The sequence below is a fragment of the Magnolia sinica genome, chromosome 11 (assembly GCF_029962835.1).
Source record: "Magnolia sinica isolate HGM2019 chromosome 11, MsV1, whole genome shotgun sequence".
In the NCBI taxonomy this organism is placed as follows: domain Eukaryota; kingdom Viridiplantae; phylum Streptophyta; class Magnoliopsida; order Magnoliales; family Magnoliaceae; genus Magnolia; species Magnolia sinica.
The window spans coordinates 5,940,055-6,012,143 of record NC_080583.1 but is presented as its reverse complement, the minus strand read 5'-3'; the positions used below and the strand labels follow the sequence as shown (position 1 = coordinate 6,012,143).

General features: G+C 39.4%; 4 protein-coding genes across 9 annotated transcripts; 3 read left to right on the top strand and 1 right to left on the bottom strand.

Annotated features, from left to right (window-relative positions):
- Positions 1-281: 281 nt before the first annotated feature.
- On the top strand, positions 282-2,165 carry LOC131219134 (cytochrome P450 CYP82D47-like). Its single transcript, XM_058214138.1, has 2 exons — positions 282-1,214; positions 1,539-2,165. The coding sequence occupies exons 1-2, from the start codon at positions 282-284 to the stop codon at positions 2,163-2,165; spliced, it is 1,560 nt and encodes a 519-aa protein (XP_058070121.1).
- Positions 2,166-28,960: 26,795 nt separating this feature from the next.
- Positions 28,961-43,271, top strand: LOC131218667 (mechanosensitive ion channel protein 2, chloroplastic-like). Of its 4 annotated transcripts, none has more exons than XM_058213342.1 (14): positions 28,961-29,121; positions 30,899-31,171; positions 31,284-31,346; positions 32,183-32,334; positions 34,122-34,245; positions 34,390-34,487; positions 34,594-34,707; positions 35,517-35,577; positions 36,578-36,727; positions 36,917-37,027; positions 37,202-37,369; positions 37,476-37,589; positions 37,886-37,942; positions 42,366-43,271. In XM_058213342.1, the coding sequence occupies exons 2-14, from the start codon at positions 31,085-31,087 to the stop codon at positions 43,140-43,142; spliced, it is 2,076 nt and encodes a 691-aa protein (XP_058069325.1). In that variant the 5' UTR covers positions 28,961-29,121; positions 30,899-31,084; the 3' UTR covers positions 43,143-43,271. The 4 variants fall into 4 exon arrangements, with proteins under 4 accessions (XP_058069325.1, XP_058069324.1, XP_058069326.1 ...); XM_058213341.1 differs by having other exon boundaries at positions 32,177-32,334; XM_058213343.1 differs by lacking the exons at positions 37,202-37,369; positions 37,476-37,589; positions 37,886-37,942 and having other exon boundaries at positions 32,177-32,334.
- Positions 43,272-45,752: 2,481 nt separating this feature from the next.
- On the bottom strand, positions 45,753-62,648 carry LOC131218665 (guanosine nucleotide diphosphate dissociation inhibitor At5g09550). 3 transcript variants are annotated; one of them, XM_058213339.1, is made up of 13 exons: positions 62,463-62,648; positions 59,669-59,731; positions 59,492-59,575; positions 58,063-58,170; positions 57,769-57,941; positions 56,375-56,486; positions 55,942-56,022; positions 55,807-55,869; positions 54,771-54,872; positions 54,549-54,673; positions 53,849-54,059; positions 53,404-53,478; positions 45,753-46,129 (listed from the first exon to the last, which is right to left on the bottom strand). In XM_058213339.1, the coding sequence occupies exons 1-13, from the start codon at positions 62,547-62,549 to the stop codon at positions 46,067-46,069; spliced, it is 1,347 nt and encodes a 448-aa protein (XP_058069322.1). In that variant the 5' UTR covers positions 62,550-62,648; the 3' UTR covers positions 45,753-46,066. The 3 variants fall into 3 exon arrangements, with proteins under 3 accessions (XP_058069322.1, XP_058069323.1, XP_058069321.1); XM_058213340.1 differs by lacking the exon at positions 53,404-53,478 and adding an exon at positions 48,417-48,491; XM_058213338.1 differs by lacking the exon at positions 45,753-46,129 and adding an exon at positions 50,740-51,116 and having other exon boundaries at positions 62,463-62,647.
- A 4,126-nt stretch (positions 62,649-66,774) lies between these two features.
- LOC131218664 (uncharacterized) lies at positions 66,775-70,251 on the top strand. Its single transcript, XM_058213337.1, has 2 exons — positions 66,775-67,346; positions 69,967-70,251. Exons 1-2 carry the CDS (start codon positions 66,873-66,875, stop codon positions 70,135-70,137), a joined length of 645 nt encoding a protein of 214 aa, XP_058069320.1. The 5' UTR covers positions 66,775-66,872; the 3' UTR covers positions 70,138-70,251.
- The last annotated feature ends 1,838 nt before the right edge of the window (positions 70,252-72,089 follow it).

Sequence of the window (72,089 nt, the reverse complement as noted above, 5' to 3'; positions counted from 1 at the left end):
TTGGACCTACCTCAATTTTTTGTTTCATAATATAAAGTAATTTGTAAAAATGGATGAACGACGTGGATAAAACTCATATATCATGGTAGGCCCCACAAAGCCTCTGTTGGACCGTTTCCATTCAGGTGGAGTTGCACGCAATCCCCTTCCCATAGAACCCAACATCTGACCATGACTTTTTAAATTAAAAACAGAGAGAATGTACCATCGCTCCACTCTATAAATACCGGTGCATTCCTTTGCATGGAATATCACAACACAAGATTCTCCAACTCATAGCTATGGATTCACTTCTCCAATTGCAAGCAATATCTAGCCTTTTTGCATTAGCTCTCTTCTATATTCTATGGCTATCAAGGCCAAAAAACAAGAAGAGCAATGCCCACAAGCCACCGGAGCCGTCCGGTGGCCTTCCCATAGTAGGCCACCTCCTTCAGCTGGCGGGGCCCGATCCCCTCCATCGAACACTTGGATCCATGGCTGATAAGTATGGCCCAGTATTCATGCTACGGTTCGGATCACACCGTACACTTATCGTGAACGGTAGAGATGTAGCAAAAGAGTGCTTCACAACCAACGATCAGGCCCTCTCGGCCCGCCCCAAGAGTGCGTTCGGTGATCATATGAGCTACAACTACGCCATGTTTGGATTCGCGACGTATGGGTCGTACTGGCGTGAGGTCCGTAAGATCGCCACATCTCAGCTTTTGTCGAACCAACGGCTCAAATCGCTCATGCACGTCCGGGCCACCGAGATCAGCACGTGCATGGATGGATTGTATGGGTTGTGGATTGAGAATGATCAACGGCCAGTTAAGATGGACATGAAGAAGTGGTTGTATGGTCTCGCATTCAACATCCTGGCCAAGATGATCATCGGCAAACGCTTCTTCGGTACAATCGACGGTGATGATGAGGCCGTTCGTGTGCGGCGAGTGATGCAACAAGTATCTTATCTTGGTGGGGTATTTGTACCGTCCGATGCGCTTCCGTTCCTTAAGTGGATGGATTTGCAAGGGCATGAGTGGGCCATGAAACGAACGGCTGGTGAGATGGACACGATCATATCGAGCTGGCTAGAGGAACACCGTGTGAAGAGGCAGTCTGATGGGCCCCACAATGATCAGGATTTCATGGACGTGCTGTTGTCGATCCTGGAGAGTGCCCATGTCCCTAGCTATGATACTGATACCATTATTAAGGCCACAGTACTGGTAAGTTTACGGTGTGGATTTATTTGTGGGGGCCGACTCGATCTGCATATGATCATGGTGGCCTGATGGGATGATCCTATCCATTCAAACAAGGGCTTGATCAGAAATGGATGTTCAGACCATTCTTGTAACGTCCATTCTGCATGTCCTTATTTTCGAACGCAGATTGCGTCCAACCCCCGGCCCGTCTCCTGCTGGGAACGAGCAGGATCTTCGATGGCCACCATGATGTATGTGCCTGTGTATCAAGCATCACACCATACCAGAGTATTAATTAACTCCCACTGATTCACTTGATTGAACTAGTATTGTCATTCTCTGCAGATGATTATTGAAGCTGGATCGGAGTCCATGAGCTCTGCACTGATATGGACCCTCTCTGTACTAATGAACAACCGCCACGTGTTAGTAAAGGCCCAAGAAGAGGTGGACCGCCACGTCGGCAGGGACCGACACGTGGACGACTCAGATGTCAAGAACCTGGTCTACCTCAATGCCATCATCAAGGAAACGCTGCGCCTGTACCCGCCATCGCCGCTCGGTGTCCCGCACGAGGCCATGCAAGATTGCTACATTGGTGGATACCATATCCCCAAGGGCACACGTGTGATGGTCAATATGTGGAGGCTGCACCGGGACCCACACGTGTGGTCGGACCCACACGAGTTCCAGCCAGAGAGATTTCTCACCGATCACATGGACACGGACTTCAGGGGCCAGCATTTCGAGTTTATGCCGTTCGGATACGGCCGTCGATCTTGCCCAGGAATGCCACTCGCACTCCCGACCGTTCACTTGACACTCGCTCGTCTCATCCATTGCTTTGAGTGGGCCACAACAGATGGTGGGCCTGTGGATATGACGGAGACGTTACAGACTACTCTCACCAGATCAGAACCGTTGGAGCTCGTATTCACCCCCCGACTCTCTCCTGAGCTCTACAAGCACTAGAGAGAGAAGTGCCATGTGCGTGTGTTCAAGATCTAAGCTATCCATCTAGTGAATCTTACCGTGCAGATTTTCTATTCGAAAATCAAGCCGATCCGACCATCAGATCGGTTGTGATGTTTGAAACAAATGATTGGATTGGCCAAGTTTTGTTTCCGATATTGTGGCCCAATTTTTGAGCGGACTGGATTGATTTTCCGTAATGATATCTAATTGGTGGGACCTAGCTAATGGATGGCTTGGATCTAGCACATGTATTGGCCTAGAAAAACTGTAGTTGTTTGTATTATTCATTCATTTATTTTTCATTTTCATTGTTTGCATTGCATGTATATATTACTAAAGAATTGTAATGAATAATGATTGAAGAGAATTCACGTTGGATATTAATGAGAAATAAGAACTTAGATTGTTTAATTTTTAACAATAAGGACCACTTTTTCTGATCCAGACCGTTGATACGTTTGAACCCACCATGGTTTTATAATAGGCCAAAATTTTCCAGAATGTGTGATCCTGTACATCCCATCTAAGGGTGTTATTTAGGACCGTTGTTTTGTTCTCCTCTAACCACCGGTTAGAATTGTTTGATATCCTATTTTTGTTTTCAAACAGTATTTATACACTGCGAGGTTCAGATCATAAGGACTGGATCTCTTGATGGTGGACCCTACATGTACAAACCAGTGGTAGATGTCTGTTATTGCACCCAGAGCTTTTGGACTCGGAGGAGATGGTCACATCATCCATCTGGATTATCTAGTACATGTGACCCACATTTCATGTGTGGACGTTAGTGTAAGGTTGTGGCCCTGTTAATGAATGGCTATGATCATTTGAATGGCACAAACTTCGGTCAGTGGCCTAAATCATCCCAAACCTACCTAATCATTATACACGTGCCTCAATATAAATTTCATGGAAGGACTCTGCCAATTGACATTTATAGCTTTGACTCGGTGATTATTTAGCACGTGCTAAGTTCAACACTGTTGAAATTCAACGGTTGATCCTCAGCCACTTCGGATTCCGGTATTATTGTAAGAACAGGACATGGTCCGCCGAGGCAGAACTAAGTGTTGGTGCGTGCCCGCAGCTGGAATATGATTATACACGTGAGCATTGACTCCCATGCATATTGAGCGGGAAGCGGATTGGCTGGTGTACCACACGACACCCATCGTTATATCCAAACCGACCGTCCATTTAAATGCAGTGTAATAATGTGGGCCAATTAAATTGCATTTAAATGCAGTGTAATAATGTGGTCAAATTAAACTGCAACAAGTATTATTTGCTGCTTGTAACAAGTAAAGGATTGGGATTCCTCAAACCTAATTCTTTATAATCTAGTGCGCCGAAATAGTGTTGGGAAGCGCGGAAGATGAGCCTTCAAGATCTGACGGTCTACACGAGTTTTGGAACCCTTACAAAGCAGAATATTGACGCTTTAACGGTTTGCCTATCTACTATTGGAGCAGATGGATCTATTCACACCTCTGATCCTATGGTATAAGTGGCCCCGGATTGCGATTTATGGATTAGATTGTCCCAAGGTCTAGCCAAAATGGACAGACTACTGTGCACACTATATTTCTCTCCGTATACTCTTGGTATTTCTTATGATGCTCATAACGAGAGAGAGTATCATCCATTTTATAGGAAGGCATGAGAGTTTGGATGAGACCATATCATCTGATCTTATCCTTATCTCCTATCATAAATCAAATTCAAAATTGAATTTGAAATATAACAGAAAAGGAAAAGGCCGTAAGAAGTCTAAACTTATGGGACCCACCCACTAGTGATTGCTCACCAGTGGGCCCCACCGGCTTAGGTCCAACATCTCCCACTCAATCACATTGTGGGATAGGCACAAAAATTTGTCCATCTAACTCACTTAATAACAATTAAAAACCAAACATCGTGATCAAAAGAATTAGAGGCGTGGGACCAGCTAGATCACCATAATCTTCTCACAGGTGCTTAAGTACTAAGTAACCACTTAACTAGTACTCAATAACCCAAGCTTTGCAATGCCTATCCTAGTCCGCATGACCACACCGGATGGAGTTAACTCCCTTTCTGGAGTACTCGGCCAATATACCCACTTATCCAACTTATCGAGTTATTCTGAAAACTTGATTTTTCCCAAACTTCGACTAAAACCAATTTTAAAGCAATACTATATATGCTTTTTAAGAAAAATATTGTTTACAAAAGTCTAAGAAAAACAACTCGATACTGCCGGCGGATAAGTCTTTAAGTGCGTATTTATAGTTCTAGAAATTTGGTATAGCTGTCACAGGATCCTCCCCACGCATATGTATAATTTGGAATCAATCAAGCTGCTTTCCTAGCGTAACTGAGTCTGGCCAATCAAGGACATTTCGTCATTGTACATTAAAGTAGTGACACTCAATCTCATCCTCATATACACAAGAGGAGGGTAGCTAAGGATACAAAGAGTCACCTACGGGACTGGCTACTCACATGTTGCAATGATTAGATCAAATCAAAGCGATCTTTAGGTAAAAGATCCCAACACGTGGCTAGAATCGACGTCGTAAAATAGACTATACTAGGTGTATGTCGAGTCCATAATACGCAAGTTATTCTACATGAGGTACGACTCATCTCATAACCTCATAACCTAACTTTAAATTCAGGCCATAACATTGATCGCATGAAAAAAGAATAGTGCGATTATGCTATTCAATTTTATCAGTCTCATCTTCAATCTTAAAAGATTGTAGGCAGATGCAACTCACTCATATCCTCATCCTTTATTATTCAAAATAAAGAGAAGTTCATACCTCAATATATAAACATGGCCCCAAATGTACATCTCTTGTACATTCAAGGTTGGTCAACCCGTGCGAGTGGGTGACCGGCCTGTTGACAAAAAATAGAAATCCTACATAATCTCAAGGTAAATGCTAATGATCTTCTTACCTTTATATTAGTGTTCAACAGTTCAATACTGAATAAATAGAATGTGTTATTCATTAATGAAAGATCAAAAGTACTACAAAATAAGTGCATCACTCAAGCTTTCATCAATCTCATCTGCCCGACGTGAACCTGAAATAGATCTTTAACTATAGGTTTCGTCATGGGATCAGCCATCATTTCCTTGATAGGAATGTAGCTGAGGGCGACCTTCTTATCTCTCACTTGATCACAAACGTAATGATATTTGATCTCAATGTGCTTAGATTTCTGGTGGTGTTTAAGATCCTTTGTCAAGTCAATGGCAGAAGTATTGTCTATCTTCAGTGATATAGGCTAACGAACACTCGGTACAACACCCAGACTTAATAAAAATCTGCAAACCCATACACTCTCCTGAACTGCAGCACAACATGCAATGTACTTGGCCTCCATAGATGAAAGAGCTGTGGATGTCTGTTTCTTACTCGACCATGAGCTAGCTCCTCCTCCGAGTAAGAATACATATCATGAAGTAGACTTTCCCTCGTCGGCGTCATTATCCCAAGCAGCATCAGAATATCCTTTAAGTTCGAGGCTTGTGCCTTCATAATACAACATTAGATCTTTTGTTCCTCTGAGATAGCGGAATATACGTTTGACGGCTTGCCAATGAGACTGTCCCTGGTTACTTTGATAACGGCTGACTATGCCAACTGTATAGCTAATATCTGGTCTGGTGCAAATCATAGCATACATTAAACTCCCTACTGCACTTGCATAAGGTACTGAGGACATAGTCAATTTATCAGCTTCAGTCTAGGGGCACGATTTCCTGTCTAGCTTGGTAGCTTTATCTATAGGGGTTTCAACAGCTTTTGAATCTTTCATCATGAACCGCTCTAAGATCTTTTGTATATAGGTTGCTTGAGACAAGCTTAAAAATTTCTTAAGGCGATCCCTGATGATTTTTATCCCAAAAATAAAGTTAGCTTCACCGAGGCCTTTCATCTCAAAGTTCGAGAATAGCCAATCTTTAGTCAATATCAACAATTGCATGACATTACCAGTTAACAGGATATCGTATACATATAGAGATAGTATTAGAAAAGATCTTTCAGATCGTTTCATGTATATATAATGATCTTCTTCACTCAACGTGAATCCAAAAGTGGTGATGGCCAAGTGGACCTCATGTACCACTGTCTTGAAGATTGCTTCAGCCCATAGATAGATTTCAACAACTTGCAGACTTTCTTTGGATGCTTTTTGTCCCCATAACTCATGGGCTGTTGCATATATATTTCTTCATCCAAGTCACCATTTAAGAATGCGGTCTTTACACCCATCTGATATAAATCTAAGTTTAAACTTGCGACAATGGACAAGATTATGCGGTTGAGGAGAACTTTGCAACAGGTGAAAAAGTTTTCTCGTAATCATGCTTTCTTTTTCTGTAAAACCTTTAGCAACTAATCGTGCTTTATACTTGTCCACTGTACCGTCTGTCTTTCTTTTGATCTTTAGTACCTATTTATTACCCATCGCTTTGTGATTGGAAGGCAGATCAACAAGTTCCCAAACTTTATTTTTCTCCATGGAAGCAATCTCTTCGTCCATAGCATTCACCCAATCGGCCGAGTTAGAAGATAATAATGCATCTTGATACGAATTAGATTCATCATCATCAACCGCAATGCAAGAGAATGTTTGCCCCTCAATATCGAAATATCTTCGTGGAATCAATCATCTTTCGCTTCAATGTAACTCATGAGCCTGCTGAGATGTCCTCCCACTGTCCTGACGAACTATAAAAGCATCATCATCTTAAGGATCAGAACTCCCACTCTCGTGAGATACATCGGGTATTTTAAAAAGTTCTTGGGGCCTTTTGCTTCATTCAGCTATGGTATCTATCTTCAACGAAGGTCACGTCTCGAAATTTTATCTCAATCCATCGTTCATGGTCCTCATAAACTAGAACGTATCCCTTTGAATGCATAGGATACCTTATGAACACGCATTCAATGATTTTACTATCAAGTTTACCTCTATACGGAGTACGTAGCAAAACATATTCCAAAGATCCCCAAAGGCGTAGGTTGGCTAGAGAAGGAGTCCTCCCAGACCATATCTCATATGAGGTCTTAGGAATGGATTTGGATGGGACTCTATTAAGGACATAGACAGCTGTTAACAGTGCATCTCCCCAGAATATGGTAGAGAGATTGGCTTGTGCCATCATCGATCTAACCATGTCCAATAGTGTCCTATTCTTTCTCTCTACAACACCATTTTGTTATGGAGTGTAAGCCATTGTGTACTGCCGAATAATTCCATCGTTTTCACAGTATGACTTAAACATTTCAGATGTATACTCGACACCTCTATCAGATCGAAGGATTTTAATCTTTTTCTCAAGCTGATTTTCTACTTCAGCTTTATATTTAAGAAAATAATCAAAAGCCTCAGATTTGTGTGAGATGAGATACACATATCCATAGCGTGAGTAATCGTCAATGAAAATGACATCCATCTTTGGCATATATATTAAAGGGTCCACAGATATCTAAATGGATTATCTTTAGTGTGCCCTTGGACCTAGCCGCTTTGGGAAATGGTTTCTTCGAAGTCTTCTCAGATACACAATGTTCACAAAATGGCAAATCAACTTTGGATAAAGAGTCTAATAGATCAGAGCATACTAGTCTTGTCATACGATCTTTTCCAATGTGATATAACCTCACGTGTCATTTTTAAGATTCAGATACTACAGTTTCATTCGACATAACAGATAAAGCAAGAGGGGCATTATCACAATCTACGTCCAGAATAAATAAATCTAAAATTAAATTTTTCCATACAAAGATGAGGTTATTCAGTCTCAAAGAAACTCTTGTCCCAGAAAATCGAATATTAAAACCATCAAATAATAACCTAGAAACAGAAATTAAATTCCAACGCATCATCGGTGCATGAAGAGTATCATGGAGGATTATTGTTCACCCTATACGCGTACGGAGATGGAAAACGCCAACCCCTAGTACATCTTCAACAGCGTTATTGCCCATGTACAGCTTATAACTTCCCTTGGCTACAAGCTGAAATTCCTCCATTCCTCGACGACTCTGTGTCACGTGCTTTGTTGCGCCTGAATCCAAAATCCCCTCGTTAGATATAATATCAACGGAAAAGATTTCAGAACAAACGCCTACATACAAAATATCTAGTGACTTCGGAATTACCATCTTTTTTATGGGCACACTACCGAACATAATGGCCAGAATTTTCATAAACAAAACAGACTATATTTGTCTTTTTCTGCTTCTTCTTTCCATTCTCATTCTTGAGATTTGGAGGAGATGTTGTGGACTTCTGTTCTTAGTTATTCTTTTTCGCCTTCTTACGAGCTTTGAATCGTTTCTTATTAGCTTTTCACTTATGGGTCTCTACTACAAAGGCCTTTGCCGAACCTGGCTAAATTGCATTCATTTCAACTTCACGTACTAAGTGGCCACAAAAGTCTCTGAACGTAGTGATGCAATCAGTATGATTTAGAATTTTTTTTATTTGGGCCCAAGATTCAGACAAGAACGGTGCATGGCTATAATCTTTTAATTTTCAGTCAATTTACACCCAATATTCTTAAGAGCACCTATCATTTGTTCCATCTTACGGATATGATCTTTGATGGGGCAGCCGACAGGCATCTTATACCCCTGAAATTCTAATTCCATTACCTGAACTCTCGCATTTGACTTTTACGCATAGGCATTTGTCAGTGCTTCTCAGATTCCCTTAGCAGTTTCATGCACTTCATACGTAGGTATGAGTTCTTTGTGCATAGTGTTAAAAATGACATTTCGAGCTGAACGATTCTATTTTCACCACTTATTGTAACGAGTCATCATAACCTTATGTTCTTGTAAATTTTTGTTTTCAGCCAATATGAGTTCCTCTTGAACTTCATCGAGTGTGTGCGATATGTCGTCCTCGTCCAGAAGGCATCGCACCGCGCGGGACCAGTCTTCGTAGTTGTTGCCGTTGAAATGTTGTCCTTTCAACTTTCAGCGATTAACACTTTGGTGGTCATCTCTACATTACATAAGTATCACTACTTAGCTATGATCTAAGGTATTAACTCTAATTATCAGCATTTCTACGTATTATACAAATTTTCAAAGAATAAAAGTAGTTAACACATCTTAATGAGATCTGAAAGTCTACATACCCGAATGGGCGGTGTAGAACAATCAAGTTCTCTGTTTAGGATGAAATTTATGCTTTTATGAAATTATAATTGTATAACGTACAACCTTCCATTACTTGGTTGCATGCATCATTTGGTGGAGGAGAATAAACTCTCACTCAGGTTATGTACAACCTTTATTTTTAGGGAGAATTCTAGTACTAAGTTTTTCTTTATTCCAATGAAAAAATGGCTAAGATCTGATCACATTAGGCCTAATTATATCACACATTTAAACATCATCATCATAAAAAAATAGAAAGTGCTTAAATATGAAGAGAGTTTAATCTTCACTGATGATCATTTCCATTAGAGATGGATCTGATCGTCATCGTTAATGATCATTGTTGATGATGGATCCTTTTATCAACATTGATCATCATGGTTAATGATCATTTTGATTACTAATAATCTCTTGATCAACAGTGAAGAAAAAGTTATAAAGGAAACAACATTTATATGCATATAAATGTACATGTCAAAAAAAATATATACATATTACTTGCAAGAAAGCTGTAGGGTTTTGGGTTACTCCAAGTGGGCAACTGGAACATAGTTCAGTGATCTAACAGTTGATATTATGGGCCCTCCTTTTATGTCTCATATAACAATAATCAAGTTGATGTGATATTAATAGGATTATTCAATGTGGGAAATATTTATTTTAGGGGCAATCCATAATGAGATTAACAATCTCAACGGTTTAAATCATTGAAAAATGGGCCCACTTGGTCAAAACTGAAAATCTGAGGAGTATGCCAAATTGCCAATTCATGGGCCCATCATATCACAAGCATACATGCATTCATTACACACAGTACTTCACTTGTGCATCATTATGTATTTATCATATGTGCATCTTCATTACCAGATGAGTGGCCCTTATCCCATGTACATGTGCCACATTGCTACAGGCGACATGGAAATCAGATTGCATACTTAGTAAACTCCTTTGAGCCAACCTCAAAAGTTTGTGGTTTATCCATGTCGTACATCCGTGTGGCCCACTTGATAATTATATTTGTCATAAATTCAAGCTCACCAGATGGATGGACAGTTTGGATACAACACATACCTCTTGATAAGACCTATATGTGTTGCTGATGTCCTAGCTCTCCATATGGATGGACGGTTTGGATACAACACATACCTCACCATCAGCGCACATGAATTGCTGACGTCAATTTAAAAGCTATATAGCTATGCGTTGAGAACACTTCTCATAGCACATGGATACAACACATGAATATCTCATACCATGAACATCTTATATGCATTGAGAAGACTTCTTATATCACATGGATACAACACATGAATATCTCATACCATGAACATCTTATATGCGTTGAGAAGACTTCTTATAGCACATGGATACAACACATGAATTGCTGACGCACATGGATACAACACACACTACAAGAAATATTGTTTTTACCGACGAAACTTTTACCTACGAAAATAATTTTCATAGGTAAAGATGACTTTTACCGATGAAAATTTTTTTCATAGGTAAAAGTAAACTTTTACCACAAAAGTCATCCTTACCTACGAAAATTTTCGGAGGTGAAGGCTGTTTTCAATTTTCTAATCTACAAAAAATCAAAAAGTTTACTTACCTTTACTTAGGAAATAGGTATGAGACTTTTACCTACGAAACTTTTCGTAGGTAAAAATATAATTTTTCATTTCAAGCTTTACCTACGACTAATTTCATAGGTAAAAAACGTGTATGGGACTATCACTTACAAAATAGTTCGTAGGTAAAAATATAATATTTAACTTAAATTTCAAACGTAGTTGAGACATTTACCTACGAAATGGTTCGTAGGTAAAAAAATATAATATTTAACTTGAACCTCAAACATAGATGAGACTTTCCCTATGAAATGTTTTGGTAGGTAACTTTTACCTACCGAAAGGTTTCGTAGGTAAAAATATAATTTTTCAATTTTTACCTATGAATAGTATAAAAATATTCGCAGGTATATGTTTTGTAAATACTTTGTAAAAGTTTTAGTTACGAAAATGTTCGTACGTAAAAGTTTTCTAAAGCATTTTTACCTATGGATAATATCTTGCAATGCTTTTTACCTACGAAAATCTTGGTAGGTAAAAGTTGGAGAAGACTTATAAATATTTTTACCTACGAAAATATTTGTAGGGAAAACGTTTTGTCAATATTTATAGCAATATTTTTACCTACGAAATTATTCGTAGGGAAAAAGCTTTGTCAATATTTTTACTTACGAAAATTAGCGTTGGTAGAAGGATTTGCCAACGAAAAAATTCGTCGGCAAAAGTATACCTTTGTGTTGGTAAAAGTTTTTCGTTTAGCAGCGAATTTGCCGACAAAAATTTTCATCGGTAAAAGTTTTTGCCTACGAGAAAATGGCTTTTAGCAACGAAAATTTTCGTCGGTAAAAGGGACTTTTCTTGTAGTACATGAACATCTTATACCATATTCATACACATATGATGTACATCAGCCAACCTGCTCCCCACGTATGCAGCAACTATGGCATGCTATACACCAGCCAATTTGATCCCACATGTACAACAACTATGGCAAAATGTACACTAGCCAATTTGATCTCCACGTGTACAGCAGCTATGGCATGATGTACATCATCCAATCTGACCCCCACATGTACAGCAGCTATGTGTGATGAGATACAGATGAGATGAGCACAGATCATGACATACGTAACTAGCAGCTATACAGATGAAATACGTCACCAGGTTTTATAAGTGGGTTCCACCGTTAATCTAAACAGGGATGCTTTTGGCTCTCTGTGAATTCCTTTGAATCGTCCATTTTGTACACATGGTAGCCGTATGGTGACGGGTTTAATCTAGCATCCATGTTGTTATAGGGAATAGTCTAATCATCAATGGGATTAAACTGATTAACGGTCGTTGAACACTTTTTACTGTGGTGTGGTCTACCAGATGAGTGGATCTGCCTCATTTTTAACTCCATATCATGACATGATACCAAGAAAATTAAGATTGGAGTGGATCCTCGAGAAGGCATCATGAGTAGACCCCACCTATCCAACCCAAATTCAACCGAATCTTTCCACGGACAACTAGGAATATGTTGTTACGTTAATGGGTTTTATCCCATTTCTTCTGTTCCAAATGTGGGTCGTCTACTTCATAGATCCACCTAAAATTCGGGCCCATGGCCTAACATTATTCTGCAAAAATAATGAAGGGAGTGGATTTATCAATAGCTTATCATGGTGGATCCCACCTTGATCTTCTCAATCGAACCGCTTTCACACATTGTAACAACGCAGGATTTTCTCACTCTCTGGAGAAGTTCCACTGAAATTCTCTCATCCAAAGAGAACCTGACTCCAACATAAGTCCTTGGGAATGTTTGTAGAGTTTATGAGAACATGGGGGGCCATGATGTAGTCGGTAAGTCCAATGCATGAATACAATGTAAATACACAGAATGCATATACTTTTAAGCACCACTGAGATAGATCTTAAATTTCAATTTTACATGTGCACATACTTATTCGATACCATTCGAAAGCCATGGATTTTAATCCAAAAAGAAAGGATGGGCCACTTACCTTTTTAGATGACAATAATCGGAGATCTGCTGTTGATTGCTCTTATACCATTGTTGGGAAGCACGGAAGATGAGCCCTCAAGATCTGACAGTCTGTACGAGTTTTGGAACCCTTACAAAGCAGAAGATTGACACTCCAACGGTCCGCCTATCTACTACTGGAGCAGATGGATCTATTCACACCTTTGATCCTATGGTATAAGTGGCCCCCAATTGCGATCTATAGATTTGATCGTCCCAAGGTCAAGCCAAAATGGACAGATTACTGTGCACACTATATCTCTTTCCGTATACTCTCGATATTTCTTATGATGCTCATCACGAGAGAGTATCATCCATTTTATAGGAAGGCATGAGAGTTTAGATGAGACCATATCATCCGATCTCATCCCTATCTCCTATCATAAATCAAAATCAAAGTTGAATTTGAAATATAACAGAAAAGAAAAAGGCCGGAAGAAGTCTAAACTTATGGGACCCACCCACTAGTGATTGCTCACCAGTGGGCCCCACCGGCCTAGGTCCAACAAATAGTTCACTTATGACTGAATCTCTTGAATATCGGCATGACTACTCACTTACCAATTATACAAAATTAAACAAATTATGAAGAAAAGAATTCCCCCAAAAAAAAGCATTACTTATGATTAATTGTGTTATTTGCTTTCATACCATTTCAACAATAAATGAATATAATTAAAATGATAAATTAGGTCGAAGTCGATTCACTAAGTGAGAGAGTTTTAATAATACTCAATTGGTAGAGAAAAATAAAAAAGGAAAAAAGAATAACTAACACAATATGTTCATTACTGAAAATGATTATTTGTTCGTGATAAGAATGTCAAATGGTCACAAGAGTTGAATAACTTACTTAATACCTAGATAGTTGTTGGGAAAAACAATCCATTCCTTGCGAGTGGAGCTTCGTAATGCGGACATTCGTAGTTTGTGGGATGGTGGGTGTTCATTCATTCCTTAGTTGGCTTAGCAGTTGGATGGTCATTGTGGCAATTATTTGTTAATTATGTAAGATTGAGTTCTATTGTAATTGGGGTTGATCTTTGATGGTCCGTTCATTGTATGATGGGGTTTCATCGTGAGATGGTCACTGGGCAACAACAGTTTGTTCATTATTCCATACGATCGAGCTTTGTGGGTAAGTTGGTCATCATTTGGATCATTGACCATTGAACACTTAGCTATGATACTTCATGGTGAGAATGTCGTTAGGGTGACTTGTTCATCACTTTGAGTTCTCGCTTTGTGGCAAGATAATTGGATACGATTATTGTTGTGTCGATTGGATCCTCACTTGATAGGTAAGGTTGTCCTGGAATGATCACTCACTTGTTGCTTGACTGGGATTCTTGGTCAGGCAACCTTAATTAAACAACTATTTATCCATAACTTAGTCAAAATTTGTTGGGAAATGGTCGAGTGGTATCACTAGGTATTTATAGGGTTAATGATGTAGTCATGGGCATATCGTGCCTACTATAACTTATTCTAATATATTTAATCTGGATTGGTTTTGCAACATGGTGTTGGCTTTAGCAATAGATGAGTTAGATTTAAAATAATAATAATAATGTGTCCATAGTAGACGAAGGATAAGCAATGTAGATTTGGAAAGTAACATTGCATTGTATTGGAGTGGCATCTGGCCCGAGCTCTTCATTCTCTACTGAGTTTATAGATTGTTAAGTGGTTTGCTAGATACACGTATTGGAATCTCTTGATTGATTGGTTAGTTAGCAAACGTGACCGATTATGCTACTCGAGGTGAGTTTACATGATTTTCTCCCAATGAGAGTCAGTCATTAGGCAAGCGTGGCTGATCGGGTTTCTAATTTTTCGTGATTTGTGGTAATTGGTTTGCCTTCAGATGTGTTTGCTTCATCATGCCGTGCTATATGCCCATGGTGCTCATCTCTTTAGCTAATCGTCCATATTGGAGCTCCTTGCTTATGGTTATACACATATGCATAGCTAACAATCTTTCACCATGTGTTGTGAGAAGCATCATTGTTAGTTAAAATAGAAGTCATGACTTCATTTATATGCCACTATAGAATGTATGACTTCTCTTGTATTGTCATGTGTCATACTGTTACTTTTCTTTAGGCACATTGATACATGTCTTGCCATAGCACGTTCATTGCATTTCACAGTCTCTTCTTGTTGATTGTATTGGTAATGAAGATCTCGTCTTAATCCTTTATACAGTGGTGCTACCATGTGTTGGCTTACTAGCCGCTAGATTTGGTACAGTCAAATTAGATGTAAACACTTTGATACTCTAGAAAAGTGTGATGAATGATATGTACTTAGAAAATTGCCAGAAAGTGTATTAGTTGGCATGAAAAAAAAAAAAAAAACAGTTCAAATTATGAATAATGATTTAGATGTTTTATGAACCAAAAATACCATTTCTTCAATTTTTATTTATCTAATTGTTTAACATTTAAAGGCAGTTTGGATTGTATAAAGTTGTTTTATATGATCTGCTTTTACCTCAAATAGCTTATCTTAGTTTTTTCTTATTTAGCAGATAAGTATATTTGCTAATATACTTATCCCTTAAGTATGTGCAAAAGTATATGTTTGGTTTCCAATATCACATAAGTACTCATCCTTAAAGTTTTTCTAATCCACCCTTACATCCACCATCCATTATGTGGGCCTAACCTTTGATGTGGACTGTTTTTTATGTCGGGCCCACCTTGGCCCTCTTTTCAATGTGAATCGTCCTTTGTATGGGTCCTACCTTTGATGTGGACCATCCACTCTACGATACCCAACTTCGTGTGGGCTGCCCATCACTCGGCACCCACCTTGGATGTGGATCATTCATCATGCGGGCCAACTTTAAGGTGGGCCATTCATCATACATGACCCAACTTCGAAGTGAGCTGTCCATTAAGGGCCCCGCTTAGATGGGTCATTCTTAATCATCATTAGGGGCCAACCTTTGATTTGAAATGTCCTCACGTGAGGTCTACCTGATAAGGATCATCTATCATGTAGAGCCCACTATCAATGTTGTTGTCCATCGCGTGGAACCCGACTTTAATATCCATCACCCGTCATATGAGCCGTCCATCACATAGGGCTCACCTTGGATGTGGCCCATTCATCATTGGTTCCTTTGATGTGGTCCATCCATCATGTGGGGCCCATTTTAATGTGGGTCTTCCATCATGTGGGGCCCACTATCAAAATAAACTGCCCAACATGTGGGGCCCACCTTCATTGTCCACCCCATCATGTGAAGCCCACCTTTGATATGGATTGTCCATTGCATGGGTCCCACCTTCAATGTGGGTTGCCCATCATGCGGGGCCCACCATAAATATGGGCCATTCATCATTTGGAGCTGACCAATGATATGGACCATCCATTATGTAGGGCTCACCTTGATGTGGGTCATCCATCATGTGGGGCCCACCTTCAATGTTATTGTCTATCATGTGGGGCTACTTTCAATTTCCTTTGTGCCTCATGTGGAGCCCACCTTTGATGTAGAGTTTCCATTGTGTGGGCCCCACCTTCGATGTGGGTCGTCTATCATGCAAGCCGTTTTGGATGCAGGTCATTCATCATTAGGAGCCAACCTTTGAAGTAGTCAATCCATTATGTGGGCTCACCTTGATGTGGATCATCCATAATGTGGGGCCCATCTTTGATGTGGACCGTCCACATGTGGGCTCCACCTTTAATGTTGTCCATCCATAGTGTGAGACCTCGTTTGATATGGACCGTCCATCAGATGGAGAGAGGGAAATAAGTAGAAAAGTTTAAAGTTTTAATTATATATTGGACAATTAAAAATGAAATGTATCCATTGATCTTGTTTCAACAAACAATTGTGCCCTAATTAGAGGTCAAGAATGGATGATTGAGTTCAAATGATTCTTTGACAGTAATTTAGGGATATTGGATTCCATTATTTAGTATGTTGAATTTGGGGTACATATTTCATGTATACCATCTGCAAGGATCTGAGCAACGTGAAAAGAGTTTAGAATAATATTAGGAGAACAACTTGGTGTAGTCAAATAGAACACTTGCCATTTGATACAAGTCATTACGTTCACCCCTGCGTCGCTAATCCAGCCGCATGTGTGAAACAACCTTCATCAGATTCATCTCATCCATCAAGTGCCTTGTCTCTTGTTCTCCCTGGGAAGAGTTGGGATGGAAAACCACACATTAGTTGAGTATGGGCCCACCGTAGTTTATATATGCCATCCAAACCATTCATCTGACACAAGTATTGCCATAAGATACTCCGGTCTCTAGGCTTTGGACATGGGCCATCTTCCAATAATCAAACCTGTTTATACAGTGAATCTTATTTTCTACGGCGGATATCTAACAAGGCACATGGGCCATCAAGTGCCTTGTCTCTTGTTCTCCCTGGGAAGAGTTAGGATGGAAAACCACACATTAGTTGAGTGTGGGCCCACTGTAGTTTCTATATGCCATCCAAACCATTCATCTGACACAAGTATTGCAATAAGGTACTCCGGTCTTTAGGCTTTGGATATGGTCCATCTTCCAATTATCAAAGCCGTTTATACAGTGAATCTTATTTTCTACGGCGGGCAATTAGCTAACAAATTGCTTATTTTGTTTTAATATGGATGGTGACCGTGACTTCTGTATAATCTACGGTTTGAAATATTCAATCTAATATTTTTATTTTCTTGGCATCTCCCATCCAAGAGGATCCCTGTTACATGAACGGTTTGGATCATTGAAACATTCCAAATCTAACGGCTAATATCTCAACGTAACGTATCCAATCTTTATACGTTTGGGTTGTACTTCTGTAAAACTCAACATCACGATCCACGATAAAGACAAAGGGAGTTGACGCAACTGTAGTATGGCAGCCATGCACGTGATCGAAACTTGGTCTCTGTTTAATTCAAAGTAGACCGTCCAAATCGTGGGACGACCCACTATAAATGTTAGATTGATGGGCCATTATATATATTGATGGACACTTTTATTGACTTTGGAACGCTACTTATTTTTTCATTTATCCACAAATGGCCAGTTATAAAATCTCAGGTCATGACCATCTAAAGTGGGGCCCGGCGATATCAACGGTTTGAATTGAGTTGTAATGAGTGTTTATTCTCATGGTCACCATTTCTCGTGAGAATCAATTAGAGCAAAATACATGTGATTTGTATGAATTTACATAGTTTTTTTGAAGATTTGTAGAAATGTACAAAGAGAATTTCTTGATAACATAGTTAGAATGCAACGAGTGATGTCCATGGCAAAGGAATGGCCATGGCTACAAGCTAAGTGACAATAAAGTTTCAAGAAGGTCATGTTGAACAATTTTAACAACCATCTAAATGTAAAAATGATATATATGGCAGGATTTATAAAGTTATAAATAGTAAAAGAATTCTTATTCAACAAGAAGAATTTGTCTCGTACAAACCCAATTAAAACTAAACATTATCTTTTAGTTATCAGTCTTTTATATTCCATGTTATAATCCTTTATTTTTCACATATTATTTATATTTCATAGTGTAACCTGTAGTATTAATCAAGTAGCTGGTAATTTGAGTCTACACTCTCGCATGCTAAATTCATTTCTACATCAAGAGATCTCGCATGCTGGATTCAATTTTGTATAAGGTGAAGTTTTTTGCCATTGTTTTTCATAACCGACTATAATAATCTTTTTCTTATCTTACTTTATATATACTAAAAAAATTATACGGAAGTCAAAGTTGTAACTCATCGTACCTTTTTAATATCACCTAATCTTGTTTACACATTTAACGAGTGACTGAATAGATGGCCAACTCACCATATCTCAGTCATACAATAAGGAATTGCCTATTTTGTCACCTGAAGTGTTTGAATTGAGCCGCAATTTCAATTTTGATATGACATGTCCTTGTACATGCAACTGAAAATACGGCAGCAACATACACGCTGCATGAGTTCTGTACGTAGTCGCATGCATATAAACCATCAGCCTCTCGCAGTATAGACGTTAATCTCTTATTATGGGTTCTAAATGTTAAAAGAGACTGGGCCCAATCTTTCCCAAGTGGAGTGGGCCTCTAGCCTACCACAATGTACGCCGTTCATCTCAAAAGGTCTCTCAAAAGATGGGGATTAGATATGACGTAGTTCATACTAAGGAGAGCTAGGAGCGTCCTGCCTGGACTTCTGCTTTGGGTCATCTTTCTATGAAGGGGACATACAATCAATCACATTTATGCCTTGCGGCTATCTACGGCGTGGCCAGCTAGATGAACGGTTTGGATCATCTAACAACGTCGTGGGGGCAGAAGTAGGCCCCAGATCCTCTACAACAATACAGAACCTAAGCTCTGTGGTGTCCCCGGTTCTGTTTGTAAACATTCACTCCATTCACCAGGTGGGCCCCTCAATGTTATGTTAGTGAGGCCAAAAATCAGCCAAATCCATAATTCAACTCAAGTGGGCCACACCACGAACGGTGACGATGAGATGCCAACTATAGGCTTGTTTGTGGGCCCGCCATGGTGTTTTATTCTGTCCAAACCGTTTATACTTCATCCTAATCCGGAACTTGTGCGGCACACCGCATGATTTTACATTATTTTCGTTGTTGTGGCTCAAATAATTTGGGATTTGGCTTATTTTTGGGATGTACGGTTATAACGAGGTTTCAAACCTGATGGACTGAATGGATATCACATGAACACACAAAATTATGAGCCCGACAGCATGCTGCCCACTGGTGTGAGCTGTATATGAGCCGAACAGAGTTGAGCTTGGCACAGCTCGGCTAGTAACTAACCCCATCTCGAACTCAGCTCGGTTTGGTCCTTGTGTTTGACTGGCTAGCTTGGCTTGGTTCGGTGAGCAACTCGAGCCAATTTGAACTAAGTTCAGGCTTATGCATGCGACATTTTCTCAAACAAATAGAGTGCACGTTCAATTTTTCACAAAATGCAAAACAATAGCATCAATATACAGGTATTTCTACAAACATAATGCAAGAAACATCAAAATCATGATTTGAGGGCAATTTTATAATTTGAAGTGTTTTTTTTTTTTTTTTGTATAGATTTATTTCATATCCACTCCTTCTACACCATTAGCTGATTTCGCCGAAAATATATACACGCAAAATAACACTTTATTGAGTTATTTCATCAAATGCTTCGCGAGAAACATGAATATCAAAATAACCGAGCTGCCGAGCTAATTCGATCCAGTCGATCCAAGTCGAGTGGAGCTCAGGCAAGCACAAATTTTGAGCTCAAAAAATCAGATCAACTTGACTTGAACTCAATTTAAAACTAACTGAGCTTTATAGAGCCGAGTCGAGCGAGCTAACCGAGCTAATTCGGTTCGTATGTAGCTCTACCGGGGTCAAGCGCACCAAGCGCAGTGCGCATTTTAGCAAAGCATGCCAATCACCAACCAAAGTGATCAATACAACCACGGCGGTTTGGTAGCCGGCTGTCCACCACAATAAGTGGTCGTGCTTTGTCTCCACGTGCAAGAACAGTCGCTCGGCCCCACCACCGATAAGCCTATTGTTTGAAAATCGTGACAATCCTAACCGTTTAACTGGCAGCCTACAGACAACCGTCAAAACAAAAGCTGGCCGTTGATTCAACTGAAACGAGCAAAATTCTATTTTGGGGTGTGGTATAAACGTAACTCAATCCAGACCATCCAATTTGGAATCCCACTCATCGTACAATTCTAACCATCCAATCGTGGTTGAAACGATACACGTCCATAGCCAGCACTCAATCATCCGATCAATGCTAGATTTGCATTATAACCTTTAAAAAGTGGGACACACAATTTGATCATCTAGATTGGTATACACGAGTGGTAAATGTGCGCGTGTAAGTACTCGATAGCATCATATAATTGTTCTCATTTTATGAGAGAAATTTACGACTGTGGACCCCACCTTTTATCCAATGGTTTTTACAAAACAATACAAACTTAACATACGCACTTAGAACTCCCCGTACGGACACCGAATTTGGGGACGAAAATACCCCTGCCTTCCACTGGCTGGCGTGCAGAGACGAGCGCTGAGGGTAGGTCCTGCGATGGGAACTCGGGCCCACTGTGATGTTTGTGAGAAATCCTCCCCATCTAAGTTCATTCATAGGGTCACAAAGACCTAGATGAAAAGGAAAAACAAATTTCGTAATGATCCAAAACTTCTTTAACCCCTAAAAGGATTTCAATGGTAGACGTTCAGTTTCCCATTGTGTTTTACAGTGTGGTCCACTTGATAGTTAGATCTATCTTATTTTTTGTCTCAATCCTTAATATGAGCTCGCCAAATAGATGGACAGTTTGGATATAACACAGATCTCATGATGGGACCTACAAAACCAACATAGTCAAAAAAAAAAAAAAAAAAACACTACCGCGAAGGTCTGGTGGATGTTTTATTTTATTTTTTTATTTTTACAAGGAGAACTATTTCCCCCTTACATTTTTCTCTAATACGTAATTATGTAAATATGTATATATAAGTATATAAAAATATTGTTCTTTCTTTTAATTCATTTCTTTATCTATTTATTTAACAAGCATATCTCCTAAATTAGAATGATTTACTTAACATACCACATATGATTTTGGGGTAGGAGAAGCTAATTTAGCCAACCAACCTAGTTATTTTCCAAGAGTCCATCGGGTCGATGGTCGACAATCCATTTCATTCACTTTGCAGTCAATTTCAATCAGTTCGTGGTTAAACTAGAAATTGAGCGGGGCAAACTAAAAATTGAGCGGGGCAAACTGGAAATAGGATCATAGGGTCTGCATATACTTAGTTGGCAGGAAAGAATTGGGGCCCTAAAATTTTTTTTGAAAGATTGAAGATTGGTGATGCTGGTCAAATAAAAAGATTGCTTCATTCAGTTGCCAAGTTTTGCACCAATTGAGCATTTAATCAATCTATAAAACTAATCTTCATAACAAAAAAGAAAGAAAAAAAAATCAAAGACAAGAACTAAGAAGTTTTGGCTATGTATTTTGGTGAGAAAAAAATATTAACGATGAAAATGGATAATAGAGTTTGGGAAAAGATTCGACAAAGAGTTGGGTCATATCTTATCCGAGCTAAAGTATAGTTTGTTAGACTGCTTTCAATCAATTCTCTTTACTCTGCACCAAGTAAAGGGGCGAACTAGAAAATGATTGATTGTTGATTATATGGTTAAAATGGCTATTTTAGAGTTGAAGATAGTTACTTCTCCTATGCCATCTATCACTTACAACTGCAGCTATGGCATCATTTCGGGACTTAATTAGGTTAAAATCAAACAAATGTTATGTAATGTCTCAGAAAAATCCATACAAAGACCCGAGTACCACCTCAGGCAAAAATCACTAAGGACCAAATCCTTTAGAAATTAGACCAAAATTAATTAAGTACTAAACTAAATTAATCGGTAGATTAGCTTGAATCACTTTCTATATGAACCGCAAGACCCAAAACTAGTAGAATCGCTAACTCTACATTACTTAAAAACCTATGGTCAATTTTAAAACTTAGTTGCTCTCGGGAGCATCTTGAAACTTCGTATCTGACCTGGACAGCGCGTCGAAAGTCTGATTACCATGAAACTATACGATTATGACCGCTTTACTAGGCTTGAAAACCATCTCGAAAATCAAGTCCAAATGGTATCTAGAAACGCACAACTTAACCCGGAGCGAAGTGTATGAGAAACACGAATATCTTTAGGAAATGAACTAAAACTTAAGTGAATTAGGTCATTTACTTGCAGGCCAAATCTAAGGTTTCAAACCGTTAGATTCGACCTAACTACACCCTTGGATCAGAGAAATTTTCCTACACATGTCAGTGTACTTGTGGCACTGATCGAGTGACGATGACCGTTGAACTGAAACTGGTCCTCCGCGGTCGATCCATTAATCTGATCGGACCAAAAACTTAACCTAGCATAGATCCATTGTCAGGAAATTTTCACCGGACCGTATGTAGGAAATGGACCTCCAGATGAGCCCCGCTGGACCGAAACAAGCGACTCTTGGCTATAACCTAAGTATACCATGGCCCTGTGGCCATTAACATCAGTTCTGGGCGCATATAAGGGCCTTAACCCACCCCTCTCTCATTCCACACGAATTACCAAACCCTAGGAGAGAGAAGAGAGAAAAGAGAAGGAGAAAGTGAGGAGAAGTGAGAGAGAGTTGGGGTTTGCTGCCTGGATTCGATTCCATCGCTCCACATGTCGAATCATCCTTCTTATATCGCTACACCGGCGATTCTCTATTTTTAGGTAAGAAATCCAAACCCTAAACTGTTTTAGGTATCTAAGTAGATGAATCGACGAAATAACTAACCTATTTCGTGATTCAGGTAGTCGGTGTACCGTAGACGAAGACAAAGTATTCGAACTGAGTTCGATACAAATATACCAACGGAAGGTGCAAACTATAAACGTTTAGATTATGGTTTTTAAGGCTTTCAATGTCAGTTAATGATTTATGACTGACTTTATTGCTATCACATATGCTTAAATGCGATGTTTTCAGTATATTACATATATATGAACTATGTTGAAAATAATGCATTCCTTATATTTGTTTAAATGTTTGTATGAATATGAAATTATGATTTGTGTTTGCCATGATTGTTGTTTGGGAATACATAATTGTTGTACGCGTGGCAACTCCCTTGTGAAAGGATTTACTATAATATACGTTTTAACTAATTTATTACATGTATATGATATGTGTAGTCTAAATGTTTGATAAAATGCTTAAATGAAAAGATGCTTGTTGAAAAGTATTTAATGAGAGTGTTGAGATAGGATTCTCAATTCCCTTATCTATAGTTACAGTTTCCTTTATGTAACCTATCTTGCTACTATGTGATTTATGGATGAAATGCCTATGTATAATAACATGTGCACTATGTGTTTGTTAAAATGCTTAAATGAGATTTATATTTAGATTAGTTGTTACATGCTGTCTTTAATCATCACATGTGAATGTTATTGTTTGGGAGTGTGATTGGGGCTACGATGTAGTTCAGGCAATCGGTAATGACTTCCGATCGAGTGACTGAATTGGTTTAGCCACCACGGACACGTTCGATGAATCCAAGTCGTACGGTGATTATCGACGGTGGTTAGGCCACAAGGAGTGCGTATGCGCTTCATGTCGATTAATTCAATGTGTGCTTGTACTAATTAAGTTTGTCAAGTAACCTGATTGACTTAATGTATGTTCACCATATATGGACGCTACTGCTTGAATCTAAGGTACCAACTTACCAGTGAAAAGCCCGTTTAACCATGGTACCATGATCCGCTAAGACTCATGAGTCGGGCATGGTGACATGGGACACCGTGGTCGAGCTGTCGGCCTACGCTGGGGTGACGATCCTCCCCTTAGTGACCGATGAGCAAACTAAACTCGTGAGCTGAATACGGTGGTATGGGACACTGTATTCGAGCTGTCGGCTTACGATCAGGTGACGAGCCTCTCGTAATGACCTCGAGTATACACTAGGACTATGCTAAGGTGACGAGCCTTTTCATAGTAAGCTCGAGTATAAACTAGGCCTGTGCTGAGGTGACAAGCCTCTCTGTAGCGACCTGGAACTACCTATTATATGTGATTAACTAGGATTGACGACCCTAGATAGATCATTGTTTGGATCAATGATATAAAGGGAGGTGCCTTAACTTCCCAAACCTACTGTATGAATAGGTCTAATTAAGAACTTAGCTAATCACATACCTGCACCGCATTGCATGTGCATTTGGCGTTGGAGTTGAACAAAGCGGGAGTGTTGCATGCGTGACCGTGAGATGATGTCGCAGAGGGAGGGCAGGCGAGGGCATACATCATTAATACATATCATCCTTACATTAACTAGAGTATTTAGAAATGCTTGTTGTATTGCTTTATCATTATTGCTTGACTGAATTGATAACATGTTAACCTTTGCCTTATAGTTCCACTGAGTTGATTACTCACTCCCACTGTGGGACGGTGTTTTAAAACACCAACCAGACTCTGATGTGGTTTCAGGTGATGTTGAGGCTTATGAGGCGGAACCTGACTTCTGTGACCACTAAGAGGAGTTCTCCTACTTACAACTCTCCAGCGGGTTTATATAGACCTGGAGTTGCGTCACCGGGGCTATAGGGATATGGACTAAATGACACTACACTTCATTATTTTATATATTTTGGAACTAAATATGTAATTATTTAACCTAGTATCATGTTCATACTCTCGGGACCTACAACCACTTATATGCTTTATATACTAATCACAGTCTTCCACTTGTGTAATCCAATTATCTCTGGAGTATGATATGCTGATTTGGTATAATCTCATTCATGTTTAATGCACTAATACTGACAACATTTAATTATCATTATCTATGTTGCATAAGTGATGCGTTGGAACTCGGGAGTTGGGCATCTGTTAAACCCTCGATTTTCAGGGCGTGACATGTTAGGTCTAGGAAGGGTAGATAAAAAGTAGGATTAATCTAAGGTTAGAAGGACCCAATTAGTTGCATCTTAAATTTTAAATATGAAATTCAGCGTGACAAACTTGAAATTGAGCGGGGCAAAATGGAAATTAAGCGGGGCAAATTGAAAATTCAACAGGGCAAACATGAAATTAAGCATGGTAAACTTGAATTTTAGTGGGGCAAACATAAAATTCGGCAGGGCAAACATGAAGTTGAGCAGGGTAAATACGAAATTGAGCGGGGCAAGCTTGAATTTCAGCGGGGCAAATTGGAAATTGAGCGGGGCAAACATGAAATTAAGTGGGGCAAACTTGAATTTCAGTGGGGCAAAAATGAAGTTGAGCGGGGTAAATATGAAATTGAGCGGGGCAAGCTTAAATTTCAGCGAGGCAAACATGAAATTGAGCAGGGCAAATTGGAAATTGAGTGCGGCAAACGTGAAATTGAGCGGGGCAAATATGAAATTGAGCGGGGCAAACTGGAAATTGAGCAGAGCAAACTAGAAATTGAGCGGGGCAAATTGAAAATTCCTCGATTCCCTCGCTCAATTTGTAATTTGCCTTGCTCAATTCCTAGCTTCCCTCGCTGAATTTTGAGCTCTCCTCACTGATAATGTGAGAGCTACAATTCTAAGAGATCGGAAGTAGAGATGATAATAACTTCACTATTACAAAATGCAAAGTAGAGATGAAAAGAGACTCTTCTTATCAATTGCCCCACCAGAATAATGGAGTACCCTTGTTGTGCAAGCCATTGGAAATCCCATTGATTCAAGTTTGCCAATCTTATCAACTTCCGGAATAACCATCTCTGAAATAAAAAAGTGGAGATGCTAAAGCACTATACCCCTATCTCTAATTCATTTAAATTCAGAAACTTTGAACAAAGCACTAAGGCTGCATTTGGAGACGTGCAATGAGGTGGAATCACAGTGTGTTTTATTTTTATTTTTATTTATTTTTCTTTTTTCTTTATTTTTTTTGGAATTGCTTCTACCCAAATTACATAGAATAATTGAATAAAAGAATACTTATTTCATACACAAACTATGGAATTACTTCTATCCAAACAATATTTCTCTTGGGCATTCATCAAATATTTAACAAGCATCATCCAAAAAACTAAACTTGACAAGCCCATTTCGTCAATACACTACATGCCCGATTTATTATTATTATTTTTTTGGTGCTTTCTTCTATAAAAAAAATAAAAATCCAAGTAGACAATAGTATTGGTAAGCAAACTGGTAAGTGATTATATGTAAGGCTAACCTACATGAGACTACATATATATATAACCTTTAAACGTGACAAGCTTGATGTGTGGTGTGTGTGGTGTGTACATGAGCTTTATTGCACAAGTGTGTGGACTTCGCAAGGCTCATCATCATTATCTGTTTCAAGCCAATTGATGCCCATTCATCCATTGTTGTTCTTTTAACTTATGGCTGCGGTTATAATCCGTAGCAATAGGGAACCCGGCTTTCAGAAATCACATTTCTTTTGTGTGTCCCATCATGAGGTCTACGTTATATCCAAACCGTCCATCTATTTGGCGAGCTCATATTAAGGCTTGAGACGAAAAATAAGACAGATCTAATTATCAAGTGGACCACACTATAAAATGTAGTAGGGAATTGAACATCTACCATTGAAACCCTTTTAGGGGTTACAGAAGTTTTGGATCATTATGAATTTTGTTTTTCATCTTCATTCAGGTCTTTGTGACCCTATGAATGAAATTAGACGGGGAGGTTTTCTCACAAACATCACAGTGGGCCCCACCTGAGTTTCTAATGGTTGACGCTCATTCAACACTGTTTCCTAATATGGTACATTTGAGATTTGAATATACCTCATTTTTGGTCTCATATCATAAAATGATTTAGAAAAATATATGGACGGCATGGATGAAAAGAATACGTCGTGGTGGGGCCCACAGACCACCGAGGATCCGCCATCGGCGGGTGGCAGGGAGTAGCCAATCCGTTTCGTCCTGGAATTTGTCGTCCGTACGAGGAGGTCTAAGTTCGGAAGTTAAGTTTTGTATTGTTTAAGAATATCCAATGGATAAAAGGTAGAGTCCTCCGTCGTAAATTTCTCTTTTATGACACGCGAAACCCGTTCTGAAAATGGATAAAAGGTTGGGAAGGGACTCGGATTGCGTCCAACCCACGCCTGGACGGTAATCTGTCCGGGAAAGGCTCTGTGGGGCCCAACGTAATGTAAGTGTTTTATCCACGCCGTTTATAGCTTTTCAAAGATAATTCTAAGACATTTGACAAAAAAATAAATAGGTCCACAACTCTAGTGGACCACAAAGTGGGGATTGAACTTCCACCATTAAAAAATTCTTGAGAGTTAGAGAAGTCTCAGATCAAGCTGATATTTGTTTTTTCACTTCATCCACGTCTACATGACCTTATGAATAGTTTTGATGGTAAAAAAACATCACGGTGGCCCTTAGAACGGTTTCAACGGTGAGTGTCATTATCACTGCAGCTTCCTTTGGTGTGGTCCACTGGAGCTGTGGACATGATTAATTTTTACATTATTGCCTTAAAATGGTCTGTGAAAAGCGATGAACGGCGTGGATAAAACATTAAGGTGGCCCCACAGAGCCCTGCCCAGACGGATTACCGTCCGGGCGGGGGTAGGACGCAATCCGCGTCCCCCTGGGAAGATGGTGCCGTGCGGTAGAGCCGGCAGAACGGGAATATGGTGGAGCAATCTTTCTACCGTACACGTGGCAGGCTAACATGTCATTTGTGACCGTTCATCAATTTTCTCTTACTATGGATATCGAATTTTTGAAATTCACATATGTATTGAATGATTATATCCATCTGATCAGTGTCCTTGAAATTCCACGGGAGAATATTAAAATATTTAATAAAAAATAAATTTTTAATATTTATAATAGAATTTATGATTAAAGAATATACCAACTATGATGGGTCCCACTAGATGGACGGTCCAAATTCATTCATCATCCTTCGAAGAGTACGGTGGATATTTTGCTCTACCACATTTCGGTCTTCCACCTGTACGGCATCGTTTCCATCGATTTTGACCAGGAAAAGGAGAAACAGGGATATGCTATGTACCCAGTCCCAATCTTCAAGCGCCAAATACAAAAACGTACCACATGCCGATGTGACATACGTGTGAAGAATCCTGGACGTTCAAATGGTGACTCCTACGATTCATACCTTCTACACTGTATTTCAGATGGGCCCACACATCACTTGAGTCATACTGACTTTAAAAATAGGCGACTGGTTATCATTTATCTTCAACTGCTCATTCTTCGTATATGAATGGCCTATATTGAGCAAAATTCACCATGTTCAACTCTATTAACGGTTAGGATTGTTCACACATGTCTCATATAGGCATGCGTGGTGCGTTGGTGTTTGGCGCGTGAAGATGGTGCGTCCGGAATTTGGCATTCCTACAAGGAGATATCTTTACCCTTCGCCGCGCTCGAGTACCGACATTTCCCTCTCCCTCTCTCCCTCTCCCCCCTCTTCTGTCTTGCAGAGCTGAAATCTAGGGTTTTGATTCCAGACGGTGAGATTCGTTTTCCTACATCAGATCTAGGGTTGCTTATCGTTGGCGCAGCTGAATTTCAGGCAGCTTCTTTCAAATCGGAAGGTTAGTATCTGAAAATTCTCAATCCGAAGCCTCTGTAGTTCCAATCCGTATCTGATCTTTTTCTGTTTTTCTCTGAAAATTTGTAGAATTTATGTAATTCATGATTTTCTTGTGTTATTAACATCTTTACCCCTGCCAAGTATGTGAAATTACTTTTTTCTTTTCATCGAACTAACGAGAGTAATTACTTGAATTTTATGTGAATTTATTCATAAATTGATTTCAAGGGGCACCTATTTTTAGCAGCTATTTAGTTTTTATTTGGGTGCTTCATTTGGAAGTAATGCTCTTGTTTTTATTAGGTGGAAATAGAGGAAAAAACGAATTGGTCCCATTGGTTGGATGCTTAGGTTGTCTTTGAATGGATGGTTAGGTCGGTCTGCCTAACCATCTGATCGGTTGCTTTATAAATGATGGTTTATGTTAATGGCCTGTATTCAACTTGCCAATGTCCATCGATTAGACGCTTATAGTCATGGGATCGATTATGATGTGCTCCACTCACTGGGCCCACAATTTGGAATTAGATTGGCATACTTGTCGTCCCCTATTCAAAATGCATTTGGTCTCGACTGCCAATGCAAGAATCTGCAATGTAACGACATTTCTGACCCCCTCGGTCTCTCACCCTTTCCATTGGAAGGTAACATGTTTTGTGCTGGTGAGTGGCTTCGGTCATGTGCTCGTCATTCTAGGACAGGAGTTCATGGGAGCACTCGTGTGAGGGGGAGGTACAGTACAGGTCCTGTTAGATGAAAACATGTACTGTAGTTTCAATGGGAGAACATTTTAGAATTCTTAGTTGGAAACTTTTGTCCATTGGATGATAACTTGTTTCTTGATGTTGGCAAAAAGTACAAAAAGAAAGAAAGAAAGTTCCCCATGGTGTATGTTGTTGGTAGATGATATAGTTTTGATTGATAAGATTAGGGAGGGCGTAAACACAAAACTAGATTTATGGAGATGCGTTTTAGAATCTAAAAGACTTAAAATTAGTTGGACTAAAACAAAGTATATGGAGTGCAATTTTAGTAACAATAGGCGTTGGAACGAGGAATTAGTAGAGATTGTTGGCCAAGAAGTTTCCCAAAATGACCACTTTCAATATCTTAGGTTGATAATTCATGAGGATGGAGTGATTGAGAAGGTTGTTGCCCATAGAATTCAAGCCGGGTGGAAGAGATGGAGATGTGCTGTTGGAGTTTTATGTGATTGTTGTGTACCACTACCACTCAAAACTGAAAAGCAATTTAATTTTATCGGATGGCTATAGAACCAGCCGTGGTTTATGGACAAGATATTGGGTAGTTAAGGAACAATATGTCCATAGGATGAGTGTATTGAAATGAGGTTGTTGAGATGGATGAGTGGCAAGACAAGGAAGGATAGTAATAGAAATGAATGCATTCGAGAGAATATAGGAGTAGCACCAATGGGTAACAAGTTGAAGGAAAGTAGACTTGGATGGTTTGGTCATGCGCAATGGAGATCAAGAACTATGCTGGTTAGGAGTGAGTTCGTACAAGTTGAAGGCGCTAAAAGGTCAAGGGGAAGGCACGCGAGGATGTGGGTGGACGTAATGGGAAAAGACTTGATGACCTTTGGTCTAACTAAAGTTGTGGTCCTTGACAGAGTGGAATGGCGGAAAAGGATTCATGTAGCCTACCCCATTTAGTTCGGATAAGGCTTAGATGATGATGATGATTTTCATGTGTTTCATTCTTGAACAATCTTCAATCATAAGCATGCCTGCTGAACTTTAGATTTTCTTTGACAGGTTTTGGATTTTTTTGAGGCTCCCATTGTGCATGGTCCTTAATTTGGTGCCTTATTTCCAGCTGTCTTGTTGGTAGCTGTTTCAAGATTTATCTGGAGTTTACAGGTTAGCAAAACTGTGCAATATTATGAGTTTTTGCCGCTAGCTGCATCTCCCGATCTCTCTCTCTCTCTTTTTTTTTCTACAATGATTGCTGCTGGTTCTTTGCAATTGTTCCATGAATTGGGAACATGCAAGCAGTATGGAGTATTGGGACATCCTAACCAATCTAAGGTACTTTATCCTCCTCTTGATGTTCTTTTGCTACGTAGGTTCTTTTAGCTGTGGCTTATTTTTATGCTGCATTTGTATTTGTATAGAGATTGACTGCGTCTTTGATTTTCAGAGGAGTATGATAAGAACGAGCAGACTACATTTATTGAGACCTGCCCTTTCTTCACATGCTTTGGTATGGCTTACTTTGATTTCTGTGACATGGATTCTGGTCCTTTTGCTTGTTGCATTTTGTTATGTTATAATTATAATAATTGTGGCACACATTTTATGTTTTAACATGCATATTTACATGATTATTAATATGAACAATAATTTCGTGTCTTAGATTTTTCCCATTTCATTTTATTTTATCATGGAATTTGGCTTATGGATCCAAAAATTGACTTCCTGTGGTGCCACATTATGATTCACCCTGCAGCATTGTTGAAGACTCAAAATATAATTCATAAAAAGAAGTTTTCTTCTCTAGACTCAAATTATAGCGCGCGCTCTCTCTCTCTCTCTCTCTAATCTGAATTCTATTTCTATCATCTGGTAATTATTATGAATGACTGTAGTGGTACACTAGTGTAAGGACAAAGGTTTCTTTCTTCTTCTTCTTCTTCTTCTTCTTCTTTTTTTTTTGGAGCAAATAACGATAGATTCTTTAAAAGAAAGATCCGAAGATCAAAATGCAAACGAGAAGAAAGAAAACAAGAGAAGAGACTTGCTGAAGCAATGCAAGGGTGCACCCACTAAGTAAAATGTTTTAACCGGGGGAACACCCATGTGCTGTGTCACGAGACTATGCCACTGATTCCCAATAGCATAAGCTGACATCCTCAAAACGATAGTGATTTTGGACTTAATGTGTTCACATTGAAAACGTGTGAGAACTAGAATCTTTCCGCAATCGAATTTTGGTGGACCGATGAGTTTATTACTAGCTTGGATTGCAGCAATGCTTCTAGTGTAACTCTTTGTAAAAGAAGTTTAAAGAAATTCTGTTGATTTCATTTGCAGCTACAGGATGCTTGGGCTCTCCATCTTTCAGACACTCTCCACAGACCAATACATTGTTTTCCTTCCAGATATAATATTTTCGTTTGCAGATCTTTTTTAACACCAGGTCGAGCAAATGAGGCTCCCATTCTGAAAGCTGCTACTCTGGCTTTGACTAGGTATTGTCTTCTTTCTGTGTCCATCTTCTGTATGTATATGGATGTCCACATCACAAACATAAATAGAATTGGGTAATTTACATTGTTCCTTAGTGCTGCAACTTCTGCTGGAGTCATGTTTGTGTTGCCTGCTGGCTAATTGGCATAGCAATGTCAAGCATTACATTTCTGTAGTCATTAAAAAACACATCATCAAAATATAGCCCGCCCAGGGTTTACCCTGACCACTGCTATTGGAGTGCATACCAACAATCAGCTCGGTGGGGCCATCCAAAAATATTTACTCTCAACTCTAGAGGATTAGCTGCCACCAAGACCCCTTTCAGTCTGTTGACGTTTGTACCTCCAATAGGGTTGTAAACGTGTCGGATATTGCAATATCCGTATCTGATATCCGACTTGGACATCAGATACGGGTACGGATTTGGATGTTGTCCAAAGAATTCAAATATAGGTCCGATGCGGATAATATCCAAAGAAATCGGATATAAGTCAAATAGTCGGATAACTGGATGTCCGATTAATATTTAATTAAAGAAACTAAAATAGGTTGCATATCTAATAATTAATAAAATACTAAGATTTAAGAATAGCAAAACAATTTCCATAAGATAATGAGCTAATATTAAGAAAAAAAATCCTAAAGCATTTAAACAAAAACTTTACGTCTTCGGCAAAAGATAAGTATAACGGTGACCATATCAACCTCATAATCCATGTTAATGTCAGTTAGAGCTGAACACAAGTTGAGCTAGCTCAAAAAATTCCCTCGAACCAACTCAGTTGAGCTCGATCCGACTTGACTTGCGGACTAGTTCGGGTCAATTCGAGCGCCTAAATCTGTAGCTTGAAAAAAATCGAGTCGAGTTCAAGCTGGGTCAAGCTTGAATTGACTAGACTCGAAACCAAGCTCGAACCCAACTTGATCCCGACTCGAACCTAACTCGCTCGAATTTTATATATTATATATATAATGTGTATTACAATTTTAATGATTTTATTACGATTTTTAAAACAATATTAAGAAAATTCATATAGCTTGACTCGACTTGAACAACTCGCTCGACCCGACTCGATCCTAGCTCGAACCAACAAGCCGAGGCGAGCTAGAGGGTTGAGCTCGAAAACTGAGTCAAGTTGAGCTCGAGCTTGGGTCAAGCTGAGCCGAGCTTGGCCTAGCTCGACTCGAACTCGAACTCGACTCGTGTTCAGCTCTTAAAGTCAGTCAACACCGTATAATTTAATATATTGAGTAAATAACGAAAATGCCCTTGGATAATCGGGTAAACGACGGATATGGTAATATTCTGTATACGATTTGCCTAGAAGTTGGGTAGTAGGATAAAAATCCCGTATCTGCATCCAATTTTCTTGGGTCGGAGATGTCGGGTAAACAGATATTGCCAGCCCTACCCCTCAATACCCCACAAAAGGATGGCTACAGAGATGCTATTTTTAACCCCGCCAGTATATTTAGATCAATAAAAATTTAAGCAGACAATGGCGCACATGCTTGTACACATGTACGAGTATGCATGCATGTGTGTGCTCACTTAAGACTGTTTTTTCCTATGCGATTGATATTTTAGATGATTGTGGTATTCACCTGTACTCCTCTTTGAATTGATTTTGCTTATCCTTGTTCTGAACATCATAGATTTGGGATTGTTTATTGGTACGTGAGGATCAATCTTATTTTGTTGTTTCCTTGTTTTATAGTTTGAACATCACCTCTTTTGTTCTTCATTTCCTGTACAAAAGAAACATAATTTGAGTGTACTACGCAGATCATATAAGTATTTGAATGGAACTCCTCTTGTACTTCAGTTGGTCCCAGCAGTCGGGATCATTGCTTTTGCTGTGTGGGGTCTTGGGCCACTCATGCGCCACAGCAGAAATCTATTCCTCCATGTATGATACTACAGGACTCTTTTATCATGTTCTACTGTGAATTCCGATCTCTTTAACTTTTTACTGTAAATTACAAAAAAAGTGCACAGTTATTTCTGGTCAGAAAGTGGCTTAACACTGTTGTTTCCTCTAATTTCCTAACAGCGGAGTGATAGTAGTTGGAAAAAGAGTAGAACTTATCGCGTCTTCACCTCCTATCTGCAACCTTTTCTGCTATGGACAGGAGCAACACTCATTTGCAGGCATATTCATCTTCTGTGTCACCTTATCTTTTGTTGGTCTTTTAACCCCAAAACCATTACTTCGTGAAGTCACCAGTTAACTTATACTAGTGGGCTTCTTGCGCAGAGTGCTGGATCCAGTAACTCTACCATCAGAGGCAAGCCAAGCCATTAAGCAACGGCTTTTGAATTTTGTAAAATCATTATCAACTGTGCTTGCCTTTGCATATTGTCTATCAAGGTGAGTGTGATTTCTGAAGCATCATTGTTTATTTCTTCAAGAAATTATTGATGACGTTGTAGCAGTCATGCAACTAACCTAGTGAATAATAAATATAAATTTCTTTTTATCAATGATTCGTAAAAACATTTGGGGCAATTTGAGTATTTATCGCAGTTAACAACGGAGCGCTTTTATTCTTTATTTTTTGAAAAGCTTGACTATGTTTAGATTGGACATATTATTTCAACGTCTTTTTTTATTATTAATATTTTTGGTTTTTCATGTAGCATATATTTCATTCATTGTAGTCAACCTATGTAATAGACTATTAGATAGTGTGCTTGATTGTAATCAAAATATGTAATAGTCTGTTACATTGTGTCTGTGGGAGTTTTGTGCTCTCATTGCCGGTCCCCAGCCCAAATAAAAGAGGAGGTTTGCATCAGATTGGCAGCCGGCATCAAACTTATGCCATAACTTTCATCATGAATCCAAGCTTGCCCTTGATGGAGTGGAATGGCAGAACAAGATTCATGTGGCTGACCCCAATTAATTGGGATGAGGGTTAGATGATGATATATTTCATTGGTTGTTATGTTCCAAAATTGAGCTTATTTTTCAGTTATATATAGAATGTTGTCTTACTCACCAGTGATGATCTAATCTTTTATTAAATTTAATTTTCTTTTTTAATAGAGAATTATTATTTTGCATAGTTTTTTGGTTTGATATGTAGAACAATTACTTAACATTTCAACCACCTTTCTGTTGCACTAAATATCGAGGGGTTGAATCCATCATAACATGGTCATATTCTTTTTACGCAGCTTGATTCAACAAGCACAAAAATTCTTCATGGAGACGAATGACTCCAATGATGCCAGAAATGTATGTTTCTGTTGCTTCTCCATTAAACTACTTGCTACCATGCCTCTTGATTTTATGAATTTATATTTCATTGCAATGTTGTTGTTGCACCAGAATTAGAGACTGACTAACGGGTTTAAAGGTTCAGTATCTTTGAGAATTACCAAGTCTGAAGAAAGCAACAGGGTTTTTAATCCATGGATTTCTAGAATTCATTGAATCTAACTATGAGTTTTGGTTTTAAATATGCAGGCATGGTTTCTGTTTTTTCTTTCCTCATTTTATGTATTTAGTAGATTTGATGGAGAAGTATGGTGGCAAATGGATTTATTTTTTTTGGTTGGTATTATTAAAAGATTTGTTGGGAAAAAAGGTTTTTGGGGTTTTGGTTTCTAGTGGGATAATACCATCAACTGGACCAAGTGGTAGATAGAGTGTGTTTCAACATTGGGATCTCGAGTTCAAGCCCATGCTTACCTAACCAACTACCCCCCAAATGGGACTAAGTGGAAACATTTGTATATAATTGGAGGGTTATCAAATAATTTTCTGTTATCTATTATCACATTATAATTCATTGGTTTTGTCATATTCTTGAAGCTGTAGGAGGGCTTAAAGCTGAAATCACATTAGTTATCTACACAAAAAGAAAAGAAAAATGATTCAGCTGGGCAAGGATATTTCTTTATATATATATATATATATATATATATATATATATATATATATATATATATATATATATATATATATGTCTCTGGGCAAGTAAAACATTTTATTTGAAATGAAATCAGGGAAAAAAAAAACTCTAATATTACCGTTTTCATGTTTGATGCTTGACTGTCCTAAGCAATGTAAGTGACCTTGGAGGAAAAAAACACACATATTCTCTTTCTTTCTCCTTTTCCCACCAACTGGTTTAGTCTTACAGGATCTTGTATCAATCTGGCTGGTCATAATGATGATGCCAGGGTGCAGGGGCCATTCTGATATTAATCTAATGTTTCTTGCTTTCTTGTAGATGGGTTTCCAATTTGCTGGAAAAGCCGTGTACACTGCAGTGTGGGTTGCTGCAGTTTCATTATTCATGGAGTTGCTGGGTTTCTCTACCCAGAGATGGCTCACTGCAGGAGGTCTTGGAACAGTACTGCTGACACTTGCGGGTCGTGAGGTGCAGCTGTATTTCCTTTATACTTTTTGGCCCATTGAGATTCTCTCTTAGCTGACCATGAAATTGAACTATCATCGTTTTGCATCTGTACATATTAGTGAGGCTAACCACCTTTTATGGTCTTGATCCTTTCATTAACTAGGTTTTTGTTTAATGGAGAGGTGGATGAATATTATCTGATGTGTGCAGATATTCACAAACTTCCTTTCGAGTGTCATGATCCATGCGACGCGGCCATTTATTGTGAACGAATGGATTCAAACTAAGATTGAAGGCTATGAAGTTTCTGGTACAGTTGAGGTCAGTACTGGGTATCAATATTCACTGTTAGAAATTATTTCAGTGATTTGATAATCAGTTCAGAAATGGACATAAAGATCTCTCTGTCACAGTCAAAATGGGTTTATCATTTATGTATGTATAAAACCTTTTAGTCTGCTGTTTGCATTTTATTGTTCTTCAATGCTGTTACAGCATGTAGGATGGTGGTCACCAACAATCATAAGAGGTGATGATCGTGAGGCGGTTCACATTCCGAATCACAAGTTCACAGTGAGTGTTGTGAGGAATCTCACTCAGAAGACTCATTGGCGTATCAAAACCCACATTGCCATTAGTCACTTGGATGTCAATAAGATAAATGTAAGTGACGATGAGGGTGAACCTGCTGGTCAATACACATTTGTGTGGCAGCTTAATCTCATGGACTTTTTCCAAGTGTAATAAGTAGCTACCACCCTTTGTGCAGAATATTGTGGCAGATATGCGTAAGGTCTTGGCAAAAAATCCTCAAGTAGAGCAGCAAAGGTTGCACAGAAGAGTCTTTTTGGAGAATATAAATCCAGAAAACCAGGCCCTTTTGGTAAACCTTTGTGTCGACTTTTTCCGCTGTAAATTTCTAGTGTCACTTCAATGATAAATAAAGAGGATTGATTACCTGCAACCACTCTTTTACATCATTTCCCCTGAGAATATATTATATTTTCAAGGGAAAATTGGAAACAGAAACTCTTAAGGGAAAAGAAAGTAGGCTGTAGCATATGATTGGTTGTCGGTGACAATTCCTTGTAAATTAATTGTATGGTGTGGCTGCGCTGATTATTTACAACATTATCATGTGATCTGCTATATCTGTTCTTGGGGTTCATGGTGTGACAGATTCTGGTATCCTGCTTTGTGAAGACCTCACATATTGAAGAGTACCTTTGTGTCAAGGTAAGCAGACTTCATTTGCCATTCAAGTTCGTACTCCAATTGAGATTTTAAGAAGGAAATCAGATTCTATACCCACCACATGTTCATGTTGAACATGTTAGACATTTAAAATAAATAAGCAAATAATAAAGGAAAGCAAAGTTACAACTTAATGGAGGGAAAATGATGAGCCTATAGGGATTGATAGTTGTCATTCCCTCTTTCGCAAGAGAATTGGCATCCCTCAAAACATTCGACATCGCCACATTCAAACCAGAGACTAGATTTACACATGCAATTTCCAGGGCCCAGAACCTGTCGATGAGACCTATTTGTTTGATAGCGTTCCTAGAATCACATTCAACAATGTGCATCCAGGAAAATGAATTGGAGAAGTTTACAATCCCTCTTGAAGCAAAAAACCTCCTTATTGGATCCAACCACACTACATTGCTACTCATTCACAGTTTCACAATGCACCTATTCCTAAAGTACCTGGTTTGCCCAGGGAGCACTCATCAAAATCAAGCTTCCAAAAGCTGGCTGGAGGGGTTCCAAGCACTGCTTAAGTTTAAATTTCCTCTCCTAAGGTAATGACTGACCTTTCAACCTCGGAAAAGGTCTCCAGGGTCATCTCTCGATGCATCTTTGAACTCAGGCCTCACAAAAGCCCAATTGAGGAGCCAAGGGATAATCCATTTGATGCTTATTAGAGGAGACTTTGTTGTCAAAGCACCATTCCTTTCTTTCCATAAACCTAGGGTTGTACATCGAGCCAAGTCGAGTCGAAGTGGGCCAAGCTTGGCTTGACTCGTCCTTGCTCTCCTCGAGTTTGAGCTCAAGCTGGAGCTCAGCCTTGAGCTTACCATTGGAGCTTGGCTCGTTTCCCAAACTTTTCGAGTCAAGCTCGAGGCGAGCTACTGGATTGAGTCAAGGCGAGCTTATCTCGAGTCGAGCCTACTCCCAACTCGACCCAATCCAGCACCCAATCGGCAACCCAACCCCTATATCAAATAAATAATTAATTAATAATATATATATATATATATATATATTAGATAGAGCCATAGAGGTACCTTGTTATTGGTGTTGAGAGAGAGAGAGAGAGAGAGAGAGAGAGAGAGAGAGAGGCGCCGGGCTGGGTAAGGTAGGGAAATGGTAAGAAATGGACGGACGGGTAGGGTAGGGTTTAAGTTTTCTTTTTTTTTAAAAAAATAAAAAATAAAATAATATATATATATATATATATATATATATATATATATATATATATATATATATAAAATATTCGAGTCGAGTCCAGCTCCTCTATGTTCGAACTCGGCTTGTTTTCGAAACGAGCTGGGTCATATGAAGCTTGGCTCGCCTCGCCTCGAGTCGTTGTTCAAGCCGAGCTAGATCGAGCCAAGCCGAGCGAGCTTTTCGAGCTAGCTTGGCTCGTGTACAGCCCTACATAAACCTCACTTAGCAGCAGAAGGCATCATTCTCCAAAGTGTATTCCTCCAAGGATTAGCCTTTCGAACAAATTCCCAAGGAACCGTTAAGCACCCATTGCCAAAAGAGGAAGGACATTGCTTCACACCTCCCTATTTGTTGAAGGGAAAATGTTCCACAACTCCATGCCACATTACCCTCCCAACATCAGAAGCAAATACTCAGGAAAGCTTGGTGTCTTCTGTGCAAATTGTCAATAGTGAATATTTTATTCGCCATACTCATCCATGCAAAAGCCTTTGCACTTAGAGGACATGATTTCCCTTAACTTGTGTGCACAGGGAATCCTTAGTTGCAGGATCCTTCTAATTAGGTGCCACTCCCGCTTTGAATCCCCTCTTCGGAATCTTGCTCCTACTCTCGCTTCCTAAATATTTATACTTGTTTATATTTTGAAAGAGATGCTTCCCTGCTCTCGCACCTGACTTTGTTGCTGATTCGCTTCACATTTGTGCAACTATAAGGGAGACTCCTCGGAACTCTTTAAGTTTTTATACTGTCCCTTTGAGATCATTGCAATGAATGAGGAATTCATGGTTGCAACTGTTTCATTGGCTCTAGCATCCAATGGTTTTCAAGTAATGGAATATTACCAATCACCCTCCACTATTTTGGACAATATTTATGGTTCTGCCTTTCAAGTGAATGAGAAGAGTCTTACGCCCCCTCCCAAATCTTCCAATCTGCCCCATTCACATCGATATATATCTCATTTAAGATTCCCATGAGTTGGAATCTTTCAATCTCCCACCCTTCATATTTCGGCAAAGCTTGTTATTCTACACGATGGACCACCCTGTGTGCTCATAACAATCTGTCACGCAGCAATCTTTACAAGAGGACAGAGTAAAGAGACATGAAAGCTGGGTTCAAGAGATACCACTCTCACCTAGAGGTGGGCATCGAGCCGAGTCGAGTCGAGGTGGGCCAAGCTTGGCTTGGCTTGTCCATGATGTACTCGAGTTCGAGCTCAAGCTCGAGCTTGGCCTCGAGCTCAACATTGAAGCTTGGCTTGTTTGCCAAAGCTATCGAGTCGAGTTTGAGTCGAGCTAGTGGTTCGAGTCGAGTCAAGTTTACCTCGAGTCGAGCTCGAGCTTGTTGGGTGAGAGAGTAATGGATTCTGTTCTTGATCCTCCTCCATTGATGAAAAATTCAAAAATCTTAAAAGAATCAAAATAAAACCCGATGAAAAAACCAAACAAAGCTTCGAATCGGATGAGGAAACCTGTAAGAACCAATCTGTTCTTGATCTTCTTCCACCAGTAAAAATCCAAGTACTAGAAAAGAAATAGAGCAGAACACAGATCAGAAATCTAATTAAAGAGCTCTAGCCAATCAGATCATTGGATTTCCTTGAAGCTCTAACAAATCTGAGAAAAACCCATCTCGGATTTCTTGGGTTTCTCGCCTAAGAAGTAGATCTCAAGAGATTGAAATCATATTATTGTGGAGCTAAAATGAAAACTGGTGGTGGTGGTCCGGGTGGGCGTGCAGCTGGCAGTGGGCAGAGAAAGAGAAGAAAGGGAAAGGGAAGGGAGTGCATGCAGTCGGGTAGAAACTCTAGGGCTTGTTTTTTATTTTTTTATTTTTAAGTTTAAACTTAAAACTTTTATATATATATATATATATATATATATATATATATATATAAAATATTTAATATTTAATATTTTTATTAATCGAGTCGAGTCGAGCTCGAGTTCGAGCTTCGAGTCGAGTCGAGTTCGAGTTCGAGTCGAGCTGAAATGCCCCCTGGTCGAACTTGGCTTGAACTCAACTCGAGCTTTAAATAATTAGCTTGGCTTGACTTGAATCGGTCATTCAAGTCGAGTCAATCCGAGCTGACTCAAGCCGAGTCGAGCGAGCTTTTCGAGCTATCTTGACTCGTGAACAGCCCTACTCTCACCCTAGGATCTTGCTAAACGAGCACCTTATCCCTCCACAATGCATTTGGCTCCTCTCCAAGCTCCCCCATCATTTGCTAAGTAGCATCCAATTTTTGTTGCTTATTCTTCCCATGCTAATATGCTTCCCCTACTTCAGAACATCCTTCCAAGCCATCGAGGGGATGCTTGGAAGCTCTAGATAGCCTACTTTTAAGTAGAGAACTAGCTCGTCTTTTCCCAATGTGGGACTACTTTTAAAGCACTCTTTTCAGAAGGCAATTGATTGTATGTATGTATGTATGCAGATATGCTGCATGCTGCATGCATACATAAGTGCATACGTCATGCATACATATGTAATATGTACGCACATGATTGGGTGTTACAGCAGATGGTGTATTTGGCAGAAGGCATCATCCCACTGAAACTTAGATCCCAACTTTGAAAATCTTAACCATGACATGTACCCATAAAATTTACTTTTAAGGTAGAAAACAGTATCTATTGTGACTTAATGCTTCCTCTGTGTTGATGATCTTTCTTATGGATCTGTGGCATCGCATGCAGGACCCATTGTTCGGTATTAGGTTGTTCAGTGTATGGTGCTCGGCATGGTACATGATTATGGTTATGTAACTGCCGTTATGACCGTTACATAGTGGTAATGGTGTTTTTAAATTTGGCCATGACAGCCATTACAGTCCCTATCGTAACGGTAGCAACGGCGGCCATTACAGTTATTGAATAGCTTGGTGCTGAAGGGTCTGAAAACCAAACATTGTGAAGCTCAAATTTGAAGCTGCTAGTCATAATCTTCCCAGTTTTTCTTTTCTTTTCTTTCCTTCTCTTTTCTCTGTTCTTTTATGAGCTGGTTGAAACCCATGAGCTCATGTGCAACACAGTGCCCACCAAATTTGAGTTTGTGGAATCAACCACTCTTCATTGGCTTCGTTGTCAGAACCTTGCATCAGAAAAACTGTTTTAGAGTTCAATTGAATTCATTTGGGTATGGCAGGGAAAATGCTTTGAGCTCATTTGAAACCAATTGGTGTTTTTAAAAACAGGAGGCCATTTTGTTGGATCTTCTCAGAGTCGTCAGCCATCACCGTGCCCGGCTGGCCACTCCGATCCGCACGGTTCAGAAGATATATGCTGATGCTGATGTGGACAACATCCCGTTTTCAGAGACCATTTTCACCCGTGCTGGAGCAGCCACTCCCCGACCATTGCTGCTGATTGAGCCCCCATCTAGAATCCACAGTGACGATAGAACAACAAAAGCACGTTCCCCACGTGCAAATGAAGAACAAGTTGCGAAGGCAGTTGTGCTGGACTCCAAGGAGACAGGTTCAGCAACAGACACCTCAGCCCAACATGCCTCTGACAACAGGCAGTCCAAGAAGGCAGGTTCTGGAGATGCTCGCTCAAAGAGCGGGAAGGTCGAAGGTGCTCCATCTGTAGTTCCAGCATCACCCCCCTTGCCCAAGCAACAGCTTGAAGGCCTGGACTCAATAGGCGAAAAGACGGACAGTCTGCCATCAACATATCACGTGAAGCATGAAAGTGAGAGGTCACCACCCACACCCCCAACCCCACCGATTGCCAGGCCTGCCTTGGAGGAGAACATAGTGCTAGGTGTTGCATTAGAGGGCTCAAAGCGGACCCTTCCGATTGAAGAAGGGATGGGTCCCACATTGAACCCTGCTGAGGCGAAGGAGTTAGCTACATGCCGGAATGGGAATGGGTCCTCGTCCGCCACTGCTGGGAAGGATAAGAAAGACAATCAACTTCCTGCAGTTCCCGGTACAGCCAGCAGTGATCAGAGGGATCAGGAAAGATAAGCTGTGGGAGTGTGTTGTAATATTGGGAAGAAAAATGCATAAAGCTGTGTTTTTGGAGGGCTGTTGTTATGCATTTGTATATGTTCGCTAGGTTAATCATATCCATTAAATTGAGGATTTCTACGTGTCTATTTTATTACACGCACGTCTCTCTTGAAAGATAATCTGAACCGTTCGTTCATGTCCTGGACTGATGCTACTCAGGCCATTAAAAGAAAAGAAAAGTTTTTTATTTTATTTTATTTGACCAGGTGATTGTTGTGTGAAATGAATATTTAGTGGCTCATATTTAAGTTCCAAGAATTTTAAAGGTGTGCATCATCAATGAAGCATGATTATAAGACCATAGCTTTTGTACGGTGGTAATGAAAACACAAACAGTCCAGGTCATTCTATGGATGCAAAACGGCCGAGTTAGCAAATCAATCGGTTCTGTAGGGGTGGAAGGGCTGGGGCCATGCTAGGCCCGAGCCTGGTCTAACCTACCATGGTCAATCACAGCAGCCCAAGCCTGAGATCCAAAAGAAAATCATAGAGCCTGGGCCTGACTTATCCCAGCCCAAAAAATTATAGGTACCAATATGATACATCTGTTCATCAGGTGGGGCCGAATGCATGTGTTGCCTAATGGACTTGAAAGGCATAGGATAGACCCACATGTTCACATCAAATAGGCCTAGCAGGTGTGGCCAGAATTACTTGGAGCCCGGGCCCAACCTAGAAATTGATCAAGCCATGCATCCCATGCCCAACCCAGAAATTGATTTGAGCCATACATTCCATGCCCATTCCCAGTCCACAGCTTGAAAACAGATGGTGGAAAATTTTAGAAATTGAACATTTGTCATATATTAAGTGAAGTTAAGCGTCCAAATTTTGGAACCCACTGTAGATAGGTTATCATTATATTGATTAAATGATTCTAATCTCGTAACCTCTGACAGGCATTTATTTGTTGGAATCTGGCCTCCTATGCCGAGCTAGAGCATCGTACCATATATCAGACATGGGTAATTCAAGTTGTGAATCCGACAAATTGAAAAGAGAACTAAATGAGACTAACTACCGAACAAATTGAGGAATTCTGAAATATGTTGAATTGCAAACTGTGAATTTAAATCCGAATAAACTGAACTGTGATTCAGTTAACTATGATCCAAAATGTCCAAACTGAAAGGCCCACTGTGGATGGAGCATGGACTGAAATCACATTGATCAAAGTTTCTTAAATCGGTGTCTGTCAAATGAACAACTAAGGGGTCATTTGGATGCCTGTAAATGAGGCAATAAATCATTTACAACTTGTGTTTGGATGGCCAGACTGTAAATGATTTACAGCTTTTTGCCCCTTCTCATTTACAAGCAAAAACTAAGGATTTCATTTACAACTTGTCAGACTCCAACGGCTCTTTCTTTGAATGCATTGCTGTAAAGGAGAGATCTCCCTCTCTCCTTTGTCTCTAAGAACTCCAACATCTCTCTCTCTCTCTCTCTCTCTCTCTCTCTCTCTCTCTCTCTCTCTCTCTCTCTCTCTCCCCCAATGGCAGCAGATATTGCTACCAGCCCCCTCTTGATTATTCCCATGACGTGCCGAGAGTCCTGCCCATTTGATCGATTGGATTTTCAACGGTCCTTGAATTGTCCAAGAATGACATTATATATATATATATAGCAAAGCCTTCTTGGTGTATCCACAGAATTCAACTCACTGATGCTGCCCCTCATAGATAGTTTGAACTGCATTCACAAACCACAGCTAACTCAGCTCATTTTTTTGGGGACTGACTTCAGTGCAATGGGTGCACACTTGATTGATCACTCATTTGAGTTCGATGCGACTCATCCGAGTTTACTTGGTCTGTGTTGAGTCTAATTTGTTTAGGCACCAGAAAATCAGGACTTGGCCTGACTCAGCTGAGTCAGACCGAGTCGGTCCATGTCTCCAAATCTCAAAAACCATTCACAGAGGATAGGAATCCAACTTGTACACCTCCAAACAGGTGGATACTCAGATCCTATTTATAAGGGTGCTGGAATTCCCACCCACCGGATTTGAACATCAGACTCCCCCACACAGCTACCTTTTGGCATGCTTCATGTTTTCAAACAGCGGATACAAGAAACACCCATGAACCAGAGATTACATCAAACAAAATTGTTCTACCTGTCCAATTCAACGGCATCTATTGAATGGCCACAATGAAAAACATCCAATGGTTCGAATTCAACCCACAAGATGCCCATTAATCAGGTTGTTGTTGTTCAATCAACCTGATTTCAAGCTTCTGCATCGACTGTGGGTCCCATGATTCAGGCAGCTCAGTTTGAGTTACATGTGTGCCATGTGTACAATTCTACACTAGTCTTCCATACATGCCATGGCTCGAAAATCAGGCTCGTCCACTGAACATAGGAGCCACATTTTACTAAAAGCTGGACAGTTAAAAGAATTGATGAATCATTTTACATAAAAATGTCCTAAATTACCCATGTTGTCCACTTAATGATTGGTTAAGCCCACCCGATGAACCGCCGTGATCTTGCCCTCACAATTAGCTAGAGGAGGATCATCGATTAAGTGGGGCTCCAAGCACACAAGATCAGAAAACCTTGTTCCAAAAAAATATCATGAGGATTTTATTAACAGGCCCAGAAGCATATGCAAATCTAATCAGCAAACTTCTGTCAGAAGCTGCAATTTGAAATTCAGTAGCAATACTGACCAAATCAAGATTCGTACGGTTTAAATCAGAAATGAGAAAAAATTAATAAATGAAAATAAAGAAAAGACTTCCAAGTTGGGAGCGAATTTCAAGCTTCTGACAGTGAATGAATTAATGGAATGATGGCAATGGAGAAGGAATATTTGGAATATTTTCGAAAGTCTTTCGCTAATACTTCGAGCCAGCAAGAAAGGAAGATATCTAAGACTGAGTTTCTTCAGCAGCAGCGCTGGCGGCACTCAGATCCACCGTTAGATCAAGGACCTAAACCACGGAAAAACAGAAAGAAAATTATTAGTTTAAAGAATTCATTGAGCTTTTTGATTAAATCGACAGGATACATTTCGAGATTGGGAATTAGTCACCCAAATTGTGATTAGGCCGAGTAGGGTATGAGTTGGCCTGAGTCATGTGGGAACAACAGGAAAGCGGTAAATGAATGCAAAAACTTCGTATCTACACCCGTCTGATCATCCATAGAAGCCGAGTACATAGTAATCACGACTCAGCTGGTGAATGAAAAAGGAACCAGCTGAATCATTTGGGTTGGATAGGAGTCACTAATCACATTGGAAATTCATACTCGTGACCTCCACCGAGTCAACTTGGTCGAATATCAAAACTATGATTGGAAGTACAGTCAGTGTACAGTGATTTCCTGGATAAAAGGAGGTTTGACTTGTTGCAATCATTGAATTTAAAGAACACTACCACGAGATACTACTGAGAAAGAAGGGCTAAAATTTGCAGATTTACATGGTTGAGGAATTATACTAGGACCCTCAACCCAAGGCTCTGCATTGGTTCTGATGAGTGGAACCCATGCTTCAATAATCCAGACCAATGGTCTGCATCTCATGACAATGGACAGACCATACACCGAAAATCTCTCTGATTGAAAGATCCTAACCACCAATCATGGGCCTCTTGCCACTTGAATGTGGGCCACTCCCATATTTATCTTTTCCCACAATTAGTTTCTAGGCAATAAATCAAAATGTTAGGAATTAAGATTGTTCTATGAAGGAAATTTTTCTATGCATAGTCCACCTACTGTAGGGCCCAGCAAACAAATGGCCCGGGACTGGATCACTGAAGCTGGGGACAACTATATTGTGAAAGACATCCGGTTGAGGATCATATAACCCACGAGGCCATGATCAAAATCCAAAGATTTATAGTTGCTCAATAATCCAAACTGCCATCAAGATAGAGTCATCTTCAGGCACTCTACACAAAATTAAGGTTCCGTGAGCCATCCCTTGATAAATTTCTAAACTTTCCCATCTTGGACACTTCCAGATAGAATCATCATCATCTTAGAACTTTCTCCCAGCAGTTTGGGGTTGTGTATTGAATGGTAGATTGGCAAATTCATGATCAGCTGCTCAGCAGACATCGACCTTCCTCTTTCACCTGGGCTCTTGGAACCAACCACTCACATGCTAACATAATCCCACCCCTGTATTGACCCCAGACCAACTATTACATGCACACCCCAAAAGACAAGTAATCAAAGTAGGGTAATGGAGGGGCAGTTGACAGGCAAGCCACAAGCCACAAAGCACATAGCACTGGCTCACGTGAAAAAGTCATGACAAGTAGTTAGCGGCATAAAATAGCAGGGAACCCAATGATACATGATTACCAAAACATCTCACATGCCAACATGGTTAGGCCCCACGATAGTTAGCAAACCTCCCTTTTATACTGTATTTTTTTTTTTAAATGCAAACCGTTTAAAAATCCATATATTTCAGAAGATAGGAAAAGAACTCATTTTTAGGCAAACCAAATTAAGGCACTTTTTTTTTTCCAAAAAATAAAAAACAAAAGAAAAAGAACTTTGTGGGGGTGATTTAAAAATAGAAATTGGTGGTCGCCACCACTGATTCAATTGAGTAAATGGTGGAAGATTTTGGTAGAGATGGATCAGTTTACATGTAGAATAATCGAAAAGGAAGGATTTAAGAGAGTTGAAGAATAATATTAACCCACTATTTGATTACCTATATACACAATTGCTTATGCATATAGATATTTAATCATTTTAATTGAAGTTCTTTACTTGACATATTTAGTCCTTTTTAAATTAAAAAAAAATTACATTTTGATTTATTGAATGAATTGGAACTGTATTAAACCTGAACTTTTCATTCTCTGTATTTTTGACATTTCCATTTTTTAATAAAAAATTTGACCATCTTTTTAATGGTTGAGTTGAAACTGAATTAAACCTGAACATTTCCTGTACCCCTTTTTTGCCATATGTCATTTCACTAAGAGTCCCACACTGCACCTTACCACAACTATTTCATGGTGCACACGGAGGGGAACTTGTGAACATTTACCTAGAACATGCAATGCTAGATGAACCCACTAAGCATGGGACATTTCCAAAAAGAGTAATGTTTTAAATTTCATACTGTTCTTTTTGGCCATTCACTAAATACCAAGTACTTATGCCACCTTGGAAAGTTAATGACTATTTGATCAGTTCAACAAATGCAGGCGTGATTCTAAGTCCATGAGAATTAAACAGCAAAATTACCTTTCCAGTTATCTGACTGTACATGTCGATCACATCTACCACTGTCGACTCGAAGTGTGTTGTTGCATCGTAACTCTGCAGGGAATTCCAATGACCACATCCAATTAATAAATGTTTTACTCCAAAACAAAAAGGGAAAGGCAATCCACTTTTCTGTGTGGTGCGATTTTATAGTGGCAGTGTCAAGTATGCCGCTCTGGTTCAGTCATAAAAAAGGCAGGGTTTGCACAATTTGGCCCGTTTGGATGGTGGGTGAATCCTGAATTTTTTGACTTCTTTTCTTCCAAAAGGGTTTGGATCTAAAACTATTGGATGTTTGGTTTGACTTCGTTGTGGAATATAGTCTTGGATATGAGTTCTTGGCTTTCTGCAAGAGCGAACGCTTGTTCACGCCACAACGGATAATTTGTAGGACTGAGTTTGAGGGTAATGAAGTTACCAACATTGAGAGATAGTGAAGTCATGGTTGCAGGGAGCTGCTGGGTTGTGCCGTGTGGTCACACAAGGCTTTGATACCAAGAAGAAAAATTGAAAAACGATGGAGATGTTTGAAACACAAAACTGCTGTCTTATTCTAGAAAAACGTGAACACTTGGCAATATTCTCAATGATATGCTCTGCATCTTGTCTGATTTCAAATTTCAAACACCACCAAAGAGGATCTGATCTGATTTGATTTGATTTGATTTGATCTGATTTGATTTTTTTCCTCCAATGTAGATTTCAAATTTCAAACACCACCAAAGAGGATCTGATTTGATCTGATTTGAATTTTTTCCTCCAACGTAGATTTGTCCTGCTGGATCTGGGTTGTGCTAATACAACTAAGGGGTCATTTGGATACCTGTAAATGAGGCAATAAATCATTTACAACTTGTGTTTGGATGGCCAGACTGTAAATGATTTACAGCTTTTTGCCCCTTCTCATCATTTGGATGCCTGTAAATGAGGCAATAAATCATTTACAACTTGTGTTTGGATGGCCAGACTGTAAATGATTTACGGCCTTTTGCCCCTTCTCATTTACAAGCAAAAACTAAGGATTTCATTTACAACTTTTCAGACTCCAACGGCTCTTTCTTTGAATGCATTGCTGTAAAGAAGAGATCTCCCTCTCTCCTTTGTCTCTAAGAACTCCAACATCTCTCTCTCTCTCTCTCTCTCTCTCTCTCTCTCTCTCTCTCTCTCTCTCTCTCTCTCTCTCTCTCTCCCAATGGCAGCAGATATTGCTACCAGCCCCCTCTTGATTATTCCCGTGACGTGCCGAGAGTCCTGCCCATTCGATCAATTGGATTTTCAACGGTCAGCAACATTGGTAGACATCATATATATATATATATATATATATATATATATATATATATATATATATATATATATAGCAAAGCCTTCTTGGTGTATCCGCAGAATTCAACTCACTGATGCTGCCCCTCATAGATAGTTTGAACTGCATTCACAAACCCCAGCTAACTCAGCTCATTTTTTTGGGGACTGACTTCAGTGCAATGGGTGCACACTTGATTGATCACTCATTTGAGTTCGATGCGACTCATCCGAGTTTACTTGGTCTGTGTCGAGTCTAATTTGTTTAGGCACCAGCAAATCAGGACTTGGCCTGACTCAGCTGAGTCAGACTCAACGAGTCGGTCCATGTCTCCAAATCTCAAAAACCATCACAGAGGGTAGGAATCCAACTCGTACACCTCCAAACAGGTGGATACTCAGATCCTATTTATAAGGGCGCTGGAATTCCCACCCACCGGATTTGAACATCAGACTCCCCTGCACAGCAACCTTTTGGCATGCTTCATGTTTTCAAACAGCGGATACAAGAAACACCCATGAACCAGAAATTACATCAAACAAAATTGTTCTACCTGTCCAATTCAACGGCATCTATTGAATGGCCACAATGAAAAACATCCAATGGTTTGAATTCAATCCACAAGATGCCCATTAATCAGGTTGTTGTTGTTCAATCAACCTGATTTCAAGCTTCTGCATCGACTGTGGGTCCCATGATTCAGGCGACTCAGTTTGAGTTACATGTGTGCCATGTGTACAATTCTACACTAGTCTTCCATACATGCCATGGCTAGAAAATCAGGCTCGTCCACTGAACATAGGAGCCACATTTTACTAAAAGCTGGACAGTTAAAAGAATTGATGAATCATTTTACATAAAAATGTCCTAAATTACCCATGTTGTCCACTTAATGATTGGTTAAGCCCACCCGATGAACTGCCGTGATCTTGCCCTCACAATTAGATAGAGGAGGATCATTGATTAAGTGGGGCTCCAAGCACACAAGATCAGAAAACCTTGTTCCAAAAAAATATCATGAGGATTTTATTAACAGGCCCAGAAGCATATGCAAATCTAATCAGCAAACTTCTGTCAGAAGCTGCAATTTGAAATTCAGTAGCAATACTGACCAAATCAAGATTCCTATGGTTTAAATCAGAAATGAGAAAAAATTAATAAATGAAAATAAAGAAAAGACTTCCAAGTTGGGAGCGAATTTCAAGCTTCTGACAGTGAATGAATTAATGGAATGATGGCAATGGAGAAGGAATATTTGGAATATTTTCGAAAGTCTTTTGCAAATACTTCGAGCCAGTAAGAAAGGAAGATATCTAAGACTGAGCTTCTTCAGCAGCAGCGCTGGCGGCACTCAGATCCACCGTTAGATCGAGGACCTAAACCACGGAAAAACAGAAAGAAAATTATTAGTTTAAAGAATTCATTGTGCTTTTTGATTAAATCGACAGGATACATTTCGAGATTGGGAATTAGTCACCCAAATTGTGATTAGGCCGAGTCGGGTATGAGTTGGTCTGAGTCATGTGGGCAACAACAGGAAAGCGGTAAATGAATGCAAAAAATTCGTATCTACACCCATCTGATCATCCATAGAAGCCGAGTACATAGTAATCAACGACTCAGCTGGTGAATGAAAAAGGAACCAGCTGAATCATTTGGGTTGGATAGGAGTCACTAATCACATAGGAAATTCATACTCGTGACCTCCACCGAGTCAACTTGGTCGAATATCAAAACTATGATTGGAAGTACAGCCAGTGTACAGAGATTTCCTGGATAAAAGGAGGTTTGACTTGTTGCAATCATTGAATTTAAAGAATACTACCACCAGATACTACTGAGAAAGAAGGGCTAAAATTTGCAGATTTACATGGTTGAGGAATTATGATAGGATCCTCAACCCAAGGCTCTGCATTGGTTCTGATGAGCGGAACCCATGCTTCAATAATCCAGACCAATGGTCTGCATCTCATGACAATGGACAGTCCATACACCGAAAATCTCCCTGATTGAAAGATCCTAACCACCAATCATTTGCCTCTTGCCACTTGAATGTGGGCCACTCCCATATTTATCTTTTCCCACCATTAGTTTCTAGGCAATAAATCAAAATGTTAGGAATTAAGATTGTTCTATGAAGGAAATTTTTCTATGCATAGTCCACCTACTGTAGGGCCCAGCAAACAAATGGCCCGGGACTGGATCACTGAACCTGGGAACAACTATATTGTGAAAGACATCCAGTTGAGGATCATATTACCCACGAGGCCACGATCAAAATCCAAAGATTTATAGTTGCTCAATAATCCAAACCGCCATCAAGATAGAGTCATCTTCAGGCACTCTACACAAAATTAAGGTTCCGGGAGCCATCCCTTGATAAATTTCTAAACTTTCCCATCTTGGACACTTCCAGATAGAATCATCATCATCTTAGAACTTTCTCCCAGCAGTTTGGGGTTGTGTATTGAATGGTAGATTGGCAAATTCATGATCAGCTGCTCAGCAGACATCGACCTTCCTCTTTCACCTTGGCTCTTGGAACCAACCACTCACATGCCAACATAATCCCACCCCTGTATTGACCCCAGACCAACTATTACATGCACACCCCAAAAGGCAAGCAATCAAAGTAGGGTAATAGAGGGGCAGTTGACAGAGAAGCCACAAGCCACAAAGCACATAGCACTGGCTCACGTGAAAAAGTCATGACAAGTAGTTAGCGGCATAAAATAGCAGGGAACCCAATGATGCATGATTACCAAAACATCTCACATGCCAACATGGTTAGGCCCCACGATAGTTAGGAAACCTCCCTTTTAAACTGTATTTTTTTAAAAAAATGCAAACCGTTTAAAAATCCATATATTTCAGAAGATAGGAAAAGAACTCATTTTTAGGCAAACCAAATTAAGGCACCTTTTTTTTCCAAAAAATAAAAAACAAAAGAAAAAGAACTTTGTGGGGGTGATTTAAAAATAGAAATTGGTGGTCACCACCACTGATTCAATTGAGTAAATGGTGGAAGATTTTGGTAGAGATGGATCAGTTTACATGTAGATTAATCGAAAAGGAAGGATTTAAGAGAGTTGAAGAATAATATTAACCCACTATTTGATTACCTATATACACAATTGCTTATGCATATAGATATTTAATCATTTTAATTGAAGTTCTTTACTTGACATATTAAGTCCTTTTTTAAAAAAAAAATTTACATTTTGATTTATTGAATGAATTGGAACTGTATTAAACCTGAACTTTTCATTCTCTGTATTTTTGACATTTCCATTTTTTAATAAAAAATTTGACCATCTTTTTAATGGTTGAGTTGAAACTGAATTAAACCTGAACATTTCCTGTACCCCTTTTTTGCCATATGTCGTTTCACTAAGAGTCCCACACTGCACCTTACCACCAACTATTTCATGGTGCACACGGAGGGGAACTTGTGAACATTTACCTAGAACATGCAATGCTAGATGAACCCACTAAGCATGGGACATTTCCAAAAATAGTAATGTTTTAAATTTCATACTGTTCTTTTTGGCCATTCACTAAATACCAAGTACTTATGCCACCTTGGAAAGTTAATGACTATTTGATCAGTTCAACAAATGCACGCATGATTCTAAGTCTATGAGAATTAAACAGCAAAATTACCTTTCCGGTTATCTGACTGTACATGTCGATCACATCTACCACTGTGGACTCGAAGTGTGTTGTTGCATCATAACTCTGCAGGGAATTCCAGTGACCACATCCAATTAATAACTGTTTAACTCCAAAACAAAAAGGGAAAGCCAAACCACTTTTCTGTGTGGTGGGATTTTATAGTGGCAGTGTTAAGTATGCCGCTCTGGTTCAGTCATAAAAAAGGCAGGGTTTGCACAATTTGGCCCGTTTGGATGGTGGGTGAATCCTGAATTTTTTGACTTCTTTTCTTCCAAAAGGGTTTGGATCTGAAACTATTGGATGTTTGGTTTGACTTCGTTGTGGAATATAGTCTTGGATATGAGTATTCTCAAAATGGTACAAAATTCAGCATTCATCAAACTTATGGTGATGAGAACAAAGTCTATAAAGAAGAACAAATGCATATACTTACAGTAGATATGAAGCAATTGTCGTCGACATTCTTGTTGGAAGGTTCATATCTGTCATAGATGTCAAAAAATGTCTCCTCTACGGGTCCGAGTAGCTCGATTCCAGGCTTCAGTTCTACCTCAGGCTGGTCGGTCTCTGCTTCGGTAGAAACAAATGCAATGTATTTTCCTTTTGGAGCTACATTGTGAGCATAGGAGCAGCAGAACAAGTACCTGTCATCAGGGTGAAAATCCAAGACCACTTTTAACAGAGGTGTTATGATGCTCGGTCAATTGAAGTGACATCTTTTGTTAAACCTTGCATCCTTACAGGTGGGACCCACATTTGGCAAGCTAGTCTGTTCATCCTATTGGTTCCATCATTGAATTGGGCACACACAGATCTCTCCCTCATCGGAAGATCCTATTCATGGGATGGCTGGCTTGAAAATGGACAGTTATAGCTGAAAAACCATGCCTAAGATGGTATCATCTTGTGGGAGAGATTTTTGAGGTTAACCCCATCCACAATTGGCCCCACCATTCAATCAGTTTGGATGACCAAAAGGAGGGCCCCACCATATAGAAAAGGCTTCAATATTCAGGCCATTACTGACCCCACAGAATTTAGAAGTTATAATTAGTTGGGACCTGAGACGAGTGCATATACATGGAAACAAACATACAAATACAAGTCACTGTGAGAAAATACTGAGGTCATACATATCTGATTTACGTCCCAGCTGTTTTTGTGGCAGAATAACCTGCACTGAATGAGAGTCACTGGTATTTGGAATGGGATGATTCATAATACATATTGCGCGAGCTACTCTTCCGACCTTTTGAACCTGTTGGAATTAGTGGGTTACAATCCAAAGGACCATTTTAGAAAACCAAGGCAACAGTTAAATCACTACACTGAACTAGAATCATTTGTAACCATACCTTGTCAGGCAAATAAGAAGGATCACAAACAACCTTCTTGCATTTAGCAGTTTCTCCCTCAGATGTCACACCAAAAGCTTTTCCACTTGCATCAAACTCTACCTGTAATACTGGCATCAGATACTCATAGGAGGTGCTGGTGCTAGTTAATTTATAAACAAGAAAAGAATCAGAGAGCAAAAAGATCTGCTAACCATTAGCAAATCAGGCAATATACATATACATTTATACATACAGGAGAATGTTCCAGCGCACCTAGTGCATAGAAACCTTCCATAATTTAGTTGTATTTGCACACGTACGTATCCATATAACCGATCTGGACTGTATATTCAGTGAGATCAACTTTTCATAGGCTACTTCAGAAAAATCATGCTGATTGGATGATTTTAACCATCTGTAAGATAACCCTTTCAACACAGAGAACTGATTACTGACAACAACTTGTTTGTAATGTACCTACAACCCCGCTTTACAAGCATTTTCCCTTCAAAACATATTTGATATTTCCGAGGGAATTTGGAAATCAAAATTCTGAATTGTAGCACAGAACAGGTTGTAGGTGATCTGTCCTCTTTAATATAACCATCTGTTTCTCAAGTAATCATTTGGATGGTCAATATTGTCTGACCAAAGTGACTCAAGAACCATAAGCAATACAAGGTGAGGTCCACCGATTGAATGGTTGACATTGATGACTGGGCCTATTATCTATAAATGGTCTTGGCCATTCATTTTTTTGCAGGCTATGGATCAGCAGTTAGGATGATCTATCTGCATGGTTTTTTCAGCGCAGCCTATGAGAGTGGGTTGGACTAAATGGAAATTCCCCATGGGTGTAAAATGCAACTAGGTACACAGGAAGGATCCCATGTTCTTATTTCTGGAACATTCTCCACACACATGCATCCTGATAGGAGTGTGCCATGACTGATTCTGTTTATGGGATAGAAATCATAGAATTGCAAGAACTTTGGGATTTTAAAAGATTTGAAGGTTAACAAAAAAAAAAAAAAAAAAACCAAAACAAACAAACCTTGCACTCTGGCTTGTTAAGCATGTAGGTGCCACCATAAACAGCACTTAGACGAGCAAATGCCTGAAATTTACAACATATTAACGAAGCATTTGGTAAACTTCCATACAAGCACAGGTATGGGCAGAAACATACCTGAGGGAGCTCTCCCAGTCCGTACATTGGGTAAATATATGGAGAACCTCCTTGAAAGCGTGCCAAGGACTCTGCGTAAAGCTAAATAAACAAAGGACTAGATAATTAGCAGCTCAAATATTTCTTCAATTATACAAAAATTGAGAAAATAATGAAGATTTATTCATCCACAAACAATTGTTTGGTTACTTTTGCTAACATTATTTTTAATTTTCTTATGGAAGAAATTTTATATTTAGTAGGATTCATCAATTGCAAACTGGATATCTGAAATGAAACATGTGAGTAGAAAATGTGAGAATCAATACAACAATCTCAAAGTGAATTAAGAAAGTTAAAGAGGTTAATTATGTAACCTTTGAACCCCAAAATACTTGGTTTTCAATAGCAAGACCAGTACTCTTTATTTAAATGGAAACATTAGCCTTGTTACCTTCATCCTCTTTATAGTATCCATCGCAGGCTCATCCAAGTAGTGATCATCTCTATGAAGCGCCACAGCATGTCCAATAAAATCAACTGTATTGTCTTCTAACCCATATTTCCTACATAAAAAAGTAAAGCTCATCTGATCCTCATCATGCATTTGAATGTAGATAACATGCAAAATTGCAGCCTAAGAAATCTGTTTCCAAATCGCGAAACCCAGAAAAAGTTCAAAATGTATGCATGCATAATACAAGCTTTCATTAAGTCTCCCTCACTGTTAGTGCCACGGGCCCTTGACACATTTTGAAAACCTTTCATTATCAATATACATAATTCATTTATCAAGTGAAACACATTGCATTTTAAAAGAAAGAAATGACAAGGAAAGTAAGTAGAAGTGTTGGAAATGGGTAGTATCAAGTTCTGATATGGTATCATTTCAAATAAAAATATTTGCACGAAATAGGAAAAATTAAGTCACTATCCTTAAAGAATATAATGCTCACAGGTTAAATGCACCTAAAAGAAATAAATAATGCATCAAATACCAACTCAGGTTAAATGCACCTAAAAGAAATAAATAATGCATCAAATACCAACTCAGTACAAGTCAATAAACTAGGAACGTGGGTGGAAGTAGTAAGAGAAGACTTGATGACCTACTAACTGAAGTTATGGCCGTCGAAAGAGTGGAAAAGGATTCATGTAGCTGACCCCAATTAGTTGGAATAAGGCTTTAGATAGTGGTAGAGGTGGTGGTGGTGATGATGATAAGTCAATAAACTATTAAAAGTTTGTTTGAATGTACTATTAAGCTTAATTGCAACAACACATTCAGTAAAGTTGAAATGAACAAGTTGGAATTTTCTATCTTACCATTAAACATGCTTTTGGGCATACCACTGAACTGATTAAGTTTTATATATATATATATATATATATATATATATATATATATATATATATTCTGCATTTATTTGATTGAACTGATTGAGTTCAATAAAGTGGAAATTAGCAAATTGGATGTCCCTAACCTAGTATTTGCATCAAGGGGATCCAAACTATAATCATGTTACTTTCAAGCTGGACTATAAAGGAATAAGTGATTGCAATTTGAGGGCTAGTTCCTCATTTTGAATATTGAGGACACGTCCAATTTTCTCATACCTCTATTGAACTTATGATTTTTAAATTTTCATTTCAATACAATAATCTATCCAAATTGAGTAAAACTGTAACATAAATAACAAATCATCAAATTAAAATACACAGCAATAACTTTAACGCAAGCCGAATGAAACGTCATTGGCTACAGGGCCAAACCAGCGCATGCATTAACAACTAGCTCAGCAGGTACAAGTTAACAGAGCATAACAAGGATAAAGATGAGATAAATACGAAATAACTTCTCTTGTTGTAACTTTTGTGAGGTCCAGCCCTTCATGTGATTTTGGATCACTCTCCTCAAAATCTTGCACGTAAATGAAGAACTTCCTAGCACGACGCTTTTCAAAGAGACCCATTAGTTGGGATTTCAGTGCTTCCACATCAGTAGCTGGAACTTTGTAAATCTGGTGATTACAGTAAAATGTAAACATGGATTAACCCAAATGACATGATTGACATTTAATTATAATTCTACAATAGGTTAAATAAAAATATTAGGAACTAGGAAAATCAAACTGGCCGTACTTTTCCTTTATTGTAGACAAAACTACCATCAACGGCCTTAAAGTTCAGATATTTAGTAACATCAGTATGGATGAGAACACGGACCAGAGTGCCATTGGCCATCATGAACTGCCGAAGGAAACAGAAAACACACGTTGTCAGAGTTACATGGAGAACTAAAGAGAGAAAATCCATATTAAATGCAAGAAGTTCCATCATATCCAAGTTTTAAAGACTGACCATTTAATAGAGAACAACATGAAAGTAAATAAACTTGATTTAAGTATTCGGAATTTGATGAGCAGCTAACCACAACATAAAACTCATAGCAAACAAATGAAATGCAATAAACTGTCACACAATTTTAATGTACTGGAACTTATTGAAGATTCTACTTGCACACCATCAATGAGTAAAGACTAGGGTCCATGACAATCCCAAGAAAGTGGTCCTACCAATCACGGACCTTATCAAAATATGAACCGATATATTTTATTGATAATATAGAAAAAATGTAAAAAGAATTACATGGCCAAGAGACGGACTAGCAGATTGGATCATCTGTATAAGGTTTAATGAATAAATTTAACCAAATGGTATCTCAATTTGCAAGTTCAAAATTTTTCTGACTTTCTAAAGTTACAAGTTCAATTTCCGGAGCTCTAAAATTGTACGTCTTTTATTGGTAGCAAACATAATTGTTTCAAGCCAAGTTGCCTAGGTGTACCTTTATTGATTCCTATAGCCCCAGCTAAGCAACTTTGAGAATGTATGGTTCACGGCATGAAACATAGAATTTAAGAAATACGGATAGAAAATATTTAATATTTTAGGATATGGATATAGAAAAGTAATCCAGTTGACTCCAAGCACTGTAAGTTCTAGTTTTTCTAGTTGCATCTTCTAGTTGCATCAGGACACTTGAACAACCCGATCAATCAATCTAGGCTGCCCGTTAGCTCTGGTACAGTTATAGTGAGCTACTTTGCAAAAAATCACACTGATGAACAATTCTAACCATCCAATCGATAGCTTATAAAATGGATGGTTCTGATCATTTCTGAAAATATGTGTCCAATTGACAATCTGAACTGCCTATTTGTTGAAACACATCTTGGATTTCTTATGGTTCCTAATAATCATTTTTGTTACACAATCCTAACCATAAAACATCCCATCCATGGCTTGGAAAATGTATGGTTATAAGAAAGGACAACCCGGACGGATTGGATCATCTGATAAGTGTGATTTTCACAAGGTAGCCAATGAAATTTGTCTACACCTAAGGGACAGACCAGATCCATCAATTGGACTAGCTAAGTGGCTTAATGCAACTAGGAGAATTATAACTTTAGTGCTCTATGAGCACTGTATTCCGAAGCACTGAATCACCTCTCATAGATACAAGCTCCTTGTGAAATAGACCAAGCACAACCCAAAAATCAAGTACCTTTGGGATCATATCGACATTGTACTCCCTGCTTGAGCCCAAATTTTCCGGAGGCTTATCATTGCTCCTAAACCGCTTCCAAAGCTACATATGTGAAAAAAATAAAATAATGAGATGATTCCAAGGATGAAGTGGTTATCAAACAATATGGCGTGTTAAAATCAATCACAGAAACACCTGAGTGAGATTAAGTGAGGTTGACTCTCCTCCATAGTAGTCATTCCTATCCATATGAAGTACCTGTTTCAAACAGTTACACAAAAATCAGAACTCAAGAGGTCATTTATGAATAAATTACAATGATAATGGATATTTATGACAAGCAAGTGGAAGGGAAACTATGTCATAAGTATGGTTTCCTCAGGTTCAGAGTTTGTAAAAGCAAGGCCCACAATTTGGTGATTTAGACTGTACATATGACAGGCCCCACAGTGGATGGATTGTGCCCCGAAAAATCTCCTTGATAGGTCATTCCTAACTCATCAATCGGTGGTCTGAAAATCTGAAAACAGTTGTGGCATCAACAAATTTCTATATCTTGAGATAACCATTTTGGTTCGAGGAGAGCATCAAGCAGCCCAAATTTCAGTGAAGGGGTGGATTTATTTTTTTAAAAAAAACTTAATTATAATTGTATAAAAGCCCAAGCCTGGTTTGCATCTGTCTTACTTAAAAGGAAGAAGGCTTCTTAGTTCATAAATACACCAATCAAACACCATGTTCTTTCTATTCAGCCATATCAAGGGATCAACCAGAAACCAATGAAATTGGATGCCTTTCAGAGGAACTATATGATCCCTGACATGAGAATATGTGATGACCCTAGTTCCTCAGATTGTGCAATTTGGCCCATGTTTTGTGATCCAGACATCTGAAACTCTCCCACATTGGAAGATCCTAACTATCCAATCTTTGGCCTTTCTTCCTGTTGAGAATGGACTGTATTTGTGTGTGTGTGTGTGTGTGTGTGTGTGTGTGTGTGTGTGTGTGTTTTCCTGGATTGTTGACTTGCAAGACACCAACATTAGCATTAGGATTACTCCTACCCAGAGATTTTCAGGTACAGCTCATCTACAGCGGGCCCATCAGGTCAACTTTCTGGATCATCAAACTACAGGCAAACTGATATGAACTGAGGAACCAAGGATACTATACACATCCTCGGGTCACATATCATATTCTTCCTTATCAAGTGCTAGGTGAAGGACATTTTTAACTCTTTTTTTTTTTTTTTTTGGGATTCAGAAGAAGGAAACATAGTTCCAAGAAACTGGAATTCCTTGTGTTTCCATCATCAACGTCATCATTGTTGTCTTGTTCCAGCTATTTGGCCCTTGGGTTTACAAATCTTGTTTCTCCACGTGATAGAGGATTCTTTGTCTTTGAGAAGGATAAAGGAGAACAGTGTTAATTATCAGCAAAAAAAAAAAACCCCTGCAATTTCCTTCTATCATAGGTAGCATCATCATCATCGACGTCATAATTATCATGTAAGCCTTATCCTAACTAATTGGGACTGGCTACATGAATCCTCTTTCCATCATTCCACTATCAAATACTTCGAGTCATAAATAATTTATGTGGTGATCCCAATAAAAGAGATTCAGATCCACACTGGCAAGGCTCATACAGATCACAAACAGATTAGGGAGAGCTCCATTGGTAGCTAGAATAACGGTGGGGTTCCTTTCACCAAAGAACCCAGCTAAGGATCTGATCTAGTAACCGAATCCTACTGTTGCAACACATTCCAATATTCTCCATGGCTTGAGAGTCTGTTTGGTACAATCATCAGGTTGGGAACACTTGTATGATGAATCTGGACTGTTGGTTAATCCTCTTCAACTGATCATATTTTTTCATGCCTGACCCATGTGAGAACTGGACTGACCTGATTTTTTGTGCCATGGCAAAGATAGTGAGTCCCACCTGATGAATGTCGCTAATTGGCCATAGCAGGATTTGAAATCCTACTCTTGCAGGTAGCCCCTTAGCAACTCCTTCACCAAATTGAAAACATCGGTCTAAAAGATGGATTTAATCCTACCAAATGAAGAAATTTGATTTGCATTAAGCAAGGCTAAGATGAAATTTCATAAAGCTTTCAATCACCCATCTCTCAAATCTGGCAATAAGTATGTACTTAAAACAGGATGATCCTGAATCCACCCAGATCAAGATCTTGGTTCAAATCTTCAGAGCTGGCATAGAATAACGAATGTGACTATGGATGAAGTGTTGTCCAAAACTTCAACGGCATCGGGACCATTCATCTGGTGAGAAATCACGTCAATGGACCAATCTCAAAAATCAAGGGAGGCATGCAGCTACAAATGGACATCTACTAAAGCTTCTGAGAGTACGATCAATGGCCCACATTAAACAAGCTAAAACTCACAAGATCGGATTTTTAGGTTAGTCTAACCACTGCTATTTTTGTGCTATTCACGATCCACATGATGGTGCACCAGATCAATGGCCATAATCAACTTACAAAAGCTACACGTGTATAGTGTGGATTGAACCACCTGGGTATCATAGTAGCATTTCTCAGCCAAAAGTCCTCGACTTCTTCATAAAAAGAAAAAAGGAAAAAAAAAAGAGAAGATCTATAAATTATACAAGGAATCAAATAAAAGATAGAAATATCACCATTCTATGATTTTTTATTTTTTATTTTTAAAAAGGGAAATCGAATACAAATCCAGAATCATCAAAACCACTCGAAATTCAGCTGAATAAAAAGCACCAAACCAATAACAGAAACACAGGAAATGATCGAAAGATCTCTGATCAAACAGATCTCGCGCACAGGATTCATTACCAAAAAAAGAAATTGTCACCATACAAACTGAAATCCGAGCTTTCATCACCGACAATCATTAACAGAAAAAACAGAACAGAACGTTCGATCTTGAATGATAGAGAACAGAGAAAAGGAATATGAGAGAATGACATAGAGGGATTATACCTTGAGCCCGTCTACAGAGAGAAGGCCACTGAGAATGCATTCTTTCAGGCCGGTGCCGAGAACGATGACGTCGTATTCCTCATCCATGGCGGACTGAGTTGCAAAGAGATTTCTGAGAGAGAGAGAGAGAGAGAGAGAGAGAGAGAGAGAGAGAGAGAGTCGGGCTTTTGTTATAAGATGAGAGCAGGTCTCCAGCGGGACGTCACGAGATTACCGGTAGAATTACCCGCCTTTGAAATAACGAACTCGCACGTGTTAGTATAGTTCGGTGCCTGTAGTTTGGCTGAGAACTGACCAGCTACAGCCGGCTGCATGCTAACTTAGCCTGCAGTTGGAAATGCGGGACATCAAGCCATGTGAACCGCTGGCCCCACTACGAAGATCGATTGCCTCAAAATCCATCCATTCATTGTGAGGCGGTGCCAGTCGAACCATCGACCATCCATTAACTTTAAAGGTGTGGCCCACCGGATGAGTCAATCCGGTTAATTATTTTCCCACGTGATCTTCGTGGTGTGCTCTACCTTTTACATCGATCGGATTTTCTATATAATGGGATGCTTACGGGGAAGATGAGGTTGCTTCTTAAGTTAGCAGACAGCTAGTTGTAGGATAACGAACTCGCATGTGTGAAGTGAAGGGATTACACGTGTCACTGGAGTTTGGTGCGTATGGTTTGGCTGAGAACGGAGTACCTACAGCTGGCTGTACGCTAACTTAGCATGCAGTCTACATTGTGACTTGTGCAAGAAATCTGAGTCATGTCAACGGTGGGCCCTCCATGAAGATCATCTGTCTCAAATATCGTATCCATCCACTCATTGGGTGGTCATAACTCTACAATGAGCCAGACCATCGGTTATCCATTGATTTTATCAGGGTGGAGTTAAGGATGGCTAGATCGGCTTAGTTTTTATGTCAGCTGATCTTAATGGTGGATTCTACGGTTTTCATGGATCGGATTTAATTTATAAATGAAATGTAATCGGAAATGATAGGGATGCTTATTAAGTTAGCATACAGTTGGCTGCAGGTGATCAATCCTCTGGTTTAGTACTTCTGGCTAGGCTGTCAACGGGCCGGGCCTAGTAGCTCTCAGCCCGCATTTTGAACTGTTTCGGGCTGGGCCAACGGGCCGACCTATTCAAAATTCTGAATATTTAGGCCCGAGCCCGGCCTCTTGACACCACTACTTCTCGCACGGATCTGGGGAGAGGAATGGTGAGTGTGTGGTTGTGATGTGATCGAGCCATCCTTCGGTCTTTAGAGTCGGATGGCGGATCGGGACTGTCCAACATGTGGACCCTACGGTGATGGACCTTGATTCTAAAACGGCAACGCTTTTTCCGTAATCCACGCCATCTGGTTGGCTGTTCCACAACGGACGGTAGAAAACAGAAGTATTTAAACGGTTGATATTCAGCAAGAAGGTTGAAAAATTGATGGTTCAGATCGTCCAAATGGTGGTTTAGATCAACTATTTGACCATGGTGGGGACCAAATGATAGACGGTCTGGATCTTCCCATGCGTCCTGATGAGTTCAAGGGTGGCTATCGTATCAGCACCCATGCTATGTCCGGTCGCTTGTATGAGATGGTGGTCAGGCTTCATGGGTGACGTGTCAATGCTGCATACGTGTGGAAGATCCAGCCCGTCCATCCGGTTGGGCCCACCATGACTTTACGTTGGACCATAGGTAGAGCTTGGCCACTCACCAGGTACACAGCAGATGTACGTTGAATACGGATCATTGATATTTTCTAGCTGCACATTTTCCATTACAAGGGTAGCAACCACTCTAATTGATTTTAATTGATTTTTATGACAGCACATGCTCAATATGCCACCACTGACGTTGGATGAATTCTAGAGGATTTTTTTTAACGGTATGGATCGAAAAGAAGCTCCAAATGTTAGATATAAGGATAAAAACGGTTTAGTGACCACTACAAGTTCAAATGGGCATTTGAAGGCTTGAGAGACTGTAAGCTAAGGCATACAACATTAGGATTATGAAGTCCTGACATGACCTCAAGACTACAGATTAATTAAAATTAGTACATGATCAAGTCAATTTGATCCATATATGATGGGTCTTTTAGGGCCCGTTTGGCCGGGTGGATTAAGAGGGATTAGGAGGGATGGGATGGTAAAATCCCGGGATATGCCAAACGAGTCAAACAGACCCGATGAACTTGTCCCGGGATATAGCAAACCTATGGATCTTAAACCAATCCACTGACATTACCATCGTTACCTTAAAATTGATCCCATCCCTCCTAATCCTGTTCAATTGTGCTTGGGGCGTGTTTAGTTGGACGGATTGGAAGGTAAAATCCCAAGATATGCCGGGCGTGCCAAATAGACTCGATGAACTTGTTCCGGGATATAGCAATCCCATGGATCCTAAACCAATCCACTGGCACCACCATCATTATCTTAAAATTCATCCCATCCCTCCTAATCCCATGGGATCCGTCCGGCCAAATAGGCCCTTAGTTCAAGAGTCTCCATATAATCCCTTCAATGCAAGTGCTCAATCAAATCTAACCATAAGAACTTGTACACAGTGAACACTTACATTCCTCTGTTGCGTAGGGTATGGCTTAGTCATCTATATCTCTTCAAGCCGGAGAGGAGATAACCCATCATGTTGCAAAGGTGTTAGATAACACGGAGTTACATTATTAACATTCAATCAATCCTATGTTGTGAAGACTGCTTGTGTGTTGTAATCTTGGCTTAAAGGAATGGATTGTAATAATGTACTAGGTTTTACATCAGGATTTGATGATTAGGTTCGTCGTCCTGGTCAATCTAATCAATTGTCCTATTGATTAGATAAAATTTAATACAATGAAGTGTCTTTTATTGATGATCAAGAGTGATGTGATCTTTTTTCTGATGTGAACTATTGTATCTTTGTACAATTATGAATATTAGATCCATTCTCTCTTAAATTAAGGAATTTTCTATCCTTTATGGCACTAACTTTTCATAATAGAAAAATGCCTTAGAAATTACTCTTGGTTGATCTTTTTCAGTGATCTTCATAGATAGTATGATGGCGGATTAATGTCTGTATCTAAACATTGAAATGCTCTCAATTCAATTCAAAAAATGATCAAGGAATCCGCTGTGATTTTTTATAACACTCAGGTGCACAGATTAATCAAAATTGATATAAGATCAAGTCAAATCGATCCACACATGATGGGTCTTCTAGTTCAAATTCTCAATGTAATCCCTTCAATGCAAGTGCTCCCCCAAATCCAATCACAAGGATTGTACACAGTGAACACTCACGCTCCTTTGTAGATTTGTAGAGTATAACTTAGTCATCCATATCCAGGGGTGTACACCGAGTTGAACCGAGTTGAGCTAGGCTCAGCTCGGCCACTAGCTGACCCCAGCTCGAACTCGGCTCGGTCCTCGAGCTTGATTGACCGGCTCGGCTTGGCTCGGTCAACAGCTTGGGCAGTTCGAGCTAAGTTCAAGCTAAGATCGAGCTGAGTTCACCGGTACAACATTTTCACAAACACATAACACCTTCAAAATCTCACTGTATATAAAACTACAACAATGGTTTTACAGATATTTCATCAAACACCTTCTAAACAACATAAAAATCAAGAAAGGAAATGATATTTGTTTCATATACATACCTTCCTTGCCACCCGCCACACTTCGTTGAATCATTTCATCAAACACCTAGTGAGCAACATTAATATCAAAGTAACCAAGTCCAAATTGGTTCGATCCAAGTTCGATTCGAGTTGGGTTTGATTTGAGTCGAGTTGAGCTCGGGCTAGCTCGAACTCGGTTCGAAAATTTTTCGAGCTCAAAAAATCAGCTCGAACTCGAGTTGAATTGAGCTTTTTTGAGTCGAGTTGAGTGAGCTAACTGAGCTAGCTTGGTTCGTGTACACCCCTAGGCCCTATTCATATCTCCTTGAGCGAGATATGGAGGAGATATGCCATCCTAACTTATTGAAGATTTCCCTGCTCATGGTGGCCAATGTACTTTTTATAAATTACTTCATCTTTACTACTATACTTATGGAATTTAGAATGCTGAGATTGATGAAACACAACCCTCCTTTGACGAATGGCATGTTCAAACTCACTCTCTCAGGACAAATGGAGGAACCATTTCCTTTAAAATTATAGATTGAAATGATTTAGGCAAATATAAGTTCTAACCGTCATTTTTGCAAAAAATTGAAAATGTGACATTTATATCTTTTTTTCAATTTCTAACTTAATGATTTCTCAATTGCAAGTGCCTGCGTATAAACCATCACATTGCCAGAGTATAAAAGAACTCTTTCAGCCCCTTCCCACTGAATCAATGACAGGGTAGCAACCATCGTACTCCCCTTGGATTGTGGTATAAGAAAAGCCATAGGCATGGGATCCGCTTCCCCTCCAAAACCGTCTATTTTCTGCTTGAATTTGAAATGGCCATTTCATTTTCCCCACCAAAACCCTAACCCCAACCCGAAAACCCCAAATCCCTGCGATTTCGACGCCCCTTTTCTCTTCAAATCCGTCCAAAGCCTCTCATCTCTCGCTCTCAATCTCCTCCACTCCGCATCCAAAACCCTAGAACTCAAACCCCACCAGATCAACGGTCAGATCCCAATCCAGAAGATCCAAAAGAAGGCGAAGGCCTTGTCGCCTGAAGAACAGGGAGAGGCTGAACAGCGGGCCCTTGCATCGGCGCTGGCGAGCAGGAAGGAGGCGACAGTGATCGAATTCTACTCGCCCAAGTGCAGGCTCTGCAACTCGTTGCTTGATTTCGTGTTGGAATTGGAGGCAAGGAATTCCGAATGGCTCAACATCGTCATGGCCGATGCTGAGAACCAGAAATGGCTCCCCGAGGTATCTCGAATTCTCTTGTTGCCAATTTGTCTCACGCGATCTTGAATTTAGATTCTTCTCTCAAGGGTGTGTTTGGATGCGCGAGAGTGTTGGATTGCGGATATTCTTTTGCTGATTTCATGACTTAGGATTGCCAGCTTGTGTTGCTCCATTGGAGCCCACGTGCTTGGATGATCGGATGATTTGGGCTGCCTGTGTTCTTATTACCAGCATAACTAGCATGTGCTGCAATAATCTCACTTCATTAGTGATCCTTACCATTGATTTGTGGAGTTGAATATAAGCTATTGTAAATTCCCTTAGCAATGTTTTATATTCATGTACACACAGCGATAATTTAAATAATCTGTTCAGCATGAGTTTTAGCCAATCATAATGTACTGTTCCGATGATCCAACCATCTTAGCATTTGGGCCCCAATAGAGCGACAGGAAATGGGATCCTGAGTTGCGACAGAGGCAAAATGAACTCAATATGACAAGTTAGGCCCTGTTTGTATGTAAACCCAAATGCACATTTACTGGTTTTTGAAGTCCTTCCACCCATACCAGGTAAAAAGGTGCCAATTGGGAATTGCTGCATTTGCATTGTGTAGCTGCTTGTTTTCTATCAAAGCAAGCCAGAATTTAGGTCCTGTGAAATGGAACTCCCACTGAATATTTTATTTTGAAAGGCAACAGAAACTTTCATTAAAAAGGAGAAGTGCTGAGGTCGCTAAATACAACCCACACAAAAACAGAAAAACAAGGAAAGAGATGCAAAAAATTGCAACCTGACAATGCATCGCAGATCCATGACCCATTCATGTACTAGAAACATTCCTCTACTAGCAACCCACCCCTCCTGACTGCTTTCATTTCGGAAGCACCTTCTGTTTCTTCCATTTCGGAACTACAAAATATTACTCAATGTGGATTTGGAGGGGTGGTTTGGATGACTGTAAAATTTTAAGTTGTAAACACTTTACAAACTGAAACTCTTTTCAAGTGTAAGGCGTTTGCAGTCTGTCCTTGTTTGCCTTTAAGCTGTAAAGTGTTTGTAGGTAGCTGGTAGCTGCAAGGAGACTGCTAGCTGCAAGCTTTCTTGAAGAATTTTAAAAAAAAAAAAAGAAAAGAAAAGAAAAGAAAAGAAAGAAAGGATGTTGGCATGTAATCAGATTACCTGTTATCTGAAACTCAACAAAATGCCGTGATTCTAAAAGCCCTTGTAACATATATTAGTGTTTACAACCTATAAAGGGTTTATAGGCAATTACAGGGATCCAAACAGGCTTTATAATGTATTTACCTGCAAACCCTTTACAAGCAAATGACTTTACAGGCATCCAAACGACCCCTGAAGCTCACTTGTTGTCAAGCAAAAAGTAACATCCAAGCAGACTCTTAATGATGTTTCCCAGTACAGATAACAGGAAGCATCACTACAAGTTTACTTGAGTTTATTTCTAGTCTGAATGCTAAGGAGATTTTGATTTGGTGATCTGCACCTTATCAGATTGCCAATTGGGATTCAAACAGGTAGTGGATCCGAACGCTCCCTCAAAAAGCTTTAAGCATCAATATCTAGAGCAGGTGTTAAGGCTTTGATGGTGGTGATGATTTAGATCAGGTGTTAGAGATATCAATTCAGTTCTTTGGTGAAGTTGGAAAAAAAAAAAAAAAGAGCATTGTACCATGCTCGATCTCAGAACATGTACTGTTTGTTATTTTGTACAAGTTGGGCACATGGTTTAATGATCAGAAGTTTTGGTGTTATGGCCCCCTAGATTGGACGATCCTGGCCGTCGGATCTTTAGTCCTTTTTTCAGCTGGATGTTTGTGTTTGCCATATGTTTAATCTTAACCATCTATTCACTGGCCACTAGTTATACTGGTCACCCTATTGACAGATCCAATCACAAGTAGATTTTTGGGTCCTTCCAAATGCTGACTTCCACGTTTCTCTTAATTGCATTCCATGTGAAGCCAGCAAAGGACACTGACCTTTCCTGTACTACATGATACCGAATCTTGTCCATAGATCATGCATACTCTTTGCAGCTGTCCTAGTTTCATGCATTTATCATTTGATAAACCTCATTGCCCATCTTTTGGCTCAGTTGCAGGGCCATATTTTCTTTATACTTCTGCAGTTTTACCTGCTTCTATATTTTTACATGCTTTCTTTCACCATTTTCTTGCACTTAGAGCTCTCTTAATCTCACATGCACATAAGGCCCACATCTACTCCCACCACATGCACCCACCTGGCATGCATTTGCTAGATTGCCTGTCAAGTGGGTCCTGCCATGTAGGTTCCCTGGCCAGAAAAAGGAAAAGGCTGGTCCAGTTATCAGATGGGCCAGTGTTGAAAACATAGGTGGTGAAAGAAACTTGGCCTAAATATCCAGTCCGTTTCTTCCAAAACTGTGGCCTACCTGAAGACTGGACCTGTTTCTTTGGCTTGGGCAAGTACATGTTGAGAGACACCTGATGGACAGCTTAGAATCTTAGATGTCACACGTGTATGCTAATTGGGCACATTTGATTGTGTTTAAACATGTTTGGGATTAGCAAACCTGGAGACATGCATATGTTCTTAAGCAATTCTGCTTATGTGAGTTAGTTTCCTGCATGTGCAGCTTCTCCACTATGATATCAAGTACGTTCCTTGCTTTGTGCTCCTGGATATACATGGAAATGCTCTTGCAAAGACGGGCATTCCGACGAGTCGGCTCCATGTGGTTGCAGGCCTGTCGCATCTTCTCCAAATTAAGCAGCCCCAAAAATACAAAGGCAAGAATGCTCCTTGATTTGGGCATCCAAACAATCTTCACAAAATCTTTGTAAAGTTGAGTGAAACAAGGATTATTTTGTCCAAATGAGTTCTTGCAATAGGAAATGAAAAATGCCTTCTTCTGTTTTTTCCCCTTTTAGTGACAAACACCACGATCGACTGACTGCTTTGATTTTGCAATAGTTAAAAAAAAAATGAACATGATCATCCTATTAGGGTGATTTCTGGGCTTAGTGCCATTAATGGGGGCACTGTTGGGATTTTCAAAATGCAGAGGAAAAAAGTTCTTCAAAATCCAATTTTAGATTTATAACCCTATGGATTTCTGTTTAAATATTCTCAAATTTCTAGAATAGAAAAATAAATCAATCGGGTATGATTTACTTGATTAGTGCCATTGATGAGCCATTGGTTTGTCAATGCCCTTCTTTGAACTAGAAAAGCCTCTCTTTCATCCATCCAAGATGAAGGAGAGAATAAGAGCCATATGTCATGCCTTGGAGTGGGCCAAGGGGACACTAGAGCCATATGTGATGGATGAAAGGACCAGAGATGGGTCTCTCTCTCTCTCTCTAGGGGTGTACACGAACCGAGCTAGCTCAGTTAGCTCGCTCGACTCGACTCGAAAAAGCTCGATTCAACTTGGTTCGAAGCTGAGTTCAAGCCGAGTTGAGCTGATTTTTTAAGCTCCAAAATGAGTTCGGGCCGAGTTCGAGCTGGCCCCAGCTCGACTCGACTCAACTCGGATCGAACCAGTTTGGTGACTCGGTTACTTTGCTATTGATGTTACTCACCAAGTGCTTGATGAAATGACTCAACGAAGTGTGGCTGGTGGTAAGGAAGGTATGTACATGAAACAAATACCTTTTTTTTCTTGGTTTTTATGTTGCTTAGAAGGTGTTTGATAAAATACCTGTAAAACCATTGCTTGTGTTTTACATACAGTAGAATTTTGAAGTTGCAGTCTAAGTGTTTGTGAAAATGCTTCAATGGCAAACTCAGCTCGATCTTGGCTCGAACTCGGCCCGAGCTGGCTTGAGCTGCTGACCAAACTTAGCTAAGCTGGCCAGTCAGGCTCAAGGACCAAGCCGAGCTGAGCTAGTGGCCGAGCCGAGTCGAGCTGAGGCCAGCTTAACTTGTTTCGACTCGATGTAACACCCTCTCTCTGTGTGTGCAAATAACGCCCAATGGGGTGGAAGTCTAATGCTCTCTCTCTCTCTCTAACTTTAGAGCCACTCTCCCACTAGAATATGATATATCAATAAGGAATGATTAGGCTTTTCAAAGAGACGCAGGTTATGGTACTCAACCATCCTACAATCTTTCATATGGTAAGCGATATTAAAAGATTGTTCCTGCTTTATCCGTGTACCCAATTTGATCTCACCATTTCATTATCATGGCTATCTGCTATTAATTCAATACTCATTTAGATCAAGTAGTGGACCTCACTAGAATTAAGCCATTAGAGCATCAAGTGTGATCAAAACAATTTTAACATTTAAAATATTAATTTAATAATTGAAATATTTGTAGAACTTCTTGAATCCTGTGCTTAGTAGAAAAATCACTTGATGAATATCTAATTCTCAAGATCTAAGCCATAGAGATTTATTTGGTGGAATGAAAATTAAAGAACGCAACTAGCTTACATCAACAAGACATTGGGGATGTTGCAACAAAGTGTTTGCATTTGCTTTCCCTACATTAAGAGGGTACAATCTTCTTCTTTCTTTCTTCCTTTTTTCAAAAAGTTAAAATAAGAATTTATTATTATTATTATTATTTTTTAAGAGTTTGTATCTAATGTGATATTTTAAATGACAATTTTAGAGGAAAAAGAGGTTTATTATTATTATTATTATTATTGCAATCTAAGCAATTCCAAGTGTAATGGAAAAATATTTTTTTTAAACCTCTTTTTAACAAAACAAGCAAGTGTAAAGGATTTACTTCTTTTAGGGCTGA

Coding starts and splice junctions, on each gene's coding strand:
- LOC131219134 (XM_058214138.1), top strand. CDS start 282: ATGGATTCACTTCTCCAATTGCAAGCAATATCTAGCCTTTTTGCATTA. Junction 1,215..1,538: donor TTATTAAGGCCACAGTACTG/GTAAGTTTACGG, acceptor CATTCTCTGCAG/ATGATTATTGAAGCTGGATC.
- LOC131218667 (XM_058213341.1), top strand. CDS start 31,085: ATGATTGCTGCTGGTTCTTTGCAATTGTTCCATGAATTGGGAACATGC. Junction 34,246..34,389: donor GCAGAAATCTATTCCTCCAT/GTATGATACTAC, acceptor ATTTCCTAACAG/CGGAGTGATAGTAGTTGGAA. Junction 36,728..36,916: donor TGACACTTGCGGGTCGTGAG/GTGCAGCTGTAT, acceptor TGATGTGTGCAG/ATATTCACAAACTTCCTTTC.
- LOC131218665 (XM_058213339.1), bottom strand. CDS start 62,549: ATGGATGAGGAATACGACGTCATCGTTCTCGGCACCGGCCTGAAAGAA. Junction 54,873..55,806: donor TTAACAAGCCAGAGTGCAAG/GTTTGTTTGTTT, acceptor CCAGTATTACAG/GTAGAGTTTGATGCAAGTGG. Junction 46,130..53,403: donor ACAGTCAGATAACCGGAAAG/GTAATTTTGCTG, acceptor TCCGTGGTTTAG/GTCCTTGATCTAACGGTGGA.
- LOC131218664 (XM_058213337.1), top strand. CDS start 66,873: ATGGGATCCGCTTCCCCTCCAAAACCGTCTATTTTCTGCTTGAATTTG. Junction 67,347..69,966: donor ACCAGAAATGGCTCCCCGAG/GTATCTCGAATT, acceptor CTGCATGTGCAG/CTTCTCCACTATGATATCAA.